Source organism: Oncorhynchus clarkii, chromosome 20 (assembly GCF_045791955.1).
Source record: "Oncorhynchus clarkii lewisi isolate Uvic-CL-2024 chromosome 20, UVic_Ocla_1.0, whole genome shotgun sequence".
Classification (NCBI taxonomy): Eukaryota; Metazoa; Chordata; class Actinopteri; order Salmoniformes; family Salmonidae; genus Oncorhynchus; species Oncorhynchus clarkii.
Window position 1 is genome coordinate 69,703,812 of NC_092166.1, and position 72,089 is coordinate 69,775,900.

A 72,089-nucleotide genomic window follows, 5' to 3' on the forward strand; every position below is an offset into this window, starting at 1 on the left:
ATGCTCTCGATTGTGCATCTGTAGAAGTTTGTGAGTGCTTTTGGTGACAAGCCGAATTTCTTCAGCCTCTTGAGGTTGAAGAGGTGCTGCTGCGCCTTCTTCACAACGCTGTCTGTGTGAGTGGACCAATTCAGTTTGTCCGTGATGTGTACGCCGAGGAACTTAACATTTATTACCTTCTCCACTACTGTCCCGTCGATGTGGATAGGGGGGTGCTCCCTCTGCTGTTTCCTGAAGTCCAAGATCATCTCCTTTGTTTTGTTGACGTTGAGTGTGAGGTTATTTTCCTTACACCACACTTTGGACACTGGCCTCATTACGGGGATAAATGCCTCCATTGATCCATTTAATCACCATTTTATTTCAGTGGGCTATCTCTTTGAAAGAACTTCTGAGCATATCCACAATGAAATTGGGCTTGAAGCTGTTAGGGGAAGGTTGCTGAATGATCAGAGAAATGATAGTCAAAGCTTTTCTTTTAGGCTATTTACATAAAAATAAGTCCTGGATGCTTTGCTAGCAATAGACAACAAGAAATCCACAAGGGCTGACCAATTGGATCCTGGTCTGCTTAAGTGTGCAGCGCCCATCATTGTTGCCTCATTAACCCACATTTGTTATTTAACATTGTTATCAGAAAATATTCCAAAAGTATGGAAATCAGCTCTTGTGCTGCCACTCCATAAGAATGGGGATATCAGGGATCTTAATAATTATCGCCCCATTTCAAGGACTCCTTGTTTAGCTAAGATTCTTGATTCTTTAGTAAATGTCCAACTTTGCTCCTTTTCATTTGAGGAATGTATTTTGAATGTTAACCAATCAGGGTTAACTTTAGATGTTAATAATCTTGTCAATGCTTTAGATACTAAAATTAAATGTGCTGCTTTGTTTGTGGACCTGTCAAAAGCTTTTGATACTTTTGATCATACTAATTTATTGAATAAGTTGTCCTCGATAGTCATGAAACCGGCATTGGAGCTCATAATGGTGTACCACAGGGGTCGATTTTGGGACCTGTTCTCTTCACTATTTATATGAACACCAATGGCCAATCTGGTAAATTGTTTTAACTTAATCTATATGCAGATGATACTATTATGCATGCTATTGCTCCTACTGTTGATCTGGCTGTGTCAAAACTACAAACAGATGTTATAGCTATGCAGGAATCCCTTGCTGATTTTAAAACTTGTGCTTAATATGTGCAAAACAAAATTCACATTGTTTTTAAAAACTCGTAAGAATGTTTCAGATTAACAACACTCATTAGATGGTTCTCCAATCGAACGTGTTCACGCATATCGATACTTTTATATTTTATACATTTGAGATTTTTAAAAACATACGCTGAGCCTACAAAATCTTAAGGACATCTGCTCTTTCCATGACAGACTGAAAATGTGAATCCAGGTGAAAGCTATGATATCTTATTGATGTCACTTGTTAAATCAACTTCAATCAGTGTAGATGAAGGGAGGAGACATGTTAAAGAATTACTTTTAAGCCTTGAGACAATTGGAGACATGGTTGTATGTGTGCAATTCAGAGGGTGAATTGGCATGACAAACTATTTAAGTGCCTTTGAATGGGGTATGGTATTAGGTTGAAGGCTCACCAGTTTGTGTCAAGAACCGCAACACTGCTGGGTTTTCCACACAACAGTTTCCCGTGTGTATCAAGAATGGTCCACCACCCAAAGGACATCCAGCCAACTTGACATAACTGTGGGAAGCATTGGAGTCAACATGGGCCAGCATTTCTGTGGAACCCTTTAGAGACAATGCCCCAATGAATTCAGGCAGAGCCCCACCTGTTCTGAGACCCACATTTTTTGCAAAAAATATATATAAAAATATTTGGGGGGGGGGGGGGGCTTGCATGTTACTTTGGCATTAATACGTGTCACACATCAGTTTGCAAATATAATTGAGTTAATAAAGCTGCATACAACCATGGTCTCTTTTTGTTTTCTTGAGTAAGGCAGCTCCAAAATGCAGGTGTTTCAGCCTAACTCAGTGCTTTCTGTGGTGGTGGGGCAAGCCAGCAGAAAATGGGAGCATTGCGCCGTGATTGTCTCTGTATTGTCTCTGTACTGGTCCCCATGAGTATTCTGTCACTCATGGGGACCTTGCGCAATTGCCTAGCTTCAGTCCTTTAGTAAATGGTAGACATCCAAAATTTCAGCCCTTTGGGTCCTACCATAGAGTTATATTACAAGTGGCCTTCCAAGAAGGCTCAAGGTCATTGGACACAAATGATGTCAAATCAAGTTATATGTACAGTAGCTTTGATTGGACTGATCATGTCAACATCTTACTTTCACAATTTAAGCTAGCAGTCATCATTGTGAATCAAGTCTACTCGCAAATCCTTTTTAATCCTTGTCATACGAAGAGAAATATTGAAGAGAAAATATAGATAAAATGTATCGATGCTCATCGGCCATTGGACATAAACATTACACAACAACTTGGAAATCACAAATTCAACAATGAGTTGTTTGGATGGAATCGTGACAGTGGCTAAACGCAAACATTGCAACTGGGAAGTCAGACTGGGAAAAGACATTTTGAACGGTCATCCAACTCGGAATTGTAAATCTTTTTCTTTGATGACAAAATTTGCCACTGAAGGACCGTCGCGCACAACAAGGTGAGTCCAAAAATGTCTTATATGCTGCTGCACAAATTATGTAATATTCCAGGGAGATATGGTCAGCCATATCAGCTGTGTTTTTAAAACAGGCAGTAAACAAGGCTGAATGAATTGCTCCGCTGATAGCCAGGTGTAGTGGTGGTAAGGATTCACTCCATTGTGCTGGAAAGAAAGAGATGCTGTCTGTGGGCACTGCTTGTTGCCATTATAGTGCAATTAATGTATTGTTTAGAGTTTGCCCCGCCAAGATTTACATGCTAAAATCACCACTGGTTCTGATTTTTTATTTTTTATTTTTTATTATTTAACCGTTATTTAACTAGGCAAGTAAGTCAGTTAAGAACATATTCTTATTTACAATGATGGCCTACACTGGCCACACCCGGACAATGCTGGGCCAATTGTGTACCGCCCTATGGAACTCCCAATCACGGCCGGTTGTGGTACAGCCTGGATCCAATCCAGGGTGTCTGTAGTGATGCCTCTAGCATTGAGACGCAGTGCCTTAGACCACTGCGCCACTCGGAAGCCCCGTTTGTATCAATTATGGTGATATTATTTATCAAAGTGCAGCAACTACTAATCTTAAACCTTTGGATAGATACTGTACCATCTACCATAGTGCCCTTCATTTTGTTACAGGTGACAGTTGATACTCATCACCGCATCCTGTATCAAAAGGTTGGCAGGACTTCGCTGAAGACCCGTAGAGTTCTACATTTCTCCCTTTCTGTTTACAAGGCCATACTTCAGAAACTTCCGTCTTATCTCAATCTGCTGTTGAAGTATACAGTATACAGTAGACACCTGAGTTGCCTAACCCATTCACAGGATTGGTTAACTTTTGAGGTTCCTGGGTCTCCACCGAGCTAGGTAAATCTGATTTTAGTCTTGATGCACCATATCGCTGGAACAAAATTAATTTCATCTTGATGTTCTGGTGCCGTTTGGGCAGTTTAAAGTATTGATTGGGGACTTATTTGTGGAGGAATGTAACTGTTTTTATGGATGAGAATGCCAAGAGTGTGCAAAGCTGTCATCAAGGCAAAGGGTGGCTACTTTAAAGAATTAAATATAAAATATATTTAGATTTGTTTTACAATTTTTGGGGTTACTACATGATTCCATAGTTGTGATGTCTTCACTCTTATTCTACAACGTAGAAAATAAGAAAAATAAAGAAAAACCCTTAAATGAGTAGGTGTGTCCAAACTTTTGACTGGTACCCTATATACTGTGCCTTCGGAAGGTATTCAGTCCCCTTGACTTTTTCCACATTTTGTTAGGTTACCGCCTTATTTTAAAATTGATTAAAGGTTTTTTTCCCTCATCAATCTACACACAATACCCCATAATGACGAAGCAAAAACAGGCTTTTAGAAATGTTTGCTAATTTACAAAAAATAAAACACTGAAATATCACATTTACATAAGTATTCAGACCCTTTACTCAGTACTTTGTTGAAGCACCTTTGGCAGCGATTGCAGCCTCAAGTCTTCTTGGGTATGATGCTACAAGCTTGGTACACCTATATTTGGGGAGTTTCTCACATTATTTTCTGCAGAGCCTCTCAATTTCTGTCAGGTTGGATGGGGAATGTTGCTGCACAGCTATTTTCAGGTCTCTCCAGAGATGTTCAAACGGGTTCAAGTCCGGGCTCTGGCTGGGCCACTCATGAACATTCAGAGACTTGTCCCGAACCCACTCCTGCGTTGTCTTAGCTGTATGCATAGGGTCGTTGCCCTGTTAGAAGGTGAACCTTCGCCCCAGTCTGAGGTCCTGAGCACTCTGGAGCAGGTTTTCATCATGGTTCTCTCTGTACTTTGCTCTGTTCATCTTCGCCTTGATCCTGACTAGTCTCCCAGTCCCTGCAGCTAAATAACATCCCCACAGCATGATGCTGCCACCACCATGCTTCACCGTAGGGATGGTACCAGATTTCCTCCAGACGTGATGCTTGGCATTCAGGCCAAAGAGTTGAATCTTGGTTTCTTCAGACCAGAGATTCTTGTTCATGCTCTGAGAGTCTTTAGGGGCCTTTTGGCAAACTCCAAGCGGGCTGTCATGTACCTTTTACTGAGGAGTGGTTTCCATCTGGCCACTCTACTGTAAAGGCCTGATTGGTGGAGTGCTACAGAGATAGTTAACCTTCCAGAAGGACAACTTTCCCATCTCCACAGAGGAACTCTAGAGCTCTGTCAGAGTGACCATTGGGTTCTTGGTCACCTGATCAAGGCCCTTCTCCCCCGATTGCTCAGTTTGGCTCTAGGAAGTCTTAGTGGTTCCAAATTTCTTCCATTTTAAGAATGAAGGAGGCCATTGTGTTTCTTGGGGACCTTCAATGCTGCAGAAATGTTTTGGTACCCTTCCCCAGATCTGTGCCTCGACACAATCCTGTCTCTGAGCTCTATTGACAATTCCTTCAACCCCATGGCTTGGTTTTTGCTCTGACATGCACTGTTAACTGTGGGACCTTATATAGACTGGGATGTGCCTTTCCAAATCATGTCCAATCAATTGAATTTACCACAGGTGGACTCCAATCAAGTTTTAGAAACATCTCAAGGATGCGCTCAATTTCGTGTCTCATAACAAAGAGTCTGAATACTTATGCAAATAGGGTATGTTTTTTATAATTTAGCAAAAATGTCCTAAAACCTGTTTTTGCTTTGTCGTTGTGAGGTATTGTGTGTAGATTGATGGCTGTAACATAACAAAATGTGGAAAAAGTCAAGGGGTCTGAATACTTTTCGAATGCACTGTATATACTATAGCCCACAAAGCAAATATTGCATATAACAAACAGTTAAAGGACCTGCTGCATGGTCAAGCAAGTTCATGTTTGTCGGTTTACTAAACAACTACTGATTTAGAACCACAGTGTTACCACAAGTCAGCACAAACATGGGTCAATCAATCAAATGTATTTATAAAGCCCTTTTTACATCATCAGATGTCACAAAGTGTTATACAGAAACCCAGCCGAAAACCCCAAACAGCGAGCAATGCAGATGTAGAAGCACAGTGGCTAGGAAAAACTCCCTAGAAAGGCATGAACCTAGGAAGCAACCTAGAGAGGAACCAGATTCTGAGAGGTGGCCAGTCCTCTTTTGGCCATGCCGGGTGGAGATTATAAGAGTACATGGCCATTTAAGGCCAGATTGCTCTTCAAGATGTTCAAGCGTTCATAGCAATAATAGTCACAGTGGTTGTAGAGGTTAGTACCTCAGGAGAAAATGTCAGTTGGCTTTTCATAGCCGAGCATTCAGAGGTCGAGACAGCAGGTGCGGTAGAGAGAATCGAAAAACAGCAGGTCCGGGACAATGTAGCACGTCCGGTGAACAGGTCAGGGTTCCATAGCCGCAGGCAGAACAGTTGAAACTGGAGCTGCAGCACGACCAGATGGACTGGGGACAGCCAGGAGTCATCAGGCCAGGTAGTCCTGTGGCATGATCCTAGGGCTCAGGTCCTCCGGGAGGGGAGGGAGAGAAAGAGAATTAGAGGGAGCATACTTAAATTCACACAGGACACCAGATAAGACAGGAGAATTACACCTGATATAACAGATTGACCCTAGCCCCCCCCCCCCCCCGTCACATAGACTATTGCATCATAGATGCTGGAGGCTGAGACGAGGGTGGGTCGGGGACACTGTGGCCCCATCCAACAATACCCCCGGATAGGTCCAACCAGGCAGGATATAACCCCAACCACTTTGCCAAAGCACAGCCCCCACACCACTAGAGGAATATCAACAGCATGGATTAGGTTATCTGCATAATCATTTGACAAATGGTTTCTGATTTTTGCAATGTTACGAAGATGGAATAAAGCTGTCCTTTAAATATTCTTGATATGTTCGTCAAAAGAGAGATCAGGTTCCATAGTAACGCAGAGGTCCTTCAGTTTTATTTGAGATGACTCTACAACCATGAAGATCAGATACAACAGCAGATCTCTTTGTTTCTTGGGACCTTGAACTAGCATCTCTGTTTTGTCCGAGTAAAGTAAATTAAAGCATTTACGGCCATCCACTTCCTTATGTCTGAAACAAAGGCTTCCAGGGTAGGCAATTTTGGGGCTTCACCATGTTTCAGTGAAATGTACAGCTGTGTGTTGTCTGCATAGCAGTGAAAGTTGACATTGTGTTTCCCAATGACAATAGTGGTCCTAAAACGGAACCTTGAGGAATGTCAAAACTTACAATTGATTTGGACAAACCATCCACACAGACATACTGATATCTTTCTGACATAAGATCTAAACCAGGCAAGAACTTGTCCTTGTAGACCAATTAGGGATTCTAATCTCTCCAAAAGAGTGTGGTGATCGATGGTGTCAAAAGCAGCACTAAGGTCTTTGAGAACGAGGACCGATGCAGAGCCTTGGTCTGAGACCATTAAAAGGTAATTTACCACCTTCATGAGTGCAGTCTCAGTCTATGATGGGGTCTAAAACCAGATCGAAGCATTCCGTATACATTATTTGTCTTCAGGAAGGCAGTGAGTTGCTGAACAACAGCTTTTCAAAAGAAAATGAAAGGAATGGGAGGTTTGATATTTATTTTTTTATTTCATCTTTTTTTAACCAGGTAGGCCAGTTGAGAACAAGTTCTCATTTACAACTGCGACCTGGCCTGGATATAGGCCAATTTAGTTTTTTACATTTTCCGGGTCAAGGTTTGGCTTTTTTAAGAGAATCTTTATTACTGCAACTTTTAGTGAGTTTGGTTCACATCCGGTGGATATGGAGCCATTTATTATGTTCAACATAGGAGGGCCAAGAGCTGGAAGTAGCACTTTCAGTAGTTTATTTGGAATAGGGTGCAGTATGCAACTTGACGGTTTAGAGGCCATGACTATTTTCATGAATGTGTCAAGAGATACAGGATTAAAAATCTTGAGTGTCTCCATTGATCCTAGGTCCTGGCAGTTCTGTGCAGACTCAGGACAACTGAGCTTTGGAGAAATACGCAGATACAAAGTGGAGTCCGTAATTTGCTTTCTAATGACCATGGTCTTTTCATCGAAGAAGTTCATGAATATCACTGCTGAAGAAGTGAAGCTATCCTCTCTTGTTGAATGCTGCTTTTTAGTTAGCTTTGCGACAATATCTAAAATACATTTTATATTGTTCTTATTCTCCTCAATTAGGTTGGAGAAATAGGATGATCAAGCAGCAGTGAGGGCTTTTCAATATTGCACAGGTACTGTCTTTCCAAGCTAGTCTGAAGACTTTCAGTTTGGTGGAGCCCCATGTCTGTTCTAATTTTCTGGAAGCTTGCTTCGGGGGTCCGATATTTTCTGTATACCAGGGAGTACATTTCTTGTAACAAATGTTTTTGTTTTTTATGGGTGCGACTGCATCTAGGCTATTACGCAATGTTAAATTAAGATCCTCAGTTAGGTGGTTAACTGATTTTTGTACTCCGACATCCTTGTGTAAGTGAAAGGAGTCTGGAAAGGCATCTAGGAATCTTTAGGTTGTCCGATAATTTATAGCACGGCTTTGATGTTCCTTGGTTGGGGTCTGAGCAGATTATTTGTTGCGATTGCAAACATAATAAAAAATGGTGGTCCGATAGTCCAGGATAATGAGGAAAAACATTTAGATGCACAATATTTATTTCACGGGACAAAATTAGAAAATTAGATCCTGGGTATGAATGTGGCAATGAGTAGGTCCGGAGACATGTTGGACAAAACCCACTGAGTTGATGATGGCTCCGAAATCATTTTGGAGTGGGTCTGTGGGCTTTTCCATGTGAATATCAAAAGCCACCAAAAATTAGAATATCTGCCATGACTACAAGGTCCAATGGGAATTCAGGTAACTCAGTGAGGAACGCTATATATGGCCCAGGAGGTCTGTTTAAAGTGATTGAGTAGGCTGCATAGATTAACTAGGAGTGATGAGCTGTACAGCAGACTCTCACAACTCAATCGCTGGTTCAAAACTGTTTTCTGCCCCTCCCAAAATATAGAATTTGTAGATAATTAGCCCCCTTTCTGGGACTCACCCACAAACAGGACCAAACCTGGCCTGCAGAGGAGTGACAGAATCCATCCTAGCTGGAGGGGTGCTCTCATCTTATCTATGAACATAGACAGAGCTCTAACTCCTCTAACTCCACAATGAGATGGGGTGCAGGCCAGACACCAGGCTGTTTGCCAGCCTGTCAGCTTAGTGTAGTCTCCCACTAGCACAGTCAGTGTAGTCAGATCAGCTATCCCCATTGAGACTGTGTCTGTGCCTCGCTCTAGATTGAGCAAAACAAAACATGGCGGTGTTCACCTTAGCAATCTCACTGTAATATTGACCTCCTCCATTCCTGTCATTATTGAAAGAGATTGTTATATGTCCCATTATGCCATGACGAAAACCAAACACTGCATTCCACAGTAAGAACCTTATACCAATGGTCAAGCATGGTGGTGGTAGTGTGATGTTTTGGGAATGCTTTGCTGCCTCAGGACCTGGACTATTTGCCTTAATAGAAGGAACCATGAATTCTGCTCCGTATCAGAGAATTCTACAGGAGAATGTCAGGCCATCCGTCTGTGAGCTGGAGTGGAAGCTGAAGCGCAGCTGAGTCATGCAGCAAGACAATGATCCAAAACACACAATCAAGTATACATGAATATAGCTAAAAATCAACAAATGTAAAGTTTTGGAATGGCCTAGTCAAAGTCCAGACCTAATCCCAATTGAGATGTTGTGGCAGGATTTGAAACGAGCAGTTCATGCTTGAAAACCCATAAATGTCACTGAGTTAAAGCAGTTCTGCATGGAAGAGTGGGCCAAAATTCCTCCACAGCAACGTGAGAGACTGATCAACAACTACAGGAGGAATTTGGTTGGAGTCATTGCAGCTAAAGTTGGCACAACCAGTTATTGAGTGTAAGGGTGCAATTACTTTTTCAAACAGGGGCATTGGGTGTTGCATAACGTTGTTATAAATGAAATAAGTATGTAATTGTTGTGTTTATTTGTTCACTCGGGTTCCCTTTATCTAATATTAGGTTCTGGTTGAAGATCTGATAACATTCAGTATCAAAAATATGCAAAAGTAGAGAAAATTAGAAAGGGGGCAATATTTTTTCACAACACTGTATGCTTAGTTTAATACACTGAAAATAAACTTAAAAATGCCAAAAAGATTTTAGTCCAATCAATGTTGCTAAATATCGTGTGTGTGTGTGTAAGTAAAAAAAAAAACTTGTGGGACTCACCCTACTTGTAGACTAGTTGAACGCTTTTAGTTTCTGTTTTCATAGGCTACCTAGCTAAAATGCTTGCTAGTGTAACTTCTTTGCATGGGCAACAATGAACCAGCAAAACCACAAGTCCAAATCCCCATCTCCATCCATGGCTTAGGAAAGGGCCGATTTAGCAAGCTAGCTACTACAGGACATCAACACCAGCAGTTCTTGGACACGTTCTTCTGACTGATGACGTTTTGCTCAAGGGAGGCCAAATGTCACGCCCCGACCATAGAGAGCCCTCGGTTCTCTATGGTGTTTAGGTCAGAGCGTGACTAGGGGGCTGTTCTAGTCATTGATTTTCTATGTGGCTGGGTTGTATGGTTCCAATTAGAGGCAGCTGGTAATCGTTGCCTCTGATTGGGGATCATATTTAGGAAGCCTTTTCTCCCACCTGCTTTGTGGGATATTGTTTTGAGTGAGTGCTTGTAGCACTACGGTACTTCACGGTCGTTGTTTGTTGCTTGGTTTGTTTAAGTTTCACAAAAATAAAGATGTGGAACTCCAATCATTCTGTGCCTTGGTCCGTCTCTCCTCGCGAACGTGACACCAAGTTTTCTGGCATCAATCAATCAAATGTTATGGCGGCAACATGTCAAACTCTTTTGTTCCAGAAAGCATCAGACACATGGGCTACACATACTGAGACAGAGGGGCACAGTTTCCCTTGCTCAGATGATTTCTCCAGTGAGATTCAGCCACTTGCGAATTTAAGGAAAATTATGAAAACACAGAGAGACGAAAGTTAATGTTATCATTTTTATTTGTAAAATATTTGGGGAACCTGGCTTCACTTGGCATCCATGAATACATGCCACTGCTGAAGAGAGAGCAATCCATTTTTATTTCAGAGAACTCCATGTATCCCTTATTAGAAATAACGTACCCTCCCTAAACATCATGTGGAGTCAAGGTAAATGTGGAGTCACACAATGATATGTTTTGTTGTCCTCCCACCACGATGTGGAAAAGGCATGAAAAGTTTATTAGGCAAATTAAATAAGTTGGAATGAACTTCGCACGTTGATGAGCTTGATGCAGATTTCCAATACATATCAATTAGGGTATTATTTGTATGCTGGTGACATGATGATTGGTGCTTGGCTGGCAATATATTTTTTTAATGATCTTGCTCATTCATATCTCATTATCCACTTTATCAGCGAACTGTTGTCTAATGTGCATGTGCCTTTGTTTAAAACCTCTACTGACTCCCCATCCCGCATGCGGGAGCGTAATCATCGCCTGACACTAATTAGCATAACGCAACGGACATAAATATCCCTCGAAAATATTCCTATTCATGAAAATCACAAATGAAATATATTGAGACACAGCTTAGCCTTTTGTTAATCACCCTGTCATCTCAGATTTTCAAAATATGCTTTACAGTCAAAGCTAGACAAGCATTTGTGTAAGTTTATCGATAGCCTAGCATAGCATTTTGTCCAGCTAGCAGCAGGGAACTTGGTCACGGAAATCAGAAAAGCAATCAAATTAAATTGTTTACCTTTGATGAGCTTCGGATGTTTTCACTCATGAGACTCCCAGTTAGCTAGCCAATGTTCCTTTTTTCCAAAAATATTATTTTTGTAGGCGAAATAGCTCATTTGTTCTTCCCATTTGGCTGAGAAATCGCACGGAAATTGCAGTCACAAAAACAGCTAAAAATATTCCAAATTAGCTCCATAATATCGACAGAAACATGGCAAACGTTGTTTATAATCAATCGTCAAGGTGTTTTTCAAATATCTATTCGATAATATATCCGTCGGGACAATTTGTTTTTCAGTAGGACCGATTGGAGTAATGGCTACCTCTGTATTTTACGCGAGAGTCACCCTGGGAGCCATCAGGTGACCACTTACGCAATGTAGCCGCCTACGGCTATTCTTCAACATAAACGCGTAAAACTACGTCACAATGCTGTAGACACCTTGGGGAATACTTAGAAAGCGTAAGCTGGTTGATAGCACATTCACAGCTCAATAGGGACTCATTGGAACGCAGCGCTTTCAAAATATGGGGCACTTCCGATTTGGATTTTTCTCAGGCTTTCGCCTGCAACATCAGTCCTGTTATACTCACAGACAATATCTTTACAGTTTTGGAAACGTTAGAGTGTTTTCTATCCAAAGCTGTCAATTATATGCATATTCTAGCATCTTGTCCTGAGAAAATATCGGGAATGTTTTTTTTCCAAAAATGAAAATACTGTCGCAACTTAAAGAGCATGTGCACATCAACGCCATTTACAATGGGAGCCAATGATGCACAGTATGCGGAACAAGCAAGGAGGTGGGCAGGGCAAAGCACAAGCTAGCGAGATCCTAGCCGAGGGTTTTTGCATATTTCTGTTAAGGAACGCCAACTGCTGCGTTTCCAGAGCTTGATTTGAGCCGGAACAGAATCTGGCACCGCTCAGATTTGACTTTATTTGTTCTAGTGCCTATTTGCCCTGATCGGGTAACTCTTGCGGCATAATTTACTAATTGTTTAACTTTAATAAACACTTTAACACTATAAACATTTGAATAAAAGCTATCAGAGTTAAATCAAGTTGCCTCCTTGTTACTCCTTGTAATCATCTTATCCTGCCACACTGATTCCAGACCCGCTCTCTCATACATAGAGTTTAGGGGGAGGGCCTTGGTAGTGGTGGTCAGCTAGTGGAGAGGTCCCAACATAGTCACTTCACCCAGACTAGGCTTGTCATCTCCCTACTGAATTTGAAATGTGGAAAAGCCAAATAAAACAATTATAAGAAAAGGCAATTGAGTTTGATGACGTTTTCCAAGTCCAAAAATACAGAGAAAAATGTCAATGTAATATATTTTTTTATCAGGCTGTAACAACAAAATGTGGAATAAGTCAAGGGGTAAGCTTAATTAGATGATGCACTCACTGTATAACATATGTGCTTTTTGGTCTTGTCATTAAAACAGAATGACATTTAGATACACACACACACACACACACACAGAGTGAGAGAGAGCAACGTAGTGGGAGGATGCTGCTCTGGGCTGACCTGTTGATCTAGCTGACGTTAGCTAGCTACATGGGTGACAATGCAGCTAGCTAGCTTAACCATAATATCTAGTGGCAACCTAACGTGATAGCTAGTTAGCTATTGTCACACACATCTGATTAATTTGTTCACTCGTTATGCCAATGACAAGGTGGCTAGTTATCCAACAAACAGAAATCATATGGAGAGCTAAAAACATGAGATTAAACTTTGTCAGATCCTGGGTTAGCCAAAGCTAGCCATTTCATTTGCACTCTCCCTCAAAACACAATATCAACAGCAGAATTATATCTGAGAAATACTTATCTTACTCCATAAATATTTAATATTACAAAGGCGGAAATAAAGTGTAACTTAGCTCTCTGGTTCGAGTCCAGGCTCTGTCGCAGCCAGCTGCAACCGGGAGACCCATGGGGCTGCGCGCAATTGGCCCAGCGTTGTCCGGGTTAGGGGAGGGTTTGGCCGGCAGAGATGTTCTTGTCCCATCGTGGCGGTATGCGAATTGAAGTGGGTCTAGGGTTTCCGGGATGATGGTGTTGATGTGAGCCATGACCAGCCTTTCAAAGCACTTCATGGCAACAGACGTGAGTGCTACAGGGCGGGAGTCATTTAGGCAGGTTACCTTGACGTTCCTGGGCACAGGGACTATGGTGGTTTGCTTGAAACATGTCGGTATTACAGACTCGGTCAGGGAGAGGTTGAAAATGTCAGTGAAGACACGGTTGGATGGTCCATGCATGCTCTGAGTACACATTCTGGTAATCCGTCTGGCCCCGCGGCCTTATGAATATTGACCTGTTTAAAGGTCTTACTCACATCGGCTACGGAGAGCGTTATCACATAGTCGTTTGGAACAGCTGGTGCTCTCATGCATGCTTCAGTGTTGCTTGCCTCGAAGTGAGCATAAAAGGCATTTAGCCAGTCTGGTAGGCTCGCATCACTGGGCAGCTCACGGCTGGGTTTCCCTTTGTAGTCCGTAATAGTTTGCAAGCCCTATCACATCTGACGAGCATCAGAGCCGGTGTAGTAGGATTCAATCTTAGTCCTGTAGTGACGCTTTGCCTGTTTGATGGTTCATCTGAGGGCATAGCGGGATTTCTTATAAGCATCCAGATTAGTGTCCCGCTCCTTGAAAGCGGCTGCTCTAGCCTTTAGCTCGGTGGGGATGATGCCTGTAATCGATGGCTTCTGGTTGGGATATGTACGTACGGTCACTGTAGGGATGATGTCATCAAATGCCATCAGATGAATCCTGGAACATATTCCAGTTTGTGCTAGCAAAACAGTCCTGTAGCTTAGCGTCCGTGTCATCTGACCACTTCCGTATTAAGGGAGTCTTAGTGCCAGCCTCGGTTTGTGGTGGTAATTAGACAGCCTCAAAAAATATAGATAAACTCTCAGGCAAACAAAACCTAGAGACTCCCTTAATATTAGATATTGTGCACCAGCTGTTACTGACAAATAGACACAGACCACCACCTCTCGTCTTTTTGGAGGTAGCTATTCTGTCTTGCCGATGCAGAGAAAACTCCGCCAATTGTATATTATCCATGTCGTCGTTCAGCCACGACTCGGTGGAACATAAGATATTACAGTTTTTAATGTCCCGTTGGTAGGATAGTCTGGAACAGAGCTCATCCAGTTTATTCTCCAGTGATTGCACGTTGGCCAGTAAGACGGATGGTAGAGGTGGGTTACCTACTCGCCAACAAATTCTCACAAGGCACCCGAATCTTCAGCCCCTGTATCTCCGTTTTCTCTTCATACAAATGACAGGGTATTGGGCCTGGTCCGGGAGCTGCAGTATATCCTTCGCGTCAGACTCATTATAGAAAAATCTTTGTTCAGTTCGAGGTGAGTAATCTCTGTTCTGATATTCAGAAGCTCTTTTCGGTCATAAGAGACGGTAGCGTAAACATTATGTATAAAAATAAGTTACAAACACTGCAAAAATACTCACAAAATAGCACAATTGGTTAGGAACCCATAAATCCGTAGCCATCCCCTCCAGCGCCATTATGTACTGAGTAAGTAAAAACTTTGTAAGAGTATAAGTACTGCCAACAGAGAGTAACTAGAAAGGTACAAATTCCTCCAAAATGTTTGTTAAGTACATGTAATGTATCACGTTACCTACCCACCTCTTGTAGCTAGGATATATCAGTTAGCTAACCATTTACAGAAACAGCAGTTTATTAATAAGGCAATACGAACTATCATTGTTGTGGCTAGATTACAAAGCTAACCTGAAATATAAAGCAGAAATTGAAAGACCTCACCTTATCTTGGCACTGAGGCGTGGTATGGAAGCTATTAATTGATTAATGAATAGATTAATAGAACGGAGTTATAAGGTTGAACTGCTTTTCTGAAGGGACAGAAAGTGTTGGCTGTGTATTTGGCCAATGACAGGAATTCCACATTTAAATCCACCCACACCTGAAAATCGGAACTTACACGGACCGTCTTTTTATATTTTTTTTATTTAACTAGGCAAGTCAGTTAAGAACAAATTCTTATTTACAATGACGGCCTACCCCAGCCAAACCCTAACCCAGGCGGCGCTGGGCCAATTGTGAGCTGTCCTATGGGACTCCCAATCACGTCCAGTTGTGCTACAGCCTGGAATCGAATCAGGGTCTGTAGTGACACCTCTAGCACTGAGATGCAGTGTCTTGGACTGCTGACCACTTGGGAGCCCCGTCTGAGTATCTCAAAGACTTATTTCAAGGTTAACTGCCTTGTTCAGGGAAATAACAACAGATGTTTTCTTTTGTCAGCTCAGGGATTCGATCCAGCAAAATTTTGGTTACTGGCCCAACGCTCTAACCACTAGGCTACCTGCCACCCCCATAAACAGCCCCTTGTATACTGATAACATGTTAGCAAATCACCCCTTCTGTCAGCAATAACAAGTGACGGGCAGAGAGCATGCTCTTTCCACTGGTCCTGCAAGGGTAGAATCAGGAGTAAGGAAAGCTGGGACCTCTCCCCCTGAGGCAGTGTGACAGAGTTGGAGCCTGTATGTTACACTCCTACAACTGGTAACTCAGCACACTGGCTTCAGGCAGGCAGGAAGGGGGACTCTGTGGGCCTCAGTGTTCCTTACCTGAAGTATCCACCTCAGGACACATGAGGTAGAAGGTAAAGACAGAGCAGGGTTGGAGGCCATCTAAGAACAATTTTTTTCTAAAGGGAGAGTTCCACTTAATGTACTACATATGGAGGGGGATGTACATTCTATCCTTTGACTCCGTAGTATTGAAGTCAATATCTTCTCTGTAACTTCTTCTACATCTTCTACTGAACATAGAGTTACAGTATATTGCATGACCTGGGGTTTGGCTGTGGGAGCTAGGTTGAATGTCTCTCTCCCTCCCTCCCTTCCTCACACACACACACACACACACACACACACACACACACACACACACACACACACACACACACACACACACACACACACACACACACACACACACACACACACACACACACACATCAGCTAATGGGGATCCTTAATAAATACAAATACACACACACAGAAAGAGAAAGAGAGCGAGTGAGGCATTGTGAGACTGACAGCTGAACCCAGCGAAGGCTGCTCACGATGGCAGCCGTGAAGAAACAAGACCAGAAAACCAATTATGCCATTGACAGACTGGACAGTTTGGGAAGAATGTGAGCTTAGTTTTTTACATTTTCCCACAATTCCAAAAGCATCAACACAGCCAGAACAAGGGTAAAAAAAAGCTGTGACCCACTCCTTCCCCTAGCCTCCCAAAACTCTCACTCCCTTCCCCACAGCAGTGTGGAGAGGTGGGATTAGATTCAGGTGCGAGGTCCTGTTTGGGTTGGACGGGCCCCAGTCCAGAACAAAGTGTTTCTGTCTGCGCTCAACCCAGTTAACAGCTTATTGTGAGATGTTGCCATTCCGAGATGTCAATCAGTCGGAGGGAGACCCCGCTTCGCTGATCTAACCAGCTGCAGGCTCTGAAAACATTTGACTACGTTTTTAATGGGATCCCTTTACATGCCCCCTACCTCTACAAACCCAACCAACTACTGCCCTCATGCTGGTAACAAGAGCTACTCCAGGTATTATCTGGCAAACATTAAAGCCCCCAATCAAACAGGAGAGAGATAGAATGGCAGAATAGTATATAGGGTTCTGAAAGAGGCGATTGCGTAGGTGCTGACTGACGTGGAGCCGTGACGATGGTCTGTATCTGAGACTGGTCTCACTGACTAACAAGTATCCATGAAGCCTTTCACAACAGCCTGAAAACTGCCTTACAGCCATATAGAAGCCAGAATGACGGTATCTACTGATGCCCAGAGGGTAGTGATTGTATGGCCCATAATGAGGGTTACCACTGAAAATGTTTTGGTCCTGACTGACTGACAGCCTCTATGTACGACTATGGCATGCAGTGAATACTGTAGCATGGGAATACTGTAGAATGCGGTGATGACAGTTCTACTGTCGCCATCAGAGGCACAGGCTTTTGGCATAGATGGTAGAGCTCTCATCTAATTTCTGGACTGCACCCTCTTACAGCACTGCTCTCTCTATACATTGATCGGCAGTGGTGGAAAAAGTAGCCAATTGTCAAACTTTAGTAAAAGTAAAGATTTCTTAATAGAAAATTACTAAAGTAAAAGTGAAAGTCACCCAGTAAAATACTACTTCAGTAAAAGTCTAAACGTATTTGGTTTTAAATATACTGTACTCAAGTATCAAAAGTAAATGTAATTGATCAAATATACTTAAGTATCAAAAGTAAAAATCATTTAAAATTCCTTATGTTAAACAAATACAAAGGCACCGTTTTCTTGTTTTTTAAATTTTCTTTAGGAATGTAGTGAAGTAAAAGTTGTCAAACATATAAATAGTAAAGTAAAGAACGATTTAAGTAGTTTACACCACTGTAGGTTTAGGTTATACTATATTTAGATACTCCAAATACTGCCTGAGACACCTTTGCAATTTGTCTTTGTACCCAATAAATAGTGATCGAGGAAGATCCCATTATAGCCCGATTGACATTTAATGGTAATTTCCGATTCAGCCGACATCCAAGCTGCATCACATCCGGCAGTGATTGGGAGTCCCATAGTATGGGGCACAATTGGCCCAGCGTCGTCCGGGTTTGGTCGTCATTGTAAATAATAATTTGTTATTTAACTGACTTGCCTAGTTAAATAAAAAACATTATGCAGCCTTTCCGGTCTCCGTGAACACGGAAACATTGCCTTTAATAGGTGCATAGCCTGCAAAGGGCGATTGGATTGAATCTAACCCCAAATGTGATGTTCTTTGTTCAAATGTATATGCATGAAATGTACAATATATAAAACATGTCTCGCACTGCCATAATTAGTAGAATATTGGATGTGCAAGATTTTGGCACAATCAAAATGTTTGCCACTGCAGATATGGCACTGGGGTTAGAAGTTAACCACCTCCATTTATTCACATTCATTGACTTAATAATAAGTATCTGAAATTGAAACATTCATTTCCCAACTGCTTTTCTATCATTTGCAGGCTCTTTTTGTCGTTCTACATTAGATCTAGCTCTCAACCACAGTGCAGCCAATGTGTACAACAATCCCAACGCTCTTTCAAAAGTTAATAAAGATCGCGTGTTATACGGTTTTAGAAACCCCAGAAACTAATTTCATATCACCCCAAAATAATTTTACCAATACAGAAGGTAAACGTACTGTGCGCCATTTAACCACACATAGGTGTTATGCGTTGCACATAAAACTGAACTGTGATACTTAGCTAAATTTGTCTCGAAGCTGTGTCACACAAATCTGTGGTAAAACAGCTAACAGTAAGTAAGTCTATTTTATATGTTATTTTGTAAAGTTATTTTTGGATGATTAACGTTTCGCAAGCAAGGACAAATTGTTTCTAGATAGAGCGTTTTACACGACAAATCACCTCAGCTAATCTAGAGACGTTTAATGCCTCCAATGTAGCATTGGCATCAGACGGGCAACATTAGATCCAGCCTTATATCTGATTGCATTCAACATTAAGCATGTGCACCACAGGCGACTGGTGGCACCTTTATTGGGGAGGACGCCGGGCTCATATGAATAATATATGCAATGTATTGCCTTTTATTCAGTGACTTAAAGTCATGCATTCATACATTTTAAGTATGGGTAGTCCCTGTAATTTAACCCCCTAGCCTGGTGTTACAAGTACCATGCACTTACCAACTGAACTACAAAGGACCAGTAATGACTGGAATGGAATGGTATTGACACATCAATACCATTCCATTCCAGTGGAAAACCACATCATGGTTTCCTTGTGTTTGATACCATTCCATTCACTTCATTCCAGTCATTATTATGAGCTGTCCTCCCCTCACCAGCCTCCTGTCATGTACACCATAATATTGGTGTGATATTGTGCAACTGATGACAACTGTTATTTCACCACTGGTTAACAAACTCTGGCTCTCTAATATCAGAGCACATAGTACACCTTTGAACAAACTGGATTTAGAGAAAATTGTTGCACTATGTGTGTAAGTCATGTGTGTTAGCTATACGCATGATGCAGCAATCCATAAGTTTTTAAACCTCCATTCTCCCATACACACTATGCCTTTATTTTGGTTGACTTCCAGTCGACTCGGTTCAACATCTCCCTTTGGGACATGATCTAGTAAGATCATTTGGTGGATTTGGCCTGATCAATATGGGTGTGACCATCTGAATTAGCAAAACTCGTGCAGCACACCATAATATGGTAACTGCCCTCTGGGCCACCATAATCACAACATTTTTTAACTGGTCGTTCAGTACAGTACCGTTTCTGTGTCTGTTGAATTCAACATTGCATACCGTTCTGGCATACTGAATGCAACCCTAATGGCTTGATGCCGAAACGTTTTAGTTTTTTCACCTTACATTATGAACTTTTCGGGCATCATTATGTCCCAATAAATCATCTCTATTTTTGCATTTAAACCTGTTTTGGATTTTTCCTAATTTCCGACAGTGTGCGGGTCTCCAGCTCTCCCAGTATTCTTATATATTTTGAAACCTACTCACCTGTAACAGACACTATTTGATACAAAGGTCCTTTAAAGAGCGCAGTGGGGCCCAGTGCAGTCAGAAACGGGATTTTTCTGTTTTATATACACGGAGTGCATTAAACATTATGACGCCTGCTTTTTCCATTACATAGACTGACCAGGTGAATCCAGGTGAAACCTATGATCCCTTATTGATGTCACTGGTAAATCCACTTCAATCAGTGTAGATGAAGGGGAAAAGACAGGTTAAAGAAGGATTTTTAAGCCTTGAGACAATTGAGACATGGATTGTGTGCCATTCAGAGGGTTAATGGGCAAGACCCTTAGTGTGGTAAAAAAGAAACGTATGGAGGTGTTCTAGACAATCTATACTAAAAGGATCAGTTGTGTATTGTTTTTAAACATATGCATGCTTTTCTCCTACGACGAAGAATCCTCTGCAGAGGCAATCAAGGAGAGGAGCAAACTCCTCTGTTCACCTATTAACAAAATGACACTCCTACATATGGCGACCAATTATCAGTTTCCGGGTCATGGAGGAGAGGAAGGAGTCGAGGAGAGGACTTACTTTTGCACAATTGAGAAAAGGCTTAAGTGTTCTACTTTCCCAGCTGGCACCTCACCAACCAAGAGATACAACCTTTAGAAAGTGACAAAATATTTTCCAATTTATGAACGCTCAAAACTTTGTTTCAAGCACCTTTTTGTTAGGTTTTTTATTGGTAAACTGAGCACATTGTGAAAAATGAACATCAGTCCATGGAAAGTGCCCATATCTCATGCACCAGATATATCCTTAAAGTGATCTGTGATTATTGTTCACATTTACTCCACAGTATGACATGAATCCAGTGATCCAGCGACACCCTGAACACGACTGAACCTTTGAATGTGTTTAATTTGTTAAGTGTTTATGAGTTTTTAGTACACTATTGACACACCACATAATTCACAACCCTTTAGACAACCCTCCCGGTGTTGGATTATGAACGGTGCAGGAGTTGTCTTTCTTACAAAAAAGTTTATTTTGTCACTCGAGCAACAGGCATTGTTGTTTACATTCAGAACACTGGGGCTGAACATGCTGCGGAGTGAGGTAGGTGTTGGTGGTCTCAGATAGTCTTTAGCTCTGGAAGTTCGTGGGTTTCAGAAGTTGTTGTGTCCTCCTGGCTCTTATCTGCGACCTGTGTGCAGCCTTTGTCACTTGAAGGCTTGTTGTCTTTCGCACCATTGGGAGTGTTGGAGTAGGATGCATCTATACTCTCGTAGGGCTCTGATGTCCACTGGGAGCAACATAGAAAAGATAGAAAATTCTTAATTCATTCAGAATTATTTCAATACAATCTGAAATCTGATGCATTGTACCAACTAAAAAGCTAATTTAGTTTCATTTGAATTTGACTTATTTAAAGGTTCTGACACATCTGATAAGTGTCCTCCAACTGTTGACATTAAATGCTAACATAGGTAACCACAACATAGTTAAAGGTTAATATAGTCTCTTGAATTAAGCTTAATAAATGCTACCAAATATGTTATCGGGCTGTAGCTTCTACCTGTGTGGCTCGGCTAGTGGACCGGCAGGAGGGCCCACCCATGGCGATGTTGACGCTGCTGGACGACTGCGTGTCCGTGGTGTTGCCCCCCTCGGCCGCCGACAAGCCGGAAATGACCAGACCACTGGAGAAGCTCCTCTTGCCGAACAGCAGGCTGAGGGTGGAGCTGGAGGAGGACACCTGGCTTGAACGGTGGTGGGCTGCAGCCTGGAGCTGGGAGCTCAGTTGGCCCCCGGCCGTGGAGAGCCGCGGCACCTGGGAGAAGATGGAGGCGATGGAGGTGTTGAAGGACAGCTGGCTATTGGAGAGGCGCTGCACCAGGCCGTTGGCAGAAGCTGACACCTGCTGGCTGTCCAGGATGGGCCCTGACTGGCTGGTGACTGGAGGCCGCTGGCTCTGGGGCTGCACTGAGCGGCTCCGGTACTCTCTCCTGGCTGGATGGATGCACATAAAGACAAGAAGACACAGTCAGTGTCAGAACCTAACATGGCAGAACCCTGAACATGGCTGTCAGAACCTAACATGGCAGAACCCTGAACATGGCTGTCAGAACCTAACATGGCAGAACCCTGAACATAGCTGTGCAAGACACATCAATGTACTCTACTTAGATGTGTAATGCTTTCATGGTAAGGAAACCAATATGTAAATTAGTAACTTGGGTGAACCATCCCTTTAAACGTATCATATATTGCATTTGTTGAGCATACGTGTGCATCTCCAGTAGAGAAAATCTGGTGAGCCAAACCTGCAGCGTGCTGCCTATTGGCGTGAGAGGTCCTGTTGGGCCTGGCCTGGTAAAGACTCAGGCTCTGGGAGGTGATGGAATTTGGGTTGTGGCTCAGAGAAGAGGAGCCCCCTGCACAGTCCACATCCTCCATGTTCCCACCACTGTTACAACTGGTCAGGTTATCCTTCCGCACCCTGCAACACAACACACACACACAGTAGCCCTATGTTACCTTTATATGCCGTCCGACAGCTCTATTAAAATGTTGTTTAACTCAAGGGCAATGAATCTGGATTGATAATGTCAATCGAAAGCATGGACCTATAAAAAGCTTACACAGTGCAGCTGTGCCTCCACCCAATAAACACTCTAAACATAAAAGTTCCATTAGCCTAACAGAAGATGCTAATGGTCAGTTAGTTATTTCAATCTCTCTGGATGCAGCCAAACATGTCGCAGCACTTTAGCCCTATAGGGTTTGGAAAGAGTGGGGCTATCACAGCAGAAACGTCCCTGATTGGATTCCATCCATAGGGGAGCAGAGCTCTAGCAGACTGGCTGATAAACGATACCCTTCTGTTTCCCCTTGGCAGCCAGCACTCACCGCAGCCACTTGGAGAAGAGCCAGGTCCTGATGCTGTCCAGGCTGAGAGGGCCGCCCCAGATGCTCCTCAGCTGCTTGTGGGTGCCCATGTAGGAGGTGGTGAGGGGGGACACGTACATGGGGTAGCCCAGTGGCTGGTCGCACGACGAGTTGATCATGTTTCGCAGGGCCTGCTTGGAGTTCTGGATGCTGCCTCGCTCTGGGTTGCGGTTGCGCAAGAACACCAGCTCCTGCTGCTGGCCGGCCCACAGACCCCTTACACACTCCTTATTGATCTAGAAGAGAGGAGAGGATGAAGAGGGTAGTATTACTGATATCTGAATACACATGACACTCCAAATCCATACTTCTTTGATTTAAATCACAATTTTAATCAACTACGATACTATGATTAAATCATGACTTCAATCTACTGGCGATGGCAGAGAGAGGGATAAGGGTAGTACTATTGACACCTGAAAACACATCACACACCATGTCCAATTCCCCATTTCTTTACTCTGATTAAATCACAATTTTAATCAATTGGATATGGCAGATCCATTTGGATAGCGTTTCTTTACTTCATTAACCAAACCAACAACTCGTCTACCCCACACTGCTCACTCTAAACTCTATTAATATACAGTGCCTTATGAAAATATTCACAGCACTTGACCTTTTCTATATTTTGTGTTTCAGACTGAATTTAAAATGGATTCAATTTAGGTTTTTGTCACTGGCACACAATACCCCATAATGTCAAAGTTTAATTATGTTTTTACAAATGAATTAAAAATGAAAAGCTGAAATGTCTTAGGTTAATAAGTATTCAACCCCTTTGTTATGGCAAGCCTGAATATGTTCAGGAGTAAGCATTTGCCTAACAAGTTACATAATAAGTTGCATGGACTCACTCTGTGTTCAATAATAGTTACATGATCTCTGTACCCCACTTATACAATTATCTGTAAGGTCCTCAGTCGAGCAGTAAATTTCAAATACAGATTCCACCACAAAGACCAGGGAGGTTTTTAAGGGCACTTACTGGTAGATGGGTAATAATAGAAAAAGTAGACATTTAATATCCCTTTGAGCATGGTGAAGTTATTAATTACACTTTGGATGGTGTATGAATACACCCAGTCACAACAAAGGTACAGACAGGACTCAGATGCCAGAGAGAAAAGAAACCGTTCAGGGATTTCACCATGAGGCCAATGGTGACTTTAAAACAGTTAGAGTTGAATGGCTGTGATAGGAGAACACTGAAGATGGATCAACAACATTGTAGTTAATCCACAATACTAACCAAATTGACAGAGTGATAAGAAGGAAGCCTGTACAAAATACACACATTCCAAAACATGCATCCTGTTTGCAACAAGGCACTAAAGTAATACTGCAAAAAATTTGGCAAAGCAATTTCCTTTTGTCTTGAATACAAAGTGTTATGTTTGGGGCAAATCCAATACAACACATTACTGAGTACCACTTTCCATATTTTCAAGCATAGTGGTGGCTGCATCATGTTATGTGTATGCTTGAAATCATTAAGGACTGAGGAGTTTTTTAGGATAAAAAGCTTTCCACCAGACACTGGGAGATTAATTCACCTTTCAGCAGGACAATAACCAAAAACACAAGGCCAAATCTACACTGGAGTTGCTTACCAAGAAGAGTGAATGTTTCTGAGAAGCCGAGTTACAGTTTTGACTTAATCTGCTTGAAAGTCTATGTCAAGACCTGAAAATGGTTGTCTAGCAATGATTATCAACCAATCAACCAGGTGTGGAAAGCTATTAGAGCCATACCCAGAAAGGCTCACAAGTGTATTTGCTGTCAAAGGTGATTCTAACATGTATTGACTGAGGGGGTTGAATACTTATCTAATCAAGATATACTAGTATTTTTTTCTTCTTTAAAAAATAAAAAAAATAATGTAATACATATTTTATCATTTTTCTAAAACTTTGACATTAGAGTATTTTGGGTAGATTGTTGACAAGAAATTACAATTAAATACATTTGAATCCCACTTTGTAACACCATAAAATGTGGAAAAAGTCAAGGGGTGTGAATACTTTTTGAAGGCACATCAGTGTAACTTCATCTCATGTTCCAGACAGCTTCACACAGCTTGAATAGACAGCAATGCTGAATCATTCCAGTTTGAACTATAATACCATAGGCATTTCTATAGATCTGAAAGGACTGGATAGATGTAAGCAATATTGTAATAGCTTCATCTTGCCTATTGATTGGTAGAAAAACTGCCATATTGCTTACTTTATACACTCCTCACTGATCTACAGAAGTGGCTACAGAATAGGGGCTTGGAATTCATCATGAGTTCAGCACAACTGTTCATTCCAATCTGGGGTGAAGTTTTTTAACCATTGGTGGGGAAAATGCAAAACTAACCCAAGATCAGTGTCTAGGGGCATCTACATCCTACACCATTCATCCCACACCCACCTTAATGACCTTGAAGCTGAGGTGGCGTTTGTAGAGCATGATGATCTTGTACTCGTCCGTGCCGTCATCCACCATGTGTCTCAGTGTGAGAAGAGTGTCCCGGCTGGACAGAACCGCCTTCCTCCAGGCTGGGTCGCTTTCATGGCAGATCACCAGACTGGTCTTGTAGTTACTAATGGCCTCGTACAAGATGGCTGGCTCCTCGGTCTCCTCCAGACATGTGAAGTGGTCCTGAGAACAACCAAGGAACAGAGCAGTAAGTAGAACCGCCATAAGTAAAAGCTTTATTTCAGGGATTTACTGAACCACTTAAAGGACAGGATTCAATTAACAGAGCATTGTCGAAAACTTTTATAGCGCAATTTGCACTGGAGCCGACATCCGCTGCTTTTACCCGTGAATTGCTCCTTTTAAAGGCAATTTCTCTTGACATTTGCGGGAATCACATTCACAGTAAACGCTGCAGATGTCAGCTCAAGGGTAAATAACCTTTAAAAGCAAAGTGCAGTCAGTGCACTTATCGACAATGCGCCTTTGATTGCATCCTGGCCTAAATAAATCAATCTTTGCAGCTCTACTGTAAAGTGCCTTCAGAAAGTATTCACAACCCTAGACTTTTTCCACATTTTGTTGTGTTACAAAGTGGGATAGAAATGGATTTAATTTAATGTTTTTGTCAAGAATCTACACAAAATATTCTATAATGTTAAAGTGGAAGAAAATTCAAACATTTGTATAAAAAAATATATATCTGAAAAATGAATTAGATATATAAGTATTCAACCCCCTGAGTCAATAGTGGCATAGTGGTCTAAGACACTGCATCTCAATGCAAGAGGCATCAATGCAGTACCTGGTTTCGAATCCAGGCTGCATCACATCTGGCTGTGATTGGGAGTCCCATAGGGTGGCACACAATTGGCCCAGCGTCGTCCGGGGTAGGCCGTCATTGTAAATAAGAATTTGTTCTTTACTGACTTGCCTGGTTAAATATATATATATATATATATACATTTTAATAGACGTTAGAATCACCTTTGGCAGGGATTACAGCTGCGAGTAAGTCTCTAAGAGCTTTCCACACATGGATTGGGCAACATTTGCCCATTATTATTTTCAAAATTCTTCAATCTTTGTCATATTGGTTGTTGATCATTGCTAGACAACCATGTTCAGGTCTTAGATTTTCAAGTAGATTTAAGTAAAAACTAACTCGGCCACTCAGTAACATTTACTGTCTTCTTGGTAAGAAACTCCAGTGTAGATTTGGTGCTTAGCGCCATTCCGTCTTTTTTATCCTGAAAAACTCCCCAGTCCTTAACGATTACCAGAATACCCATAACATGATGCAGCCACACTATACTTGAAAAAAAAGGTACTCAGTAATACTGTATGTTGTACTAGATTTGCCAAAAACATAACAGTTTGTATTTAGGACAAACAGGATGCATGTTTTGGAATATTTTTATTCTGTACAGGCTTCCTTCTTTACATTTGGGTTAGTATTGTGGAGTAACTACAATGTTGTTGATCAATCCTCAGTGTTCTCCTATTGCAGCCATTAAACTCTAACAATTTTTAATTCACTCATCATGAAATCCCTGAGCGGTTTCCTTCCTCTCTGGCAACTGAGTTAGGGAGGACGCCTGTATCTTTGTAGTGACTGGGTGTATTGATTCACCATCCAAAGTGTAATTAATAACTTCACCATGCTCAAAGGGATATATAAATATATATTTTTTTATAATCTACAAATAGGTACCCTTCTTTGCGAGGTATTGGAAAATCTCTTTGGTCTTTGTGGTTGAATCTGTGTTTGAAATTCACTGCTCAACTGAGGGACCTTACAGACCATTGTATGTGTGGGGTCCAGAGATGAGGTAGTCATTAAAAAAATCCTGTTTAACACTATTAGTGCACACAGTCCATGCAACTTATTATGTGCCTTGCTAAGCACATTTTTACTCCTGAACATATTTAGGCTTGTCATAACAAAGGAGTTGAATACTTATTGACTCGAGACATTTACGCTTTTCATTTTTAATTCATTTGTAGACATTTGTAAAAACATAATTCCATGTTGACATTATGGGGTATTATGTGTAGGCCATTTAATCCATTTTAAATTCAGTTTAACTCAACATTTAGAAAAAGTAAAGGGGTGTGAATACTTTCTCAAGGCACTGTACAGCAAGATACCATGGTTAATAGATACATGTACAGAATGCACAGGAAGAGTTTAAGGTTAAATGTACAGTCACCTACATATTCTACTTCAATAAGGGAACAAGAGAGCAAATGTTATTGTCTTCAAGATAGGCTATTGTGAATACCTGATGGAGCTTGAGACTCATCCTCACACCTGGGGCCACCACTTTCTGCAGCAGATCCATATCCGTGAACACCCACTCATCTTTAGTGGCGATACGGAAGTCTCCTTTGAACAGAGTGTTGAACCCATACAAGAAGGACTCCAAACTGAGTTAGAGAGACAGAGAAAAGGAGCATTGTCTTTTTTAATCACATTACAGCAAACACATTACAACAAACAGAGGGTTAGAGTTTAAAGAGACTTGTGTACCACTGTGATACTACAGTGTATTTGTACAGTTGAAGTTGGAAGTTTACATACACTTAGGTTGGAGTCATTAAAACTCGTTTTTCAACAACTCTACAATTTTCTTGTTAACAAACTATAGGTTTGGCAAGTCGGTTAGGACATCTACTAAGTCATTTTTCCAACAATTGTCATTTTTCCAATTTAGTATTTCACTTATAATTCACTGTATCACAATTCCAGTGAGTCAGAAGTTTACGTACGCTAAGTTGACTTTGCCTTTAAACAGCTTGGAAAATTCCAGAAAATTATGTCATGGCTTTAGAAGCTTCTGATAGGCTAATGGACATCATTTGAGTCAATTGGAGGTGTACCTGTGTATGTATTTCAAGGCCTACCTTCAAACTCAGTGCCTCTTTGCTTGACATCATGGGAAAATCAAAAGAAATCAGCCAAGACCTCAGAAAAATAATTGTAGGCCTCCACAAGTCTGGTTCATCCTTGGGAGCAATTTCCAAATGCCTGAAGGTACCACGTTCATCTGTACAAACAATAGTACGCAAGCACCATGGGACAACTCAGCCGTCATACCGTTCAGGAAGGAGACGCGTTCTGTCTCCTAGAGATGAACGTACTTTGGTGCGAAAAGTGCAAATCAATCCCAGAACAACAGCTAAGAACCTTGTGAACCCGCTGGAGAAAACAGGTACAAAAGTATCTATATCAAGGTATTGGAGTGGCCATTACAAAGCTCTTACCTCAGTCCTATAGAAAATTTGTGGGCAGAACTGAAAAAGCGTGGGCGAGCAAGAAGGCCTACAAACCTGACTCGGTTACATCAGCTCTGTCAGGAGGAATAGGCCAAAATTCACCCAACTTATTGTGGAAGGCTACCCAAAACGTTTGACCCAAGTTAAACAATTTAAAGGCAATGCTACCAAATACTAATTGAGTTTATGTAAACTTCTGACCCACTGGGAATTCGATGAAAAAAATAAAAGCTGAAATAAATCATTCTCTCTTCTATTATTCTGACATTTCACATTCTTAAAATAAAGCGGTGATCCTAACTGACCTAAGACAGGAAATTTTTACAAGGATGAAAAACTGAAAAACTGAGTTTTTATGTATTTGGCAAAGGTGTACAGTGCCTTGCGAAAGTATTCGGCCCCCTTGAACTTTGCGACCTTTTGCCACATTTATTCAGCCCCCTTAAGTTAATACTTTGTAGCGCCACCTTTTGCTGCAATTACAGCTGTAAGTCGCTTGGGGTATGTCTCTATCAGTTTTGCACATCGAGAGACTGACATTTTTTCCCATTCCTCCTTGCAAAACAGCTCGAGCTCAGTGAGGTTGGATGGAGAGCATTTGTGAACAGCAGTTTTCAGTTCTTTCCACAGATTCTCGATTGGATTCAGGTCTGGACTTTGACTTGGTCATTCTAACACCTGGATATGTTTATTTTTGAACCATTCCATTGTAGATTTTGCTTTATGTTTTGGATCATTGTCTTGTTGGAAGACAAATCTCCGTCCCAGTCTCAGGTCTTTTGCAGACTCCATCAGGTTTTCTTCCAGAATGATCCTGTATTTGGCTCCATCCATCTTCCCATCAATTTTAACCATCTTCCCTGTCCCTGCTGAAGAAAAGCAGGCCCAAACCATGATGCTGCCACCACCATGTTTGACAGTGGGGATGGTGTGTTCAGCTGTGTTGCTTTTACGCCAAACATAACGTTTTGCATTGTTGCCAAAAATTTCAATTTTGGTTTCATCTGACCAGAGCACCTTCTTCCACATGTTTGGTGTGTCTCCCAGGTGGCTTGTGGCAAACTTTAAACAACACTTTTTATGGAAATCTTTAAGAAATGGCTTTCTTCTTGCCACTCTTCCATAAAGGCCAGATTTGTGCAATATACGACTGATTGTTGTCCTATGGACAGAGTCTCCCACCTCAGCTGTAGATCTCTGCAGTTCATCCAGAGTGATCATGGGCCTCTTGGCTGCATCTCTGATCAGTCTTCTCCTTGTATGAGCTGAAAGTTTAGAGGGACGGCCAGGTCTTGGTAGATTTGCAGTGGTCTGATACTCCTTCCATTTCAATATTATCGCTTGCACAGTGCTCCTTGGGATGTTTAAAGCTTGGGAAATCTTTTTGTATCCAAATCCGGCTTTAAACTTCTTCACAACAGTATCTCGGACCTGCCTGGTGTGTTCCTTGTTCTTCATTATGCTCTCTGCGCTTTTAACGGACCTCTGAGACTATCACAGTGCAGGTGCATTTATACAGAGACTTGATTACACACAGGTGGGTTGTATTTATCATCATTAGTCATTTAAGTCAACATTGGATCATTCAGAGATCCTCACTGAACTTCTGAAGAGAGTTTGCTGCACTGAAAGTAAAGGGGCTGAATAATTTTGCACGCCCAATTTTTCGGTTTTTGATTTGTTAAAAAAGTTTGAAATATCCAATAAATGTCGTTCCACTTCATGATTGTGTCCCACTTGTTGATTCTTCACAAAAAAATTGTTTTATATCTTTATGTTTGAAGCCTGAAATGTGGCAAAAGGTCGCAAAGTTCAAGGGGGCCGAATACTTTCGCAAGGCACTGTATGTAAACTTCCGACTTTTGTCAATTGTAATTTACCGAGGTCCCTCTTTGTGGCACCTGACCACACGAGAGCCATAGCTGCCCCCTTTTGGAATCTCAATGGAACTACAGCTTAGTGTAGATTGATGTGTTTTTACCGTCCATGCCTGGAGGGTAATAAATCCCATATTTAACATGAAAGGAATGAATATTTGACAGCTATGGAAGGTTTACCTGTTGGACATGTTGTGAGATGCAGTCCCCAAGGATCTCCTGCCCAGCACAGACAAGGCATAGCACAGAGTGACCAGAGGGGAGTCCTCGTCACAGTCCACAGGCTGGCAAAGCACAAAGGTCAAAGGTTCTCATTGTTCACATCCACTGAAATGACCAGCAGCAAGGAAACCAAACTGTACAACATGGGGTCATACTGCATGTCATGATAAGGCCCTGAAGTTTTTCTTGACCACATGACCTGATCAGGAAAAATTATCTAGACTAGGGCCTGGAGTTTTTCCTGACTACGTGCATGATTGTACTGTTCATTGCAATCTCACATCTCTACTTACCTCCTCCATTTTGTTGGCACAGTACTGGATCCACTCCAGATAGACGTTGCAGAAGCTGGCCCTGGTGACGCCCTGGAGGCAGTGGACGTAGTCCTCGTCTATCTTAACGCTGAACACGGCCGGGTCTCTCTCTATGTGGTGCCACTTGGTGTAGGACACCAGAGCCTCCGTGATAGAGGAATCCTTGATCCACGTCTGTAGCTTCAGGGAGTGGATCAGGTAGTAGATTATGCTCTAGAGGTGAAACAAGAGGGAATAATAACAGAAGATTGATGATTTTATGGTCTACTCCCTTTTGCCTGCATAAGACCAAGCTCAGACTTACTATGGGATGAAATGTATTTAACTGCTTATGAAATAAAACCGGTAATGAATTACAAAGATGCTGAAAGTAAAAAAAAAAAAAAGAATATAATTGAGCAATAAGGCCTGAGGGGGAGTGGCATATAGTCAATAACCCACAGCTAAGGGCTGTTCATATCCACGACGCAACACAGGCCATTAGCCGTGGTATATTGGCGATATACCACAAACCCCTGAGGTGCCTTATTGCTATTATAATCTGGTTACCAACCTAATTAGAACTGTAAACAAGTCATTTGTGTCATACCCGTGGTATACGTTGTGACATACTACGGCTTTCAGCCAATCAACATTCAGGGCTCAAACCACCCAGTTTAAAATACTGCTTAGATCATAGGTTAAATTCAAATTCAAAAAACGTTATTGTCTGTTACATTTCCATAAGAAGTAAAAAGGTCTACAACCTTCAGATAGTAGGTGATGAGCAGTTTGCGCAGGTCGTACACCTGCAGCATGATGGCAGCATTGTTCTCGCTGATGCTGTAGCCCTCCAGCAGGTACTTGGTGGTGGTGACCTCCCAGGCCAGCCATCGCAGGTTAAAGGCCGCGTTGCAGGACAAAACGTGGGGCAGGTGGCCCGGCTCACAGCAGCAACAGGCATCATCCTCCTCCACCCCCTCAGTGATGGCCTCTACCTCCCTCTGCTGGCAGTATGTACCTGGGGAGGAGGAGAAGGAGCACAGACCATCATGTTAATGGTGATTTTAAATCTGTGGTCGAGATGTAAGGTTTAGGATTATTAGAAAACAATTTCAGATAAAATTGGAATAACTTCAGAATGAAATGAAACATATCAAACATGTAACATTCAACACAGTCAAGATATTTCCCATATCAGTAGTGTGATCAGAGAAACAGAGTATCTATGTGTATATAGATGTATATGGTTCTGGGTGTGGTATAGTGCTCCTCACTGTGTTGCTGTATATTAGTCAGTATCTGACCTCTGAACTCCAGGCCTCGGAGCTGGAAGGTGACCAGGCCATTGCCGATCTCGATGAGGTGAACAAAGGCGTTGAGGTAGTCAGAGGCCAGGATGAAGCAGTCTCCAGAGCTGTAGTTTCCCCAGCGGCCCAGCATCAGGTCACCACACAGAGAGTGCTGCAGAGAGCGCGTCAGATACTCATAGAAGATGGAGTTCAGGTTGTTGTCGTCGCATCCTGGGGGAATAAAGGCTTATGTAAAATACACTGATTGACATGACCAACAAACCAACGTATTAACCATGAGAAGATCCTTGTAGAGTTGAGAAGTAACATTAATTAGGGGAAAAAACATGTTGATATTTATTCAATAAACTCAATATGTTACCTGTCTCTTTATCAACCTGAGATACCAGTCTGCTATTAGAGTTGTCAATGCGTTTGGTGCTGCAAAATGGTACAAAACCATAGATTAGGGAGACAGTACATTCATTGAAATAAGCTAAACATGGTCTAATTCTGGTTTATTTTTAGGACATTTTCTGTGTGTTAAATTAATTACATATATCCTCATCAATAACTCAGTGACTGGAGTAATGTTAGAGACGGAAAAGGAAGCGAGACATCTCACTCAATCCTTTTTTCTGGTTCATATACAGTCAATGAACTAAGCAGACCAGACCCAGTTGCTTTCACAATGGGAGAGACATCCCTTAAGCAGACCAGAACTGTGACCATTCTTTTCAGTGGTAAACGTCCTGAGTAAGACTGCTTTTATCCATCATCTTTAGTGGTCTCTATACTCTGCTTGTATACCCCTAGACTAGAACACTTAGCTCAGGGTCCTTGCTATCCAGAATCATTGGGACGTCCCTACCCCCTTGAAGTTTAAATTTTAAATGGTTAAGGTAAGGGTTAAGGTTAAGGTTAGGGTAAGTGTAGTGGTTAGGGTAAAAGGATCCCAAGGATCCAGGATAGCACTAAAACTTGGCTCAGTCAGCTGAGTGCATGACATCATCTCTGAGAAAGAAGTGTCCCTATATGGACGTCAACAGGGGCTCTAGGAGGCCATATAATTCACCACTTGCATATTTTCTGAGCACATTAATAAAAACAGATGAAACAGAGGTGAGTGACTAACAATTAACTTTCACCAGATGAAAAATTATTGACAGCGACCTAACTCAATGGTTTGGTCATAGACTCAAATTGAGTCGGACGTCCCTTGTCACCTTCTTTATTCATAATGGACTTTCCCATGTCCCATCTCTAAGGCTGAATGCCCTGGGGTGCGGCCGACACACTGTGGTGCTTTAAGGTGTGCATGCATATTTCATGGTGCTTTATCTCATGCGGTGAAAAGCCATTACTTGTAGTTCCTCTCCCAGAACTTGACGGGCCGTGGGTAGGAGGTGACGAAGATGGCACTGCCCAGGAAGGGGCTGAGAGGGGTGTAGAACAGAGTCGTCACAAACGTTTGCAGCAGCAACATGGCTGAATCTGAGCTGCATCATGAAGGAGAACCACCACAACAACGGAAAATCTACCAGGTATCAATTCAATTGGAGACAACAGGTTTACCATACTCACATATCTTCTGTCAAATTCACAGTTACATTACAGTTTCAGTCAGAGCAACGTCAAAGCATATGCGGAAGCTTGTGTAGTTCCTACACGTGAAAACCAAAGGATACGAGGCACAGCGAAGGGCTGAGCGAATGCGTGGAAGGCGCTGCCCCATGCAATCTGCCACGGTGCGATATAGACCATGATGAAGTGGAGCTTGTGAAGCAGATCACTGAGCTGTCGAGGAACAAAGACATGCTGTGAGTCACTGACAGACAGCAAAGCCAGTTATTTTTAGACCAGATCCTAAAAATAAATCCAATATAATCAAAAGTAGGAAGGCCACTCTACATACAGAGCAGCTGGCAGGTGTTTGCTGCTTCATATAGACCCCGAAGAAAACTGTATGTTTGTTAATCAACTGTAGGGAGTTTGGGGACCGCACTCATAGTGAGTTGTATTCCTTTCCTATCTTATTGTAGTGAGACGTCTGTCATTGGGAGTGTGTGTACCAGTCTCCGGTCACGTCGCAGACTGACCTTGTGGAAGACAATGGACATGATAAAGAAGTCCAGCAGAAAGGTCTCTGAGGCCCTGCTGCAGTCGAACTCGAAGAAGACGATAGTGAAGATGAGAGTGACGAACTGGAAGCTGGGATTGCAAAAGGAGGCGCGGAGGAGCTTCATCCCAGCAACTGTCATCAACAAGACATCACAGCTGGAGCGAGACACAGAGACCTGAGCGACTCAGGTGTACAGGCGTGACACAGCGGAGCAAAGCAGAGGGGTGACATTGAGTGGGAGGGGAGCAGGGGAGACAAATGCACCAATACTAGCGAATATTGTGTATACATCACACTTTCTTCCCTAGCAAGGGAATTGACATGCAAAGTGACTGTTGTCATGATGACCAGGTTCAGATGATGACATCAAAGTGACTGACTGTCTACTAGTTAGTACATGTACATAATTCAGACTGGGTTGAAAGTGATATTTATGTGGTTGATTAAGGTGCTAAGGGTTTTGTTCCACCTCCAAGATGCACAGAAGGGAGTGGTGGAGACTTTATAAACCTATGAAGAACTGTGTTTCTGGATAAGGTTTCCCCAGCTGCTACATGTAACTGCCAAAATAAAGGAAACATCATAAAGTGTCTGAATAGAGTGTTGGGCCACCAGAACAACTTCAATGCACTTCGGCATAGATTCTACAAGTGTCTGGAACTATATTGCAGGGATACGCCACCATTCTTCCATGAGAAATACCATAACCAGCTTTTTTGTTGATGGTGCTGGAAAATGTTGTCTCAGGCGCAGCTCCAGAATCTCCAGTGTTCAATTGGGTTAAAATCTGGTGATTTAGACAGCCACAGCATATGGTTTCAATCATTTTCATGCTCATCAAACCATTCAGTGACCACTCGTGCCCTGTGGATGCAGGCATCATCTTCCTATGGTGGCATAACCACAGTAGCCAAAATAATACCTGTGGAAAGAAGTGGAGGACGCTCAACCAACCGACGTCAGTCGAGGTGCAACCAATATTTTTTTTTATCATAGAAAAGGTGCAACACTCGCTCACCATTAAACATTATTTGTTTTATTTAAGCAAGGTTAAAAGATTCATGTTTCGGCCTTCATCAGAATAATCCTGATGATTATTCAGATGAAGGCTAAAACGTTCATCTTTTAACCTTGCTTAAATAAAACAAAAATGTTTAATGGTGAGCGAGTGTTGCACCTTTTCCTTTTGATTTCTAAAATAATGGCCCGCCTAGCATTTTAAACATCATGGGATATTAATTGCTTAATTAACTCATTGCTTAATTAACAACACCTGTGTGGAAGCACCTCATTTTAATATACTTTGTAATGCTCATTTACTCAAGTGTTTCCGTTATTTTGGCAGTTACCTGTACATTAAGATTTATGTTGACATTTTAAGGTAATTACGTAAGCTAGACAGAGGCAAGTTTAAAGTATTTCATAATGTCTACCTACAAAGAGATTAACTTGACATTCCAAACTGAATGTTATACAGACTGAAAATGGTTCTTAGAAGACCTGGGTCAAATACATACACAGGTTGGCATTTAGTGAGATGACTCATGTACTGAAGGCAGCTCTGCAGATTGGTCACTAGCTAGCACAACCACAAAGTCATAAAATCTGATTTTAAACTTAACCCTAACCTGAATCACACTGCTAACCCTAATGTCTAACCCTAACCTTAAATTATGACCAAAAAGCACATTTTTGTTTTCATAAATTTTTATGATATCGACAATTTTGACTTTGCAGTTGGCCTATCTAGTGGAAACCGATCAGTTCTGCTTCCAGGGCAAGCAAGACTCATGACAATAAACGTCAACCTGCAAATACATAAGTCCAGTACTTGGCATGTGCTTGATTTAGTTAGCTTGGTACAATGGAACCACTGGAATAGTTCCAAAAGTACAAACCCTAAATTACACCAAGCGCACATCAAATACTTTCAAATACTTTTGCATTTGACCGCGGTCTCGGTCTTGGTTCAGGGAAAGGAGGGAGTATGTGTTTTTTATTAAAATCTTTAGGAGAAAGGTACTTACTGGATGCCTAGCTTCTTACGGTGACTGAGTGAGAATCCATCATTGGTGAGCGCACTCAGAATGATGGCTGGGTAAACCACGTATTTCTCAAAACACAGCAGGCCCACGTACAGACGCTCAAACCACATCAACTGAGCATCATCTGGAAAATGAAATCAACTTTAATCACCACACACAAGAGCTGTTTCTTACTTTTGCAGTACTTGACAAATCCGTATAGATGAAAGCACAGGAGATAGGTCTTCCCCAACTAACTGAACCCACACGTGTATAGAACTATAGGCTATTAAATGTAGTCTTTCATCAAATTTGTACCAGAGAGTCAGAGATGCAAAAGGTCTATAGTAGGAAAAACTGCATTGTGTCAGAATTCTTTCTTTTTTTTATCAATAAAGGCAGGACTGACCTCTGGGCTCAAACTGGGAGTACTCATTGCTCTTTAGCACTGGGTGAGAGATCCAGAGCCAAGGGTGGTGCTTCCGTAACTGGGGTACGAGATAGTGGGTGACAAAGCCCACTGTCCCTGCCAGCGCATACAGTACTATGGTCACAAAGGGCTGTGGAGAGAAAGGAAGAGAAAAGGAGAGAGAGAGTGAGAGAGAGAGAGGAAGAGAGAGAGAAATATATATAGAGAGAGAAAGGGATATAGCGGGAGAGAGAGAGAAAAGGGGATAGAGAGGGAGAGATGGAGAAAAAGGGATATAAAGGGAGAGAGATGGAGAGAAAGGGATATAAAGGGAGAGAGATGGAGAGAAAAGGGGGTTGACTGAATACTGAACCGATCAGATAACATTTACACCACAGTAATTATTTACTGATGAGACAACATTGCTTTATGACACAAACAACATTTATGACACATCGTTTATGGATAGTGTTTGGATGTAGGTTACCCACCTTTAGGGACAGGAAGACAGTGCTTGAAGTAATAGCAAATGTTAAAATGTAGGCAATGGAGCAGACCACAAGATCCGAAAGAAGAATCTCCTTCTGCAAATGCAAAAGCAAATCATACAATATCACAATTGCGGAATATAATAATGTGTTAAAGTCAAACTTTTGTCCTGAAACAAAAACAGAGGACAGCAGTTGAGTGGAGGTGGAGGAAACAATGCAAGTCTCTGACTTACCACTGAATTCATGAGCTTCTCTGGAAGAGGATCCTTGATGTCTTCTGAGTCTTCACCCTCTTCCTCACTGTCCACAAGAGTGGGCATCAGTTTGGACTTGATCAGAGACCTGTATGTGCACAAAAAAAAGGAGAATATCTTAACCTTAGCACTAACAACTCTCATACAGTCAGCATGTTAGCAGGCATAACAATAGGAGCAGAAAAGCAGGCGGCTTACATCAGCACAGTCGGATCACTGCTCTGCCCACTCAGATGATAGGAGAGAACCACCAGCAAGCCACAGAACCCAGAGAACAAGGCTGGGGTATGCTGTTCATCCCAGGGCTCCTTTAGAACAGAATAGAAATATTGATTATTGTACCATTTCATGCTCGACTAAACTGCCTCTGCAGCAACAAACTGTTCCGTCGCAGTGCAAAACATATCCTTCATGTAATCATACACACATCTTTACTCAATAATGAATTCATTCCTACCTTCAGAGCTCCAAAACAGAAACCGTACAGCAAAGATAATGCTGTCAGACTACGGAATATGCTGTACACTGCTGAGTGGAGTCCAGTTGCAGCTGACAAAGGAAGTGGAAACACAGGAATCAGGTTAAGGGTTAAGTTTATGGTGGTACAGTATGCATTCAGTTCATAATTATGAAGGTCAAGCGAAACAGAAAAGAGAGTGCTACTCACCTGTTCCACCAAAGAAATGAATGTCTATTTGTTCGAGCAGGTAAATCATAAAGGTGTTGATTTGTGGGAACAGGCCAACGAGAAATGTGATAGGAAAGCAGTAAGTGATGCCTGTCGAATATAGAACAGACAGGACTTTAGAACTATACGTTTTTTAGAATGTCAAAATAAAACATAATCTAAAATTGTTTAATGGATGACTGAAAAAAGGTAAAATAAATGATTTATGGTACGTGACTTACCCACTAAAATGTCTCTCAGGAATTTGAGAGCATCTGCTAATACTATGGTGATGCCATATACAGTGGACACAGGCAGGTCCTTCCTTCTTAACATCTGTTCCAGAATCCAAATAAGGCCACAGAAAATACAGAAATAAGCAGCCCGGCTGTAGGCAACAATCTGATTGTGTCCCTGGAAAACATCAGGAGGGGAGTGAAATTAAGCAAAGAAAGCCTTGAACAATCTAGTTTGGAAAAATGTAAATACTAAACAACCAGTGAAAATGTAAAGGTAATTGCCTAAATAAAGGAAACACCAACATAAAGTGTCTCAATAGAGCGGTTGGCCAACAGAACAGCTTCAATGAATCTACAGGTGTCTCGAACTCTGTTGGACGGATGCGACACCATTCTTCAGCGAGAAATTCCATAATTTTATGTTTTGTTGATGGTGGTGAAAAAAAACAGTCTCAGGCACCGCTCCAGAATCTCCCATAAGTGTTCAATTGGGTTGAGATCTGGTGACTGAGCCAGCCATGGCATATGGCTTACATCGTTTTCATGCTCATCAAACCATTCAGTGGCCACTCGTGTCCTGTGGATGGGGGCGTTGTCATCCTATGGGGGCATAGCCACAGTAGCTAAAATAATGGCCTGCCCAGCATTTTTCTACATGGCCCTAAGCATGAAGGGATGTTAATGGCTTAATTCACTCAGGAACCACACCTGTGTGGAAGCAACTGCTTTCAATATACTTTGTATCCCTCATTTAATCAAGTGTTTCCATTATTTTGGCAGTTACTTGTATCTTCACAGTATGCCTTTAGAATATGTTCCATACAGACTCACATGTGTCGGCGAGGCTGCATCAGGTTGGACACTCTGTAATACAAACAATTTGTTCAAAGTGTTATTAACGTGATTAACTGATATACAGTCAATGACTGACAGAGAAATGCGTTTCCATCAGCAATGTGTCCGATAAAAAGTACTTAGCTAAAGCTTAATTCCATTGTTACAGTGGAGTATGTGGTGGAGCATTGAAAATGGCACAGTATTATCACAGATCTGGTATCCTATCACTGATCTGAATTATGTCAACACAGATCAGCAACAGTTGTACGGTTGATTAAGCCTCATCCTTTGTTACAAAATAGATACCTTCCTTACCTTTAACAATGAGTACTGGCAGCTAGCTATGACCACGCAGAACTGGAAAACCCAGATGTCTTTGAAGCAGCCATGGTTGAGCAGGATGAATCCCAGGAAGGCCACCAGGAAGGCCAGGAACACAACTGCTATGTTCTCCACCACATCCTGGTTCCTGAGGAGAGAGAGTAAAGGTCAAAGTTGAGTCTCTGTTAACTAGTTGATCAATCGCTGAGAAATGGAAAAGGAAAGATAGAATGGGAGCTTTTTCTCTTACCTGTCCAATAGCGCCAACAAGGCGAGCCGGTCATACAAGATGTTTACCCACTTCCCAGGAAAAAGCTTGAGCTTGTAGTACAGTTTACGAGAAGGCTTTTCCTGTGTGGAGGTCTCTGATGATTCATCAATCGAGTCCTCTTCCTGTCAGAGGTGGAATTCAGGTTGTAGTGTAAAATAAATCTCAATATCACTTTAATTGAACCCTTAGTCATAAGGGTTACATAACACTGACATAATAGATGTCTTAAACCGTCATGACTGTTAGTTTCAACTCATAACAACTGACTACACGCTGTCATGACACAGATAATGTTTAGATCAGTTAAGTAATAATCATCAGTACATTTCACCCAGTGTATTTCCTGTGTGTGTTTGTGTGTGGTGTGTGTGTGTTATGAACCATACATTGTGAATTTAGCGCTGAGAGGAACGATGTGCTATGTGATGTCCGAGCCAGGCAGGCAGTTTCTGTTCTGCTCACAGAGTCACTATAGTTTGAGTAATGGCCAGCACTCTGATTTGCAGTGCTGAGTCGGAGCACCGCTTGGCCTTGGTTGCCTGCGTCCACTGTCTGGGATGGATAGGGGTTTATGGGTGGAGTGGAAGGGAGAGGAGAGAGGAGATGAAAGAGTGGAGGGGCGGGGTGTAGTGACTTGGAAGATTTTGGGTGAGGGAAGGAGGGGAGGAATGGGTGGTGGGGGAAAAGGGATGGGGGAAAGGGGTTGAGGTGGGGGGGTGTAGTCACCTGGAAGATTTCAGGGTGAGTTCTCCGAGGTCGAAGCCTGTGTGAAGGGATGATGCGGCGCTGGAAGGGGCAGTCTGTATGTCCACCCGCCAGCCCGTCCTGGCACTCCGAGTTGGAGGAAGTTGACAGGAGATCACTGGGTACACGACAAGGTTCACATGTAAAAGCCCATGACGTTTTAAAAACAACTAAAATTAAACATTGTCAAATGTAAATAGAACACAACAAAAACTTCATACAAATATTACATATGAAATAATTGAGGTTATAGTACCACATGTTGCCTGTGATAAGTTCAGCTCCGAGGGGTAGGTTTAGGGCTCTCTCAGCATACAGTTTACGAGGTCTGTCTCCTGGAATAGAGAGCAGACAGAACCTCACATTTAAAACACCTACCTGATATGACGTAAGTGTTATACATACAGTATGTTATACAATAGTTGGGCAATAATAGCACAGACAATTAACCCTTGGTTACTGTTGCAACCTCTGCCAACATTTTCCCGGGAAGCCCAATTTCCCATTGAACCACTGCCCGAAATCCGCTCACAATGATCTCAAACTGTGTTTCTAATAAACAAATCCACTCACAATATTCTAAAACTGTGTTTCTAATAGACAATTAAATTAAATACAGACTACCCCTTGCTAATCAGGAAACTCTTGGGTATGTTGTGGTGGACTGTCGTTACAATTGCTTCACGGGAACCTGGTAAAATTAAGTTTGTAGTGTAGCTTGCTTGAATAATTTTGCACGCCCAATTTTTCAGTTTTTGATTTGTTAAAAAAGTTTGAAATATCCAATAAATGTCGTTCCACTTCATGATTGTGTCCCACTTGTTGTTGATTCTTCACAAAAAAAATACAGTTTTATATCTTTATGTTTGAAGCCTGAAATGTGGCAAAAGGTCGCAAAGTTCAAGGGGGCCGAATACTTTCGCAAGGCACTGTATTTCAGTTTTCAAGCGATTTAAACAGATGCTTGTCCGATGTATCGACAGTTGATATCCATTGAAGTGCTGCGATTGGTTGGCCAAAATTCTAGGGCGGAGATTATCGAAGGGTCAGTTCACTACGACATTATCCAGGGTTTGTAACCAGTTTGTAGGCTTCAGTGAATTGATGCCACACAATAATATTTTGCACTTACTGTGGACTGTATGAAAAGTATAGGCGTCCTCCTTGTTGGTGGCCTCTGGTCTGCATATGACCTGGAGCATCGAGCTCTCTGACTGAGATGTTTGGGAGGGCAGGGAGTCGTAGTCTGGGTCTTTATCCCGGTCTGTCTGGGGACTGAGAGTAGAGGACAAACTATACAACGATTATATAAAAAAAATGCATTCATTTACAATAAAGATCAGATCAAATAACAAAATAAAGTAAATTGTGATGATGACCTTTTATATCTAAGAGACATTTGAAAAGGTTTACCTGTCTGGAGACACAATGGGGATCCGTGTTTCGGGGATGGTGTGGAGGGTGTCTGTTGTGGCCAGAGTATTGGGAGGGTTTGGCCGCTCCTGCTGGCTCTCTGTCTCTGTGTTATCCTCAATTTTTGCAGTGACATCCTCTGCAAAAGCAACACTCGTTTTCAATTTTACCAATAAAGAATGAGTAAAACACAGCTATTTGCACAACAGAGACAATAACTTCTCTCCTAAAGTCTTAACTGTCTACATGTATATCATTATTATCTGACAACCTACATATGCCTGGACTCACCTTCCTCCATGGCTCTGTCCTCCTCATTTGTCACCTCCTCTGGTGGGTTTTCAATGCCATTGGCTCCCCTGGTGCTGTTGATGGACTCAAGCAGCGACACAAACTCCACAAAGTTGGACTCGTTGGGGATCTGGCCCTCCTTGGCCTCCAGGTCTGACTTGGATGAGGTCATGGTGGTCTGTTTATTCTGTGATCTGTCAGCAATGAGGACTGCATCCTTCCCGCTGTCCATGCTCAGGCCTCGCACGTGTGTCCTGCCCCCTGGGCCGTACTTCCTGAACATAGACGGGATTCGCAGGAAGCCATCTGCATCCACATTGAGGTCCGGAGGGTCGTTCTCGTCAGGGTGGGAGTGGACATCGATGCCAGAGGAGCTGTTGTCGGCTGTGGTCAACTGGGGGCTGGGGTGTTCCAGGTCTGCCTCGTTGTACTCTAAGTCCCGGCAGTCCAGAGCGGCAGAGTCAGCGCTCATCAACTCTTTGGTGATCTGGCCGTCTGGGCTTGGGGTCTGCAGCTCAGCAGAGTCAGCCTCAGATAAGGGTTCCCCTTCATTCTCTGCACCACTCTGTTCATCATCCTCAGGTGAGTCAAAGGTGATAACTGGGATTTTGATGAGGCAGTCGCCAGCAGCCCCTCCATGGGGGTCGATGCCCATCTGTGCCTGGGCAGACTCCAGGATGCTCTGTTTGACCGACTCCTCCAGCTCCGCAGCCGTCTGGGCATCACAGCTCATGGTGATGATGATCTTGACCATGTCGTTCTCATCCAGGCGGGCTGATGGGCCAGAGTTGTCCACAAAGACAACAGCAATCTCATCTGAGCAGTATGTCTCCTCTGGTTGGTCATTCTGAGGAGGAGGTGGGAGGGGGTCATCACGCTCCTGAATGACCTCTAGAGAGTTGTTGTTGGGGTCCTGTTGGAGCTGTTTCTCCTGCTTTGTCTCGTCTGTGCTTTCTTCATCACTCCCCTTGGAAGAGGGCAGTCCCTCATCAGCAATCTCCCTATCAGCCACATGCTTCTGCTCCCCCAGCAGGAGAGGGGCAGCCTGGTCAGGGTTGGGGCTAGACAGGTCCTCTGGGGAGAGCTCTTGCTCAGGCTGTAGGCTCACTCTGGGTTGTTTCTCCTTGGGGATACTGTCACTCGGGGCTGCAACAGATACATTAATGTTACAAAGAGCATATTGACCGGAATTTAGAATGGCTCATATATGAAAAAAGAAGAAAAAACATCTCAGTCTTTACAATTTCTGCTCTTAACTAACAATAAAGAATATAGATCTTCTCAGCAACACTTTGCAAAACCAACATTATGTGAGAATATTTATTGGAAGCTGACAACATGCTTATCTGAGCATATTTGAAGCAATAATGTGCTGGGCTAGCATAATGAGTAGTATTATCATTTTATCACTACATCCACACAATGCATTCCAAGAAGAGCATGTTATTCTCACAGTGAGATTTGTAAATAGAAAACCCATTTCCCACTATAGGGGGGAATCAGACCCGTGTTAAAATTATAGGAGAGTACAGTACCTTCAGTATTCTTTAAGTCTTCTGATTTTGGGCACTCCTGTAAGGGCAAAAAATATGGATGAAGATGAATAGAGAAACAGGGGGGGGGGGGGACGACAGTGCTCATTCACATCTTAGCTTTAACTCAAAAATGTCTATTCCATAATATAATATAATATAATATAGTAGTAGAATGGAGCTCGAGGGTAGTTATAATGGTACACTAACCACACCAATCAACCCAGGGTCCGTTTCTGTCTGTTTCACTGTAACCTGGATGACCGGACTCGGCCTGTTTCTCGTCAACATTGTCATGGCAACACTGTCAGGAACCGTGCTGCTTTTCCTATTTGGAAAGATGTAGAGTATGTGGCCATCTGTGGTAGTTCATTTATCAAAGGATGACATCATGTTTTTCAAGACAAAAGCACTACCCATAAGAGACATTCTATTGTGCATTTGGAAAGTACTCAGACCCCTTGAATTTTTCCACATTTTGTTACGTTACAGCCTTATTCTAAAATGTATTGAATTGTTTTTTACCCTCATCAATCTACAAAGCAAAAACTATTTTTTTTTTGTAAATGTATATTTCAAAAAACAACTCAAATATCACATTTAAGTATTCAGACCCTTTACTCAGTACTTTGTTGAAGCATCTTTGGCAGCGATTACAGACTCGAGTCATCTTGCGTATGACGCTACAAGCTTGGCACACCAGTATTTGGGGAGTTTCTCCCATTCTTCTCTATAGATCCTCTCAAGCTCTGTCAGGTTGGATGGGGAGCATCGCTGCACAGCTAATTTCAAGTCTCTCCAGAGATGTTCGATAAGGTTCAAGTCCAAGATCTTGCTGGGCCACTCAAGGACATTCAGAGACTTGTCCCGAAACTACTCCTGCATTGTCTTGGCTGTGTGCTTAGGGTTGTTGTCCTGTTGGAAGGTGAACTTTCACCTCAGTCTGAGGTCCTGAGCACTCTGGAGCAAGTTTTCATCAAGGATAGGTCTTTGCTCCGTTCATCTTTGCTCCGATCCTGACTAGTCTCTCAGTCCCTGCCGCTGAAAACCTTCCCCACAGCATGATGATGGTACCACCACCATGCTTCACCGTTGGGAAGGTGCCAGGTTTCCTCCAGACATGACGCTTGGCATTCAGGCCAAAGAGTTCAATCTTGATTTCATCAGACCAGAGAATCTTGTTTCTCATGGTCTGAGAGTCCATTAGGTGCCTTTTGGCAAACTCCAAGCGGGCTGTCATGTGCCTTTACTGAGGAGTGGCTTCCGTAAGGCCACTCTACCATAAAGGCCTGATTGGGGGAGTGCTGCAGAGAGGGTTGTCCTTCTGGAAGGTTCACTCATCTCCACAGAGGAACTCTGGATCTCAGTCAGTGACCATCGGGTTCTTGGTCACATCCCTGACCAAGGACCTTCTCCCCGATTGCAGTTTGGCCGGACGGCCAGCTCTAGGAAGTGTCTTGGTGGTTCCAAACTTCTTCCATTTAAGAATGACAGAGGCCACTGTGTTCTTGTGGACCTTCAATGCTGCAGAAATGTTTGGTACCCTTCCCCAGATCTGTGCCTCGACACAATCCTGTCTCGGAACTCTACAGACAATTCCTTCGACCTCATGGCTTGGTTTTTGCTCCGACACTCATTGTCAACTGTGGGACCTTATATAGACAGGTGTGTGCCTTTCCAAATCATGTCCAATCAATTGAATTTACCACAGGTGGAATCCAATCAAGTTGTAGAGACATCTCAAGGATGATCAATGGAAACAGGATGCACCTGAGCTCAATTTCATGTCACATAGCAAGGAGTCTGAATACTTATGTAAATATGGTATTTCTGTTTTTTATTTTTAATACAGTGCCTTGCGAAAGTATTCGGCCCCCTTGAACTTTGCGACCTTTTGCCACATTTCAGGCTTCAAACATAAAGATATAAAACTGTATTTTTTTGTGAAGAATCAACAACAAGTGGGACACAATCATGAAGTGGAACGACATTTATTGGATATTTCAAACTTTTTTAACAAATCAAAAACTGAAAAATTGGGCGTGCAAAATTATTCAGCCCCCTTAAGTTAATACTTTGTAGCGCCACCTTTTGCTGCGATTACAGCTGTAAGTCGCTTGGGGTGTCTCTATCAGTTTTGCACATCGAGAGACTGAAATTTTTTCCCATTCCTCCTTGCAAAACAGCTCGAGCTCAGTGAGGTTGGATGGAGAGCATTTGTGAACAGCAGTTTTCAGTTCTTTCCACAGATTCTCGATTGGATTCAGGTCTGGACTTTGACTTGGTCATTCTAACACCTGGATATGTTTATTTTTGAACCATTCCATTGTAGATTTTGCTTTATGTTTTGGATCATTGTCTTGTTGGAAGACAAATCTCCGTCCCAGTCTCAGGTCTTTTGCAGACTCCATCAGGTTTTCTTCCAGAATGGTCCTGTATTTGGCTCCATCCATCTTCCCATCAATTTTAACCATCTTCCCTGTCCCTGCTGAAGAAAAGCAGGCCACAACCATGATGCTGCCACCACCATGTTTGACAGTGGGGATGGTGTGTTCAGCTGTGTTGCTTTTACGCCAAACATAACGTTTTGCATTGTTGCCAAAAAGTTCAATTTTGGTTTCATCTGACCAGAGCACCTTCTTCCACATGTTTGATGTGTCTCCCAGGTGGCTTGTGGCAAACTTTAAACGACACTTTTTATGGATATCTTTAAGAAATGGCTTTCTTCTTGCCACTCTTCCATAAAGGCCAGATTTGTGCAATATACGACTGATTGTTGTCCTATGGACAGAGTCTCCCACCTCAGCTGTAGATCTCTGCAGTTCATCCAGAGTGGTCATGGGCCTCTTGGCTGCATCTCTGATCAGTCTTCTCCTTGTATGAGCTGAAAGTTTAGAGGGACGGCCAGGTCTTGGTAGATTTGCAGTGGTCTGATACTCCTTCCTTTTCAATATTATCGCTTGCACAGTGCTCCTTGGGATGTTTAAAGCTTGGGAAATATTTTTGTATCCAAATCCGGCTTTAAACTTCTTCACAACAGTATCTCGGACCTGCCTGGTGTGTTCCTTGTTCTTCATGATGCTCTCTGCGCTTTTAACGGACCTCTGAGACTATCACAGTGCAGGTGCATTTATACGGAGACTTGATTACACACAGGTGGATTGTATTTATCATCATTAGTCATTTAGGTCAACATTGGATCATTCAGAGATCCTCACTGAACTTCTGGAGAGAGTTTGCTGCACTGAAAGTAAAGGGGCTGAATAATTTTGCACGCCCAATTTTTCAGTTTTTGATTTGTTAAAAAAGTTTGAAATATCCAATAAATGTCGTTCCACTTCATGATTGTGTCCCACTTGTTGTTGATTCTTCACAAAAAAATACAGTTTTATATCTTTATGTTTGAAGCCTGAAATGTGACAAAAGGTCGCAAAGTTCAAGGGGGCCGAATACTTTCGCAAGGCACTGTATATTTGCAAAAAATTCTAAAAACCTGTTTTCACTTCGTCATTATGGCGTATCGTGTGTAGATTGATGTGGAAAAACATAATTTAATCAAATTTAGAACAAAGCTCTAATGTAACAAAATGTGTAAAAGGTCAAGGGGTCTGAATACTTTCCGAATGAACTGTATACTTTGGATTATATTTATTATACATTTTGTTTTTATAAACAGGCTCACCTTAATTTAGCTGCAAGACATGAATCTGACGCGTTGCTTTTATTCTCTGCACCTTGAATGACATCAGAGAGACTGCTTGGGGGCACAACGTCACCTTTATCAAACATCACATGAAGGCGATAGTTGACCATCTTTATCGTGATGAAGAAGATGGTGACTGAGGTGCAGTATATACTAAGTGCCATGGTGGTGGGCGGAAGAGCCTGAGGATAGAACACACAAACTCCCTCAACATCTCAAAACACATATCCTGACAATAAAATAATATTCCAATAAAAAATGACAATCTTCTTCATCACAGAGTGCATCCCAAACTTTCCTCAATAATATGATAACTAGTCTCAAATTAAGTCTGAAACACAACGCCAAAGCAGCTATTTGGGGCTGCAATATTATGCTCAAACAGCCAAGAGTGACACTGAAAGAAAAACTATTGTCTGAGGATGATCTGAATGAAAAGTCAATGCTCCGACCATATAATGTAGTCATGTGGCCCCTCAGCTACATACTGAGATGAGTGAGTCATCAGAGGAATCAACCAACCTGTCAATAGAAACAAATATGTGCAATAGCCATGGTGTTCATTATGTTGAAACACAGGTATGCTATAGGCCTACATGAAATTATGAACAGTAAAACTGTGGGCTTGTGACTTGCTCTGATCTATAATTCAGAGGAACTGTCAGCCTAAGGGATGTCATACGTTTTGTGTTTAGCTCCTTGTCATCAAACCCTGAGGACCAAGCCCAAAAAAAATCATAATCACACAATTACATTGTATTCAATTTGTATTTTATTTAATCTTTATTTAACTAGGCAAGTCAATTAAGAACAAATTCTCATTTAAAATTACGGCCTATTTTATTGTCAAGTAATATATCAACCAAAAACATTTAATTGACAAGAGCTATTTCTATATTATTTGTATAAAAACATATATCAATATCTATTTTCTGAGAAATCAAGTGTATGGAAATTCAGGCCCTTATGAAGTGACACAATATCACATTCTGTGGTATAGGGAATAAAATAAGAACTTGAAATAGAGGACAAAACTAATCTCCTTGAAATGGGTTAGTGGTGGGACAATATTACACCATTACATAAGAATGACAGTCCTTCATCACTTTAACATCTGCACAAATAATCAGAAGGCTTTTGGTCTTCAGAGTAGCTCATACTGTATGTCGTTTGACATTTTTTTATCAAGTTATTTATAGATAAACTCTGAAACAAGCGTTGTGGGTTTTTTCTTAAATTAATATTAAATGAAACTCCCTTTATTTAACCAGACAATAGGTCATATTCTGAAACATAGTAGGCCTATTCTGTACAAGAAATAGCATAGAATTCTTGAAATGAAAATACATTCAATTCCATTACGATAGAAATAAAGTGACACATTAAAGAGACCACAACCACAACATTTGGTGCCGGAATGTATTTTTTATAGGCTATCTTGACCAAATTAAACCAAACCCAAACAGCATCATTAATGACGTAGGACTACTAGCCACTAAAATAAATTGATCAAATGCAGGTGAGTGCGTGCTGTAGGCTATACTATCACATCCAAAAGGGAGAGAAGGTGAGGTGTGCTGCCGTTTGTCTTTGTGAACGCTGTGTAGGCTACCTACAGTCAGCGTTACAATGCCTGGACTTTTCTGCTTTTTCATCACTGTGGCAGCCATGCGTTCCATCACTGTGCTACATACTAGCCAACGGCATGCAGAGAAAAATGCGACCATTCCATTTTCTGCCAATACAACTAATAAATAGGCGGAAATGTTTCAGTGCTGAGGATAAAACATATCACTGTAAATAAAAGATTAGAACGGAATGTTGCTCCAAGAGAACCGTGTTTGTCAATGAAAAGGGCGCTTAGTGACGCGGCGCACTAAACCTTATAAGCCAACACAAGATCTGGGCCTTCGATTGAATTTATACTCACCAAATGTAGTGATAGTGGCAACATAAGAAGGAACATCCACAAATAGAGGTGACAGGAGTTATTGAATGTGTTCTGGTCCGGGTCATGGTACCAACCTCCTGTCAATGATGCCCAAACCCCCTGACGCAGAGTCTGTACCAGTTGCGAGCCCATCCTCCTCAACTGCAATAGATTCGTATCACGATGGTCAAATTCATATGTAGCCCATATACTACGTTGTTACCATGTTGAAACTATAGCCCTACTGGCTCTATCAAGCTATCATTCGCAATTTACTCGCCGCATCATTTCATCCAAATGTCAGATCTCACATGGTGCGGACAGCTCTCTCTCATCCTCTCTTCTTCTCTACCTCCGTCCGTCTAGATGAATTATGCACATAAACCCTGGATTGCTGATGCTATGTTTTGTCTATTGTGTGGCTTTGAAGCCACCGGTCGGCCATATTGGCTCGCCCCGGTAGGCGCGGTCTTCCATAGGAATTAATGGGATTCTACAGTATTTCAATTAAATGTTAAGGACAAAATAACATGTATTTAAGTATACGTTTTTTGTAGTGGGGACAGTAACATTAGTAATCTCAACAACAACAAAAACATATTTGTTTATGTTAAGCTCACATAATATAATTCAAAAGTGTGCATTAAGGTGTCTGTAATAGAATACACGTGTCTAAAACGAATGTAGGCATTAATACATGCATTTCTATCGCTTCAACAAACAAAAAAATGTTTTACGAAGGAGTACCAAGATGGCTGCGCGATGGCTTCAATACAGCGCCCCCTGTTAGTCCTCCAGGGTTTATACACATCACTGGTCCAGATGCGCAGCTCGTGAGAGAGCACGAGCAGCAGCCACTCTAGCTATACGGTGCTGCATCACTAAAACTAAACCCTCATAAACCCTCATGCGGTTTATTAGCTGATCCTGAATTGAATCGACCTTATGGTTATTGACATCGTTTCACATTTATTATTGACTCTAAAGCAACAACAACAAAATCTCAAACAAAATCTCTATTCTTTGCGACTGATATATATATTTTTTAAATATTGAAAGAAAAAAGTATCATCTTGGTGATTGAATGTAAAGCATAGATAGGCCACGAATCATGCAACGTCCCCATCGAACATGACAATAACAGTAGCCTTTGTCAAAACCCACAAACAAAACGTGTCCCGCTGATCAGTGGGAATTTTACAGGCCCTCAAAAATTCACAAGTAATAGTTGAAAAAAAACAAACAGCTATTCACAAGTAATAGTTCAAAAAGATGGTCTTAAAAGGTTAATAAATAGGCCTTATGGAAAACTTGAGCCAAAGATTAGGCAGAGACTCATTTGAAATGATAATAATGAATCTTTAATACATATGAGCAGCTGGAAGGTAGATCCCCCTCTCATCGCAGTCAGGGAAAGAGCTTGAAGAATAAATGGTTACATGTCCCTGAAATAGTGGAAGGTGATAATACTATCATATTGTTTACACAACAGTCCTTTTATACAAGCAACAGTTTAAGAATACAATGGCCTTGTGTTAAGGTGAAGTGATAACAGGATTCTATTAAATGCATTTTACAGTCAAACACAGAACAATAACATAACGCTTGAGAAGTTACAACAGCTCACCCCAATTCTGCCACAACAATTCCCCATTTGATGCTATGGAAACCACAAGCATCACCATACATGATATATCTGAGCTGTTGTCAGACAGAACTTAAAACTGGTTTCCTGGAAATTGGCATTTTACACAGAAAGAGGTGGTCTGAATGGAACTCCTGAAATGTAACTTTATAATAATAATCTGGGGAAAAGGGAGATTCATAGGGATCGGGGTCATTTCCAATAGGGCAATCTGAATCCCCAATGAAGGGTGAAACAGTGGCCAGATCCGTCAGGTCATTTAAGCTCGCTTATGTGATCATGAACATCTGGTGGGGAGGAGATACTGCTGTGTGCTCAGAACAAGATTCTACGGCAAGCTCCTTCTGGCCTCCTTCAGCCAGTACCTGTCCCTCATCGTCCCTTATCCCATATCTCTCTGGACTTTGTCACTGGGCTCCCTCCGTCTGATGGCAACACTGTCATTCTGACAGTAGTGGACGAGTTCTCCAAGGCCACCCATTTCATCCCTCTCCCTAAACTACCCTCTGTCAAGGAGACGGCCCAGCTTATGGTGCAGCACGTCTTCCAGATCCATGGACTCTCGGTGGACATGGTCTCCGACCGGGGTCCTCAGTTCTCATCTCAGTTCTGGAAAGCGTTCTGCACCCTTCTTGGGTTGTTGGCCAGCCTGTCCTCCGGATTCCATCCCCAACCCAACGGCCAGTCGGAGCGAGCTAATCAGGACCTAGAAACGACCCTAAGATGCCTGGCCTCAACCAACCCCACTACCTGGAGCCGACAACTGGTCTGGGTGGAGTATGCCCGGAACACCCTTCCCTGTTCAGCCACGGGACTCTCCCCTTTTGAATGTTCTATGGGGAATCAACCTCCACTCTTCCCAGAACAAGAACATTAGGTAAACGTACCCTGAGCCAAGATGTTTGTCTGAGGAAGGGGCCAATTTAACGGTACATTTAGAGGGTTTATCACCCATGATTTCTAATTGTTTTCTTAGTCCCCTATTGTTACGCCAAATCAATTCAATTTTTATTGTTTTCTACAGGTTTTTGTATTGTTACTTAATCAAATCTCTAGTAACCCATCATACACACATTTATCACTTCATCTCTCTTTTTCCACGCTTCAAGATTGCGTCGATCACGTGAACTTGTAACGGTTTTCTTCCTGGGAAGGAGAGGAGGACCAAAATGCAGCGTGGTTAGAGTTCAACATGTTTAATCAAGACCATACACGAGAACACTACAAAATACAAAACAACAAATGTGAAAACCGAAACAGTCCTATCTGGTGCAAAGACAGAAGACAACCACCCACAAAGTACCCACAGAATATGGCTGCCTAAATATGGTTCCCAATCAGAGACAATGATAGGCAGCTGCCTCTAATTGAGAACCAATCTAGGCAACCATAGACTTACAAACTACCTAGAAAGGAAACAGCCCCATAAACATACAAAATCTCCTAGACCAGGAAAACACATAAATCCCCCCATGTCACACCCTGACCTAACCAAAATAATAAAGAAAACAAAGAATAACTAAGGCCAGGGCGTGACAGAACTGGGATATGTTCTGCATAGTGTCGGACAATAACATTGATGAATACGCTGATTCGGTGAGGGAGTTTATTAGCAAGTGCATCGGTGATGTTGTACCCACAGCAACTATTAAAACCTTCCCCAACCAGAAACCATGTATTTGACGGCATCATTTGTGCAAAACTGAAATCGCGAACCACTGCTTTTAATCAGGGCAAGCCGACAGGAAACATGACCGAATACAAACAGTGTAGCTATTCCCTCCGCAAGGCAATCAAACAAGCAAAGATTCAGTATAGAGACGGCAGGGTAGCCTAGTGGTTAGAGAGTTGGACTAGTAACCAAAAGGTTGCAAGTTCAAATCCCTGAGCTGACAAGGTACAAATCTGTCGTTCTGCCCCTGAACAGGCAGTTAACCCACTGTTCCTAGGCCGTCATTGAAAATGAGAATTTGTTCTTAACTTGCCTAGTTAAATAAAGGTAAAATTTAAAAAAGAGAAAGTAGAGTCGCAATTCAACGTGGCAGGGTCTACCTACAGTCAATTAACGGACTACAAAAAGAAAACCAGCCCCATCGCGGACCACGATGTCCTGCCTCGCTTTGAGGACAATACAGTGTTACCAAAATCTGCGGGCTCTCCTTCACCGCAGCCAACGTGTTAACCCTCGCAGGGCTGCCGGCCCAGACGGCATCCCCGGCCGCGTCCTCAGAGCATGCGCAGATCAGCTGGCTGGTGTGTTTACGGACATATTCAATCAATCCTTCTGCTGTTCCCACATGCTTCAAGAGTGCCACCATTGTTCCAGTTCAAGAAAGCTAAGGTAACTGGGCTAAATGACTATCAGCACTTACCTCCGTCATCATGAAGTGCTTTGAGAAACTAGTCAAGGATCATATCACCTCCACCCTACCTGACACCCTAGACCCACTCCAATTTGCTTACCGCCCCAATAGGTCCACAGGCGATGCAATCACACTGCGCACTGCCCTAACCCATCTGAACAAGAGGAATACCTATGCAAGAATGCTATTCATCGACCACAGCTCATTATTTAACACCATAGTACCCTCCAAATTCGTCATTAAGCTAGAGACCCTGGGTCTCTACCCCGCCCTGTGCAACTGGGTCCTGGACTTCCTGACGGGCCGCCCCCAGGTGGTGAGGGTAGGAAACAACATCTCCACCTCGCTGATCCTCAACACTGGGGCCCCACGAGGGTGCGTTCTCAGCCCTCTCCTGTACTCCCTGTTCACCCATGACTGTGTGACCATGCATGCCTCCAACTCAATCATCAAGTTTGCAGATGACACTACAGTGGTAGGCTTGATTACCAACAACGACGAGACGACCTACAGGGAGGAGGTGAGGGCCCTCGGAGTGTGGTGTCAAGAAAATAACCTCACACTCAACATCAACAAATCAAAGGAGATGAATGTAGACTTCAGGAAACAGCAGAGGGAGCATCCCCATATCCACATCGACGGGACAGTAGTGGAGAATGTGGAAAAGTTTTAAGTTCCTCGGCGTACACATCACGGACAAACTGAAATGGTCCACCCACACAGACAGCGTGGTGAAGAAGGAACCTCAGGAGGCTGAAGAAATTCGGCTTTACCAAAAAACACAAACTTTTACAGATGCACAATCGAGAGCATCCTGTCTGCCTGTATCACCGCCTGGTACGGCAACTGCTCCGCCCATAACCGTAAGGCTCTCCAGAGGGTAGTGAGGTCTGCACAACGCATCACCGGGGGCAAACTACCTGCTCTCCAGGACACCTACACCACCCGATGTCACAGGAAGGCCAAAAAGATCATCAATGACAACAACCCCCTTAGCCACTGCCTGTTCACCACGCTATCATCCATAAGTCGAGGTCAGTACAGGTGCATCAAAGCTGGGACCGAGAGACAGAAAAACAGCTTCTATCTCAAGGCCATCAGACTGTTAAACAGCCATCACTAACATTGAGTGGCTGCTGCCAACATACTGACTCAATCTCTAAAGATATAGATATAGGCCAATCAAAAAGGTTCTTTATTATAAACCAAACTATTAACTTTAAACAAAGAAAAAGGAATGAGGTGTGAAAGTATTATAATGTAAGGTGTATGTAAAGTGCAGGGATGCGTGAATCTGTGTGTGTGAATGACTGAGTGAAAACTATGCAAAACTACAAAGGAACAAACAAAACAGGATCATACCTGGAGCAGAGAGCGAGAGAGAGAGAAGAGTGATTAGTGAAGCCGTTTAAATGCCCTGAGCCCAGGTGACTCCAATCACTAACGACCCTCCTCTGCCTGCAGGAGGAACCGCCCCTGCACTGCAGAGGAGGAGCCGTGACACTAGTCACTTTAAACTATGCCACTTTATATAATGTTTATATACCCTACACTACTCATCTCATATGTATATACTGTACTCTATACCATCTACTGCATCTTGCCTATGCTGTTCGGCCATCGCTCATCCGTATATTTTTATGTACATATTCTTATTCATTGCTTTACACTTGTGTGTATAAGGTAGTTGTTGTTAGATATTACTGCATGGTCGGAACTAGAAGCACAAGCATTTCGCTACACTCGCATTAACATCTGCTAACCATGTGTATGTGACAAATAACATTTGATTTGATTTCCAACTACGTCTATCAACCGACACAATTCTACCTGACCACTGGTCAATCACTTCCTCACTATACACAACACATCATAATACCAACCAAATAATTAAAGTCAAATGTATGCAATTACCTTCATTCAACCTTCTTACTTACTTTAACCACCTTCATTAACCCTCTCATGTATGCAAACCGATTATATATATTATAACTATAATCTAGTTGTAGGCTATCCAATTCCTAGTTGTAGGCTATCCGATTCCTACTTGCAGGCTATCCTATTACTACTTACAGAATATCCAATTCCTGCTTGCAGGCAACCCGATTCCTGCTATAAAGTACTTTTCCTAGATGTAGGCAAACTGATTCCTACTGGCAGGCTATCCAATTCCTGCATCACGTGATTGAAGGTAAACCAATCCCTAAATGTCGGCAAACCGATTCCCACTATTGGAGACACCAGACAGATTCAGTCTTATAAAATTGTTCTGCCAAATTGAACACCACAATTATGTGGATGAAGAGAACAAGATATTTTTCATCATTAAGGTTTGGCTGGAAAACAGACAGTCCCTCACAGAGATTTTTGAATAAGGTCTCTTATCTTTTTAAGTTGTGGCCAGAGGAATGTCTGGGTCCAAGCTGCGCCAAACAGGTAAAAAAGTCAAGTTGCTCTCATCCGGGTCATGGCACCAAATGTTGTGGAAAACTCGAGCCAAAGATTAGGCAGAGACAAATTAAAAATTATAATAGTGAATCTTTAATACATATGAGCAGCTGGAAGGTAGATCCCCCTCTGATCGCAGTCAGGGAAAGAGCTTGAGGAATAAAATGGTTACATGTCCCTGAAATAGTGGAAGGTGATAATACTATCATATTGTTTACACAACAGTCCTTTTATACAAGCAACAGTTCAAGAACACAGTATTAGTGTTAGGGTGCAGTGCTAATAGGACTCTATGAAATGCATAACATCACAGTCCAACACAAAACAATAAGATAACCCTTGAGAACAGCTCCCCCCAATTCTGCCATAACATCCTAGACAGTATTAACAGTTAATTATATGCCTAACTTATAGACAAAATGAATGTAGGCTAGTTTATGTATAATTAATCAACAGTTATATCTGTTTGGTTGAAGTTGTGATTGTCGTGTTGGTGCTCATGAGATAATGGTTTTACACATGGCAGCAATGTAATTCATTATTACTGCTGTCATCAATAATATGGCATAATATGCCATCACTGCGCGCACTCTTCTGCACACGGAGGCTTCTCCCCTTGTTTTCCTGTAGAGACATTCATGTCACGTGAGGGGAAATCCACCAATCTGCGTGTTCAAGAGCTAAGCTGGAGCGAGCGAGAAAACTTCCCAACAGGACCAGCCCGCTGCTCAGGCAGCCCAGTGTGTGTAGTAAGAGCGATATCGGGGGCCGTGCAGATTGTTCTGAGGAAAGTTGATGGAACGTTTGGTTATCTTTCGGATCCTAGCGAATCATTAAAACGCAACAAAACTTCGTATTGTTGGCTACACGAGGATTCATACTGACAAGACATTAGCTGCATTTATATTCAAACTTTTAAAGTGTCAATGGGCTGACGACCTAAGCTAGCTATAGCGTAACGAATGGGCTAGCTAACTAAAGGTTTGGAGAGCGATTAAACTAACGTTAGCTAAACTTGCCAGCTAAAAGTTAGATGAAAACGTAGCTCGGTTACCAACAATGATATAACTACTACTGTTGGCGTATGTTTCTGGTGTTAAACCCAAGTTTATTTCGACTGAACGTTACTATTTTGGCACTTAAACTTCATAGCCTGCTAGATAATTCAGGAGCTAACGTTAGCACAGCTACTGTAGGTATGTGTTTTTTCTAGTTACTAAGCTAGCTAGCAGTAATTGGGGGTTATTTTTCACTGTCCGTAATGGAACTGGGTCAACGTCCACGTACACCCTGATAAGTAGCTAGCTACATAAATGTGCCTTGTTTTCCTTAAAACTAGCGTAACTTTATAGGTGACTAGCTAGCTAGTCTTAGCACTCTAACTAGGTAACGTTACTAGCTAACTAAATGAATAGATACGTTTCAGAAGTTGATCCACAAATAAACTTGACCAGAGTGGCAAACGTGTCTTACCAGGACATTGGAATACCATGTTGGGACCGTCTTGACCATTTGTGAAATCGTTCTGAACGATTCACGAGCATTCCAATGAGTGTAGAGGCCGTTTGATTTTGCAGCAGCTTTGCACCCTATGGTTCTGCTACAGACACCGAGAAATGGATGTTTCCAAGGTTGGTTTCCCAAACGGTGAGGGGCGACCGAAAGACACTGGAGAGCATGACTGGACAGATTCCCCCAACGCAAGAGCTTGGGCTCATTCTGCTCCTCTTTCCCGGTCGCTGTGGACGGCTGTGTTTGACTATGGAAGTACTGGAGAAGACGAACTTAGTCTGCGGCGGGGGGACGTGGTTGAGGTCCTCTCGAAGGATGCTGCGATCTCGGGAGATGAAGGATGGTGGACGGGTAAAATTAACCACCGAGTTGGGATTTTCCCTGCGAATTATGTTACATATCAACCTGCAATTTACAGACTTCCCGACGGTAGCACTGTAGGGGTGCGGGAGCGTCCGAGTACTCCCGTGCAAATAGATTTTAGTGAACTCGTTTTAGAGGAAATAATTGGTGTCGGGGGATTCGGTAAAGTTTACCGAGGGGCATGGAAGGACCAAGAGGTTGCTGTAAAGGCAGCCCGACAGGATCCTGACGAAGACATTACTGCAACTTCGGATGGTGTTAAACAAGAGGCCAAGCTCTTCTCCATGCTACAACATCCCAATATAATAAAACTTGAAGGTGTCTGTCTTGAGGAGCCGAACCTTTGCTTGGTGATGGAATATGCTCGTGGAGGGACTCTTAACCGGGCTTTGACAGGCCGGAGGATACCCCCACACATTCTTGTCAACTGGGCTGTTCAAATCGCCAGGGGCATGCACTACTTACACGAGGAGGCTGTTGTGCCCATTATTCACCGTGACCTGAAATCCTGCAACAGTAAGCAACATATCAATATTACCATCTGCTCAAAATAACCACCCATCACTTTTCAGAACAGATGAGAATCTGAGCATGGCCATAGGAATGGTCAACAATCTCCTCTACCAACTAAAACATTACCCTAAAGCTCATGAATACACTTTTACTATCATTGTAAAACTGACAAACATATATCCTAGCACCAAGAAATGTTGGGTTTTGCACATTGTCTGATTAGGAAAGCTGCCTAGAATGCTATTGTAATGTTAGCTCAGCTGCTGTACTTAAACTTCAGGTGACACTGCATGCACGTTGTAGATAGGCCTGCAACTGAGAGTTGAGGGTTGGCATTTGAAGGAATGATTTGTGGAACCCAGAGCAAGGTCTTCTCCGCCATGACTTTCCCTGTTCAAACTATCACACAAACTCTCTGAAACCCTCTTATGCTAATCCCACATTAATGATATGCTTGAACATGATGAGGATGATGATCATATTAATTCACGAATCAATCAAACACCTGGCCACAGTGGCATGTTGAAAGATAACTATTGTCATACTTGTTGACACACAGTGAGCTCCAAAAGTATTGGGGCAGTGAAACATGTTTTGCCTCTACTCCAGCACTTTAGATTTGAAATTATACAATTACAATGATGTTAAAGTGCAGACAATCAGCTTTAATTTGAGGGTATTTTCATCCATATCGGGTGAACCGTTTATAAATTATAGCACCTTTTGAACATTGTCCCCCCCCCCCCCCCAATTTTAGAGGACTAAAAGTATTGGGTCAAATTTACTTAAGTGTATTAAAGTAGTCACAAGTTTAGTATTTAATACCACATTAATAGCAGGCAATGATTGCATCAAGCTTGTGACTTGACAAACTGTTTGTGGTTGTTTCCGATTATTTTGTGCCCAATAGCAATGATTGGTAAGTAATGTATTTTAATTTTAGAGTCACTTTTATTGTAAATAAGAAAATAGTATATTTTTAAACACTACATTAATGTGTATGCTACCATGATTATGGATAGTCCTGAATGAATCGTGAATAATGATGAGCTTAAAAATTTACACGTACAAATATCATACTGCTCACCTCCCCTGATATTTTAATGGTGAGACATTAGCATGTTTTGAGTATATATTATTATTCACGATTGATTCAGGACTATCCGTAATCATGGTAGCTTCCATATGAATGTAGAAGTGTTCACCCAATATGGTTGTAAATACCCTAAAATTAAAGCTGACAATCTGCATGTTAACCTCCATAGTCATTGTATCATTTCAAATCCCAAGAACAGAGTACGGAGCCGAAACAAAATGTGAGCCCCAAAAGTATTGGTACAGTATCTGTCCCATATTGCGTGACATAATTGAACGAAAACTCTGTGACAATACATTAAGTTAAAGGTGCAAAATGCAGAAATCGCTCTGCCATTTCCGGGTTGCTAAAATTATAATAGTTTGCCTAATTTCAGTTTGTTACAAAACAAGCAAGTGTGGAGAATCATCTTATCTTCTAAACTGCTGTGCAATATCTTTTCACTAAACAAAACTATTGTATTTTCAGCTGGGAAGCTGGTGTACAAAACCAAAATTAAGACGCAAATACGAAACTTAACTGGAAGCATAGAAATAGTGCACATAGAACATATTTACCCCTTGGACTTGCTTTCATTGCGAATGACAAATCTATAACACATGTCTATGCTAATTTGGTCAGGTTGCCCAAAAAGTTACATATTACAGATTTAATTTAAGTTGGCCAAAGCAGTAATGTTTTACATTCTAACCCAAATACGTCAGTCTGCCTTTGGGAAGTGCAGAATCATTGCTGCTATGAAATTGCACCATCTCCGCATTCCATTCATTTCCACAGTACACAGGCAACTTTCCCTCTCCCAACTCCTTTTCGGTCACCCCTATGAACTTCAGAGGCCTGTACAAGCAGCTGAGAGCTCTCCATCTGCTTGTTGTTCTGTTAGGCATGTGGCTGATCCTCAGAAACCCAGATCCTTGGGTCTTTGTATGCAGGGGGGGGACCCTTGAGAGGATGTGAAGATCAACGTTTGCTCAGCTGGGGTCCCTAACCCCAACACCCCAGAAATATTGTTTCAAATTAAGCCCCTGATTTACTAAACACTCAACTTCAAACCATGTCATCAGTGTATGTGCTCCTAAATTACATGAGTGCTGATACAATGTTGGAGCTCACAACTGTAATGATAATATGGTCATTTTCCTAAGCCTCTCATATTAGGCTTATATGGCCCATGTGAAAATCAAACCCACAATCCCGGTGTTGCAAGAACCAACCCAAACTGAGCCACTAGAAAACATGAAGATTCTAGAACTGACCCTTGCTACAGTTGGGTTTTAGGCATGTTTTTCAGTTGGTGAGAATATTTAGACTCAAACCTTGGTGGGGCTTTTGAGGCCTCTGAGTCGTCCCTCTAAATAATGCATGAACATTTTTTAGTTTACTATGACTGTGTCTATGTACTTCAGAGTGAGACATCACCGCTGTGTTGTGTGAAACATGATTTTGGCACAGTGTCCGTTCTGCGGTATACCGATAGTGGCTTGTCTTATCAGGTTCAGATTTCTCAGAAGGTGAACCTTGTTCGTCAATTCATTTAGCTGTATTTTTGTTTTCACCGGGGATTCCTACACGTGTCTACATGGTACTGTCAGATGTGGGGGTGTGGGCAAACCCAACCTCTTCTATTGAACAGCTATTCGGGTAGCACATGTTAAATGGACAATAGACACTGGCTCACACCCCACCCCCAAGCAGCACTGCACTGCTAACACAAGTTAGTATGTGTATCTTTCCACATTATTGTGACAGACAGCACTGGTGGCTTGCTGAATTTAATTGGGGGGAAATGTGTTTGTTTAAGGGGCTCACTAAATTTGCCCACTGACCCCCACTGGGAACTATATACTTTCTGTTTAAACCAGTTACTTAGGACACCAGCCACAAATGAGGGAGCCCAGAGGGCAATTCATGTGTGGGATATTGTTGTGAATGTTTGTCTTGAGCATGTGTTGTAAGATGAGGCAAAATGCAGTGCACTAACTTTCACGACCCAACTACCTTCACCTTCAGAACTGATCAACCCACAATTTACTTGGTGTAGACACTGATTTGATCAATGATTATTTTAAGGGATTATCAAAAAGTCAGTGAAATTGTGTGTCTTTGTGTGTCTTAATCTTTTAATACCTCGGTCGAAGGAGGAATGCCGCTAATGAGGGGCAAAAGCTTAACATAAGTTTGCACAATGGAGTGGTCAAGCACTAGTTGCTAGGTGACAGCAGCCACAAGAATGCCCAGACTCCCGGGTCTGAAAGGCTTAATTTCATTATATTTAATCTCCACAACAGCTGCAACTTTTAAATTCTTCTAAAAAAATTTTTTACAAGAGGTTATTCCTTCTTGCTGATTGGAGCTGGAGAGCAGAGAGGTACTGTAGATGGATGCAATGTTCATTGGCAGGCAGTGCAGAGCACACTGAAACTTGGCCTCTTGCCAGCCCTCATAACACTTTAATTTTGTAGTTTCGGGCACAGAGATGCAAAGGTTAAAGAATGTCAAGAATCTCGCTCCAGAATGGAGGTAACAATAGTGCCCTGTTGGAGTGCACACAGTGTTATTTTGTGTATCCAAGTCATGGCTATTTTTGCGCCTAGCGCTCAAGTTTACACCCTAACCTATAAAATTGTTACTGTAAATATATATGCCCTTACAGAGGAGGGCTTAAGTAAGCTAAGCATTACTATAGATTGCAAGGAAACTTTTTTTTTTACTTCCCTGCAATTAACCACAATAATGAGTAGTTCGCTTACTGTAGTTTTTTTTCTGAAAGGAGAACTGGATTTTTTTTTTAAATTATTGCCACCAAAGAACTGCCTATTATCCAGCATCTTGAATAGCCCAACAGCTGGAGAAAACCTGACTGACTCATCCCAGTGTTCTGTCTACAAATTATCACCTACAGCTGGTACCTTTTAAGGCTAACTCTTTTGTTTATATAATGTGGTTGAAACACAAGGGGAATGGTCTGAAAAAGAACAGGGGGAAAGACATTTTTCTCAGTGCCACCCAGGCCTACGGCCAAATAGACCAACTATAGGTCTAGTCTATGTTAGAAATACTCAACAAATTGGTTTTTAAAGATGGTCTAGTCCTTTAGGCTGTGGTTTGCTCCCCTCCCTGCTACTGAATCGTGTTAATTACTATGGCAGAGCTCAGGTTCCGACATCCACATCTGAGGAAACTCCTTTAAAGGCCTGAAATGTGCCATGGGCGTCTCACTGAAATACAGCCTATGTCAACCCGACTTGTATTCAGAGGTTTGGACCAGCATTCAGGGAAAGGTTAGCATTAGTATATCATGTAATCAGGGAGTCTGTTATCAATGAACATACCACTTTTCTGTATCCTGTTCGGGAAAAATATAGAGTTATGTCGGGTAACTAGCCTAATCAGAATTTATAGAATCATGAACAATGAGATGAAACCGCTGTATTTTGTAGGCTCTCATTAAGCCAGAAAAACCTGTTTTGAAATGGAATGCCAAATGTCACATTTAGGAATAGGCCTAGTTTCTTCCTATAAGCCTACTTGAAAATTGTGCCACTCTAAGGAACATATTTCAATCTAAATGAAGGTTGTTGCTATGTCAGTTACAGTATATTTATCTTCTACAAATAACACACAAATAAGGACAAAAATAATCTTACACTGCCATAGCTCTCCACAATATTGTTGCTATCCTTGTCCACTGTGATTTTGTTACATTACCCTCCAGATGTAGCCTATGTTGTGTGCTTTGTCACCCTCTCATTTGGCAAGTCAGTGACTGTGAGCTGGCAGTAGAGTCAAGGTCTCTTCTGGCTGTCCTTATCTACTTTATGCTCTATTCTGGAGTAGATTATTATTAACATTCAGGGCATGGGAAAGTTAAAAGTGTTCCCTTGTAAAATTAAATATGTGTTGTAGTTTTTAGATAATGGTGTTTTGTTAGCTTGGCCAAGTTGGATATAGTATTGATATGGAGGAGTCAAGGACAGAATGAGCTGATATCTGACTTTCAGGCAACCACAGTCTTAGAGACTGTTACACATTCTCTTTAATCAACAGGTGTCCAAACCTGGGGTGAATGCCAATGTTAATAGGTTCTTAATAAGTAGAGGGTGGCACACCTGCCAAAGTAAACAATGGCCTCCCTTCTTTAGCTAGGCCTATAGTTTGGGTACAGTATGTAATATCCATATTGTCTATATGTCCATGAGGAAGAATGTCTTCTAAATTAGAGGAGTAGTAATCGGGTTTCACTGCATATTTATATTGTTTGAATCGCACAAAGTGCTTTATATTAGTCTTTAAATAAAGCAAAAACTGCAGTCCTCTGAGAACACTTCATACTGTTTCTAGCCTATTCATTCAGTTAAAGGGTGGTGTGTTCGGTTTTGCCTTATAGACAGGTTCTGTATGTATCAGTATAAAGAATGTTTAAGACCTGGGGACAGATCTATTATAATGCTGTCATCTTGAAAAAGCCGAACACACCACCCATGAAAAAGCAGATTTTTAAAATTTGTTTTTACACCTAGAAGATATCCCATTGTGTGTCGCCAAACCAACCCTCTCCTCTGTCCTCTACTTTTTACCTAGTTTTGTTGCTTGAAAAAATAGAGAACGATGACATTGGAAGGAAGACTTTGAAGATCACAGACTTTGGCCTAGCCAGAGAGTGGCACAACACCACCAAGATGAGTGCTGCTGGCACGTACTCATGGATGGCCCCCGAAGTCATCAAGTCCTCCCTCTTCTCCAAAGGCAGCGATGTCTGGAGGTAAAAAAAATAACAGCACGCTCCTTCTACTCTCTTTTCCAAACACAGTCAGACTGGAATCAATAGGGTTTTTAGGAAATGATGATTTGGAAAGGTGGCACCATGATACTCCTTTAATTTTAAGACATTTAGAAACATTTGTCCCGGCCTATTTCTGATAAGTGCTCTCCCGTGTTTCTACACCTGCATTGCTTGCTGTTTGAGGTTTTAGGCTGGGTTTCTGTACAGCACTTTGAGATATCACCTGATGTAATATATATATATATATATATATATATATATATATATATATATATATATATATATATATATAAATACATTTGATTTGTTATTTTGTTTAAACCAAAACTGTTTTATCAGATAACTTTCTGTACATTCTGTACTACTACTATGTGCAGTATAGCCTACAGTGTCCCTGAACACCCTCCACTGGTAGCTACAATCTGATGCATCAGGAGCTAACATTCATTTTATGAAAGATGATTACTGTAGGCTTGGTGCTTAATCTCAACAGGATCATTTGTGTTTGCACTGTACAGGTAAACAACATTTTACTGCCATTATTTAGTATTCAACATGTCCATTATTCAAGAACAAGTTCCTCTAAACAGCAGGTTTAAGCACAACAAGAAAGGTTTAGGCAATGTGAATTTGAGTGTTAAAATAGTGTTATAATATTAGGACATTGTGCTCACTGTATCTGTGTTCTCTCTACTAGTTATGGGGTCCTGTTATGGGAGTTGCTGACAGGAGAGGTACCTTACCGTGGGATTGATGGGCTGGCTGTGGCCTATGGTGTGGCTGTCAACAAGTTAACCCTCCCTATTCCATCCACCTGCCCAGAACCCTTCGCCAAGCTCATGGAAGGTGCTCCCACCAAGTCCGACCATCCATCTGTTCCCATTTTTGAAGAACTCATGTTGCCTGAAGTACATTCGTAGGATAATACATTCTCATTCCAGGACATTTGTGTGTGTATTTGGTCGCTGGTTCAAATATCCAAACCGACACTGGTGAAAAATCTGCAGATGGGCCCTTGAGCAAGGCACTTAACCCTAATTTGCTCCAGGGTGCCGTACTACTATGGCTGACCCTGTAAAACAACCCATTTCACTGCACCTATATGGTGTATGTGACAATAAATCATATATACTTCAAAATAATTATAATAATTACATCACACAACTAGATATTGGTATTGATTTAGTTCCAGAACATTGATCCCAATCTTGGTTCCACATTGTTGTTTATCTCAGAGTGCTGGGAGCAGGACCCCCACATCCGGCCGTCGTTTGCCTCTATCCTGGAGCAGCTGACAGCCATAGAGGAGGCGGTGATGGCCACTATGCCCCAAGACTCCTTCCACTCCATGCAGGAGGACTGGAGGGTGGAGATCCAGGAGATGTTTGACGAGCTCAGGACAAAGGAGAAGGTACAGGTTTAGGAGCTTAATTTGATCACTCTTTTGTTGCTGTGACAATGTAGGTCAAATTAAGACCATACATCTGTAATAACAGCAAGTGTCACATCCCTCCCCATATGCCTTCGTTCATTTGATCAGTGTAGGGGCATGTAATCTCAAACATAATGCCGTGATGTGAATCGTGAGAGGCACTATGTCAGCACTCGGGAAACAGTGCAAGATGTTGTGCAATGTATTTAGAATTTTCACTACGTACATTTGTCCTGTTTTATAATTTACTCATCCTTTGTTGCTTCATTAAGTAGGTAAGGTGTATAGCTCAAATATAAACTGAGAAGTATAAGGTTAGAAGCGGTTGGAAGGCAGCTGTGCAATAAACCTGTAGTTAAGGAAATGCTATAATTTGAATGGTTAATTTCTGGGAGCTAGCTAATCTTGTCTAACAAAATAAGGTATTAGTGTTAATGGTTTAAAGTATTTCCCCTTGTTAATATGACAAGCTGCTTCCCTTAGTCCCTCCTCTTATATCAAATGGGATTTGTAATTGCTGTATCAAATGCGCTTTCATGTAAATTCAGCTGAATTGTTAAGCAGCAAACTTGGCAAATTGCGAAATATGTCAAACCTCTCCCAGGGATTGTCTAGCATGTCAATTCTTCATGTTACTTCCCCATACGACACCGGTTCATTTCATTACCTCTAAAAGGTAACAGAAGCACATTGGAGAACAAGTTATTGTACTGAAACTTGACCACAAGAAATGTACAGAGGTACAATTGTGTGTGTGTTTGTGTGTTATTGTTCCTACAGTGTGAGTTTCTACATTCCATTGTTAAAGGTTGCATATGATCTAAAACGCTTATCCATCTATATTTCTGAGGGACCATAAGTCTAAACCTACTGTAGGTATAATGAGGTTCAGCTTTCTTCTAAAACTTCAGTGACGTTTTTTGCCGGACGTATATAGGGCTATTGTTTCAGTTATTTTTAACACAAATTATTATATAGTTTTTCAACATTACAAGTTGCAACGTTGTTACACAACATAAATCTAATTTTCACTTCAGTGAGTTTGTAAAGCTGCTTTGCAGAAGTAATTCATTAAGGATTATTCCGTTTTATGAGAGGAACCTAAACAAAATCAAGAACATGAAATGCAAATGCCGCCCTGTAGAGGAGATCAACTGATTTTGTTAACCCTACTCATTTGCAACCTAGTTGACAATCAAGCATTGGCAGCCTCTTAGCCAGGCAGTCCAATGCCTCTCTACCACTCTGTAGCTGTGCCTCAGCAACTGAGGGGCCCCCTTTAGCTTGTGGTCTTTGGCTATGTCATCGCTTCCCCACACACCACAAGGTCTCTGCAAAGCTCCATGAAGCCAGTTGGGATTTACAACCTGTGAGTGCTGGCCAGCCTCTCTTAAAAGAGCCCTCCTTCACTCAGGGCTCTGCTCCAGGGCACTGATCACTGCTATGCTGCAGATTTACCTTTGTTATTTGCAAAGGTAAATCTGTAAACAAGGAAGGTATTTGTGAATTATTTTTAGCAAAAATGATAGAAGGGATAAGGAAATAATGCCCTGTCTAGAACCTGTCGATGTGGATAATTTTCCAGTGTTTCCCCTATCATTGTATTGCAGAGGTGGGCACACCTGCCTATCGCTGTCCCTCCCTCCCTCCTCCTCCTTGGCTTCGATTGGTCTCAATTTATAATTTTGTTACTTTGGGCGAGTCGTGCACCCCACCGAATGAAAAATGTAGGGGGAAAAAGTATATTATACAGAGTTGTCTGTCATGTGACCCTCCTACATGTGTTCCTTCCTTCCTGTAGGAGCTGCATTCGCGTGAGGAGGAGCTGACGCGTGCGGCGCTGCAGCAGAAGTCCCACGAGGAGCTGCTGAAGAGGAGGGAGCAGCAGCTGGCGGAGCGGGAGATCAACGTGCTGGAGAGGGAACTAAACATCCTCATCTTCCAGCTCAACAAGGACAAGCCCAACGTCAAGAAGAGGAAGGGCAAGTTCAAACGCAGCCGCCTCAAACTCAAGGACGGCAACCGCATCAGCCTGCCGTCAGGTGGGTGTTTCTGACCGGCTTTCTGTCTTGTCGAGATAGTCTGTCTTTAAGTCAATGTTATCTTCGAGTTGAGAAAAAAAGTTCAACAAATTTTACACCAATGGTAATCTCGGACACCCAGAACAAAAATGTTGCGTTATTTGTTCAAATGCTCAATTAGGTTCTGTCTTTCTCATAGATGTATGAGGTAAGATATTAACAAGACTAAAAAAGTCTCCACCCCCCTAAACGGAAACTCTCAGCCAAAAAAGTGTTCCACTTAAAATCAAAGCTTGAAATCCCGCCCCCACTTAAAGCCCCACCTCACCCAAATAATCTCAAAATAACCAGTGATGGAAAACCAAAGCATCGGAACTACTGTTGCTCGTTAGTCATCGCATCCCAGTCTTTTGACAGACATTACGATACCATTTATGTTGCGTAGTCTGTCCACTAGAGATTACACGAATGGTAAAAGCTAAACAAGTGACCAACCACCCTTGCCTGTGTCTCTGTTTTCTAGATTTCCAGCACAAGATCACGGTTCAGGCGTCACCCTCCATGGACAAGAGGAGGAGTCTGAACAGCTCCAGCCCCCCCAGCAGCCCCACACTCATACCCCGCCTCCGGGCCATCCAGTGTAAGTGCACCTTAGACAATCAATCCACATACTGCATTAACACAGGAACACGACAGACCTGGGTTAAATGCATAACAAAACAATGTAACTATCAAATAAAGTATTTTTATGTGTGCTTCATTGTGGCATAGCTGTTATGACTGGGTAAGCTTCCCTCTCCAAATGCTGATGTGGTTCTGCGTGAATGTTTTCTCCCTCTAGTGTGTGCCCGCATTGACAGTATTCGAAGGGGCAGTATGTATGTGTATCACCAGGATGTGGATATCACCAGCGAGTGCCAGCCCTCTACTGGGTTTAGGAAGAAAGGCAAGCAACTGTGGCATTGTTGGGATGTGGCCGCTGTGTGTGCACCGGCTAACGTGTTTCTCAACTGCTAAAGTTCTAACAACGGGCTACCAGCTGCTGCCTGTGTGCTTCTGGCTACTAAGACAACTTGATGGACTATCATCATCACTGATTTTTCCTCTGAAAATCCCAGGGTGTTTCAGGGTTTTTACTACTACTAATAATAATATGGGTTTGCTTTGAAATGAAGAACACGTTGGGATGCGTCAGAGGCTGTTTGTAACCTGTAATGTTTATCACAGAAGGTGATTTTTTTTTTTTTTGTTTGCAACCCAACCTGTTCTTGAAATATTGACATCAAAATACTGGGTCTTTTTGATTTCCTAACCAGTGTTCAGCTGCAGGGATTATATTTCTTATTGCGGTGGAGGTTGTCTTCTCAAATAATCCAGTCCTCTAATTGCTTAGCTACTCAGGTGTTTGAAGACTAATATATCTGCTGTTGGCCTGGACTCTCACAGAGATTTGTCACTGGGGCATTGGAGTACTCTGCCAGTTGTTGACTGATGTTCGCTCCTTCATCACAGTGACTCTGGACGAGAGCAACAGGACATGGGGACGAAGCACCATCTACAAGCCGGAGGAGTTTGATGACGTCAAGAAGGGGATTAAGAAGAAGGGGCGAACGTGGGGACCGAGCTCCGTTCAGACCAAGGAGCGGGGAAACTGTGCTGAAAGGTACAGGACATTAATGTTTCTTTCCATCTCCGTTCAGTATTTATTCTGTCATCTTCATGGTGTCTGTGTGGGTTGTTTGATGAAACTGACTTGTCCTGGCAGAGTGAGGCCACTGTCTGATGGAAACAACCCCTGGTCCACCAGTCTGGTGAAGTCCCAGAAGTCAGTTCCATTGGCTGCATTGTTTGCAGAGCAGCAAGGTGAGGGAAATCTGTTTTCTAATATAATCAGATACAACAATACCATTTCTTAGTCCCTGTCAAAAGCTTATCAATGACTATTTGTCTCTGTCCTCGTCCTTCATTTTTAGGGACCAATAAAGATGAGATTTGCTCACCAGATAGCTCGGACAACAGCAAACCAAAGCAACTGAAGTTCCCCAATCAGGTCTACATCGATCTACCTCTGTGGAAGGATGAGCAGCAGCAGGGGGGTGAGGGGACGGCAGGAGGCTGCCCTGGGGAAGGCCTGGAGGACCCCAGCACCACCTCAGCCAGCTCCACCAGCACCACCCCCCAGCACACCCCCACCAACAGTCTGAAAAGGGCCTCAGCTCGCCGCCGGACAAATACCGTGCTTTACGTCTGTGCCTCAATGCTGGCCTCGGTGGGGCTGGGCTTCGACCTGCGTGACACGCTCAAGGCCCCACCGGGAGACGACCCTGAGCCCCAGCCCAGCGTGGAGAAGAAGAAGAAAGAGGGTCTGTTTCAGCGCGCCACGCGCTTCCGCCGCAGCACCAGCCCCCCTTGTGGACGTTCCTCTCGCAAGGAGGAAGCAGCCTTATCCTTGTCGGCGGGCTCCCAAGGCCCTGTCAACCTCATCTCCATGTCCTCCATCTCAGAGTGCAACTCCACCAAGTGCCTCCTGCAGTCGGACGCGGAGGGGCCTGAGCCCATCCCTGTGAAGGAGGTAGACCCCAGAGCACAGCCCAACAGCGGCTCCCAGCCACAGGGTCCGGGCAGCAGGACTCAAGCTGAGGTCGAGCCCCTCCCCCAGCCTGCAGCCCCAGAGCAGACTCCGCCTCAGAGCATGGGCTCTAGCCTCCGAAGGAAGAACTCATCTGTCGTTCAGGACAGTGAGTGAAAGTGACAGTCAAGACTGTATAATGCAGTAATGTTGTTTAATACTGTGAGGTGACACCACTGTGCCCAAAACTGTTGCAATGAAACTGACTGTTAATTTATTTCCACAGCTAATGGTACATCTGGCTGTCACACAACCTCGTCGGGACAATCTTCCACCATGACCTCTCAGAAGAAGTCTGACAGGGAGGAGACCCCTGAGAGAGCAGCCAGTGGGGAGACTGTTGCTTCCAGACCCCGGCCTTTGTCCCTCCGTGGCAAACCCCACTCCTGGGGTCTCTTGAGGGGCCAAAACAAGAGCTACTCCCTGGGCCACTACTCTGGTGAGAAGAGCGCCAGGAGCCTCAACATCGTCCTCTCTTCCGCTGAGGTCAAGATGGACTGCTCTCTGCTTGACATGGACACGGAGGGGCAGAAACGTGACTGCACCGTGCCCCTCTGCCGAATTCAGAGCAGCCCCAGTCGCCCCTCCGTCTTCGAACTAGAGAAAAAGTTCTTGTCATAGCAGAAATAAGCTGCCTTATTACCAGGCTACCAGAGCAGAATCTTTAACGTTTGAGTTGGATCAACAACTCTTATTTGACATTCCAGGGCATTCCACTGCCCTCATGTTTTTTTTAACCTGAATGTGGGCCACTGCTGCTTGATGATACCTGTGCTTTTTTATTTATATCTGTAATATTTTGATTGGTAATTTAATATTGGGGGAAAAAACATATTTCAATAGCATCAGGTTGATTGAACACATTCCATTTTTTGTTGCAAAAATGGCGCCATTTCTGCACACACACTGGTTTGGATCGTGGCATCTCAAGTTAGAAAATGATGCGTACTTTAAAATGTCAAACAATGTTCATTTGCTTTTGTCTATAAATATATTTTTCTCCAATTTGATTTAATGCTGGTTATTATTTTGTTTTCTATTGATTTTGTTCATCGATTCTATTTTATAGATGCCACAGTGTTTATTTTAGGACAAGTTCTGTCCAATGTCAGAGGTAATATTGAATGTCTTTGGCTCATCTTTGACTTCTGTCTGGAAGTCAACATGTGGCTCAACTGACAGATGTAGAGTAACAGTGCAACCAACAACACTGGAGATCCTAGTCTCAACACTGAAACACTAAGCAAGGCCTGGTCAGCCACTACCTTACCACTATACGACTAGACAAGCGTTACAAACAACTGAACCAGTACCACTACTGTACAGGCTATTCAGCATTATTCGCTGCTGTGTTTTTTGTGGAATATGACCATTTGGCTCGAAACCAATTCACATGGGGGCTTAGTCTACCTAGCTTCCTGTGCAAACACTATTTTGAAGAACAAAGAAATGGTGATTGGATGGGGGGAAAGTATGAAGGTGTTTTATTTGGCTTATCATAAATGTATATTCTGTATGAATGGTTATCATTACAGTATTGATTATTTCACACCTTTGTTCCTAAAGATGGAATGACATTTTGAAAAAACATATTCCAATACTTGTTTGAGTAACAGATGCAGTATTCCTTAGCTTTTTGTTAATATGAAAATGATTGTTGAC

At 42.3% G+C, this 72,089-nt stretch overlaps 2 protein-coding genes across 4 annotated transcripts in view; one reads left to right on the plus strand and one right to left on the minus strand.

The window, feature by feature from the left end:
* Positions 1 to 20,961: 20,961 nt before the first annotated feature.
* On the minus strand, positions 20,962 to 50,003 carry LOC139376821 (pecanex 2). Of its 2 annotated transcripts, none has more exons than XM_071119762.1 (34): positions 49,623 to 50,003; positions 47,672 to 47,874; positions 44,200 to 44,317; positions 43,993 to 44,029; positions 42,458 to 43,603; positions 42,167 to 42,305; positions 41,886 to 42,028; positions 41,010 to 41,088; positions 40,736 to 40,871; positions 39,989 to 40,131; positions 39,733 to 39,886; positions 39,412 to 39,444; positions 38,584 to 38,755; positions 38,342 to 38,452; positions 38,132 to 38,223; positions 37,873 to 37,982; positions 37,654 to 37,762; positions 37,421 to 37,513; positions 36,930 to 37,080; positions 36,524 to 36,665; positions 34,474 to 34,651; positions 34,063 to 34,171; positions 33,739 to 33,868; positions 32,757 to 32,815; positions 32,390 to 32,605; positions 31,850 to 32,103; positions 31,083 to 31,316; positions 30,748 to 30,851; positions 27,697 to 27,841; positions 25,364 to 25,594; positions 22,907 to 23,181; positions 22,321 to 22,496; positions 21,573 to 22,006; positions 20,962 to 21,299 (listed from the first exon to the last, which is right to left on the minus strand). In XM_071119762.1, exons 1-34 carry the CDS (start codon positions 49,773 to 49,775, stop codon positions 21,129 to 21,131), a joined length of 6,180 nt encoding a protein of 2,059 aa, XP_070975863.1. In that variant the 5' UTR covers positions 49,776 to 50,003; the 3' UTR covers positions 20,962 to 21,128. The 2 variants fall into 2 exon arrangements, with proteins under 2 accessions (XP_070975863.1, XP_070975862.1); XM_071119761.1 differs by having other exon boundaries at positions 41,886 to 42,046; positions 49,623 to 49,875.
* Positions 50,004 to 56,817: 6,814 nt separating this feature from the next.
* Positions 56,818 to 72,089, plus strand: part of LOC139376823 (mitogen-activated protein kinase kinase kinase 21) — a 15,648-nt gene continuing 376 nt past the window's right edge. Inside the window, exons 1-11 of one of the 2 annotated variants that reach the window (XM_071119764.1) lie at positions 56,818 to 58,469; positions 64,144 to 64,324; positions 65,043 to 65,191; positions 65,581 to 65,756; positions 67,579 to 67,819; positions 68,322 to 68,438; positions 68,640 to 68,744; positions 69,311 to 69,461; positions 69,564 to 69,661; positions 69,772 to 70,536; positions 70,654 to 72,089. The exon at positions 70,654 to 72,089 is cut by the window's right edge and continues 376 nt beyond it. In XM_071119764.1, the coding sequence (XP_070975865.1) occupies positions 57,695 to 58,469; positions 64,144 to 64,324; positions 65,043 to 65,191; positions 65,581 to 65,756; positions 67,579 to 67,819; positions 68,322 to 68,438; positions 68,640 to 68,744; positions 69,311 to 69,461; positions 69,564 to 69,661; positions 69,772 to 70,536; positions 70,654 to 71,048 (3,153 nt within the window). In that variant the 5' untranslated portion in view covers positions 56,818 to 57,694 and the 3' untranslated portion in view covers positions 71,049 to 72,089. The remainder of the gene's footprint in view (positions 58,470 to 64,143; positions 64,325 to 65,042; positions 65,192 to 65,580; positions 65,757 to 67,578; positions 67,820 to 68,321; positions 68,439 to 68,639; positions 68,745 to 69,310; positions 69,462 to 69,563; positions 69,662 to 69,771; positions 70,537 to 70,653) is intronic. The other variant, XM_071119765.1, reaches the window with a different exon arrangement.

Coding starts and splice junctions, on each gene's coding strand:
- LOC139376821 (XM_071119761.1), bottom strand. CDS start 49,775: ATGGGCTCGCAACTGGTACAGACTCTGCGTCAGGGGGTTTGGGCATCA. Junction 32,104..32,389: donor CCGAGGCCTGGAGTTCAGAG/GTCAGATACTGA, acceptor CCTCCTCCCCAG/GTACATACTGCCAGCAGAGG. Junction 27,842..30,747: donor TCTCACAACATGTCCAACAG/GTAAACCTTCCA, acceptor TCTCTAACTCAG/TTTGGAGTCCTTCTTGTATG.